A 71,035-nucleotide genomic window follows, 5' to 3' on the forward strand; every position below is an offset into this window, starting at 1 on the left:
CAGTGGGGGGGCGGGGGCCCGTCCTTCCTCCCCACTTACCTTCGTTCAGCTGGCAGCCCGAGCCCAGCCAGGCTGTTTTTTCAGCTGGCTGCTCTTTGCCCCCCCCCCCCCCCCATGCCACTGGCCCGTCACTGGCCCAAAGTCACCCAATAAGCTACCACGATGAGTAGGAGTTGAACCTGACGTTAATCTGACATTCTTAACCACTACATCCCAAGCGCTTAAAAAAGCCCCAGCAGCTATTTCTTGTTAAACTTGTGCCAGTTTGCTACGATTTTAGACTTTTAATATTTTTCTCTTTTAATTGGAAGTTTTTATTTTTAAAAAATCTGTTTACACCAAGGTGTAAATCTTAGGGTGTTCTGCTTGCTTGTACGTAGTAATACTTTTAGGGATTTGAACTGACTTTTTTGTGTTACTCTATTGTGAGATACCCCAGGTACAAATTTTGGGAGGGATGGGGACATAACTATTTAATCAAATGCCTGTGGTTTTATGCATTTTGCAATTTAGTGAACGTTTATCTATGCACAATAGGATAGGTTTTGCAACAAGTTAGGTTGAGCCTTGGAATTATTCCGTCTTCTGCTTTTGATGTTTACATCCTTGCTTCTATACCTTGAAGCCCATTTGCTGCCCTTTAAGGGCTTTTGGAAAAGAAAGCAGAGATGTCCAGAATTTAGAACCCTGCTGGGCCCACCTGTCCCTTTCTGTGCTGATGGGGCCGGGTGGAAGGCACTCTGGAACCTCCAGCTCTCTTCTGGGAATAACTTAGGTTTGCCAACTCCAGGTTTAGAAATACCAGGAGATGTGAGGGTGGAGTTTAGGGAGGGGAGTGATCTTGCCAGGGTATAATGCCAACCACTTCACCTTCCAAAGCAGCCATTTTCTCCAGGAGAAGTGGAACAAATGATCAACAAATAAGTGATTGAAGTCATCTGGAGATCAGTTGGGATTCTGGGATATCTCCAGCCTCCACCTGGAGGCTGGCAACCTATTATTCATGCCCCCTCTGGTGAAAAATGTTCACCGTCTGGGAACATAGCCTGGAAGCCGTGCTCTCTCTGCTGGGTGCAGCATAAGTGGGGTTAAATGTTCCTTTTGCTGTGAGGGTTTGTTGGGGGGGGTGTGTGATGGCTGAGAACAGCTGGCCAGGAAAGGGTGTTTGCTGGAAGCTAAGTGGAACCAGATGTTGGGTGGAATCCTTTGGCACTCCTGCTGCTTGGCTGGGGGCCAGGAATGCGGCGTGGGGGGCTGAAGGAGGGGAGCCAGCGCGCACTCTCCCAGGGAGCTTCTTGCGCTGCACCCAGCCGGAATTGGGGGTGTTTGAGCTAAGCGCCCTGACAAGGCAAGAAGGGTGCCGGGGTGTGCCAGGCAGCTGTCACCGGGGTGAGTGATGGGTCTTTGGAAAGGGGTGGGGAGGAAGAAGGGGAGGGCTCCTGGTAAAAAAGAGAACCTGCAAAGTCTTTCGGTGTGTTCACTAAAGTTGATGTCCCTGTTGCTTTTGGGGGGGGGGGGGGGACTGGATGGCCGATCCTCATCCTAAAATGGGAGGGGAGGAGGATGAACCCTGTGACCCAAAGTAAAAAGGGTTGTTCTGTATTTAAGGCTTTCCCAGGTGAGCTCTGAGCACCTCAGCGTTAGCTGCAGACTTTGGGGGATTTGTTTATAGATTTTGGAGTCTCCGATCTGTTGACTTCCTCTCCCCTCTGAAGGCTGAAATTCTCTCTCGGCCCGTTTTGCCCTCTCAGGTTATCTCAAGCTTCCCTCTGGCCTTGTCCCCGGGCAAGATGGTCTGAAAGCAATCCAGCCTAGCTTTGAGAGGGTTTCGTAGGGGCAGGAGGGAAGATCCAGTGCTCAGGGAGTAGCAAATAAAACTCCAAAATGACTGGCAACGTTCGCACCAGTGGATTTCTCCCTCTGATCTCTAGGGAGAGTTCTCCCACTTTTGTGATCTTGTCCAAAGAAATCTGGAATTATTGCTTTTTGACTCACAAAACCTCAAGGGTGGGCTAGGCGCTGAAATCTTTTGTAGTTTCAATATGGAAAGTACAAAATGACTGACTGATGGTGGGTGCCTTAGAAGCTGCAACCTGGAACTTTCCCCCCATATCTCAAAACAGATTTGAGCTGCAGGTTTACACAGAGTTGCTGTCAGTTTGAGCTGACCCTGGGAAACCCTTCCCTTTCCTGTTCTGTATCTCAGGGTTTTTTTAAGTTTGGAAGTATTGCTTACTCCTAAAATAGATACACATTTACAGCCACAGTGGAATATATTAAGTACTAGGGAATGAAGAGTGCTGTATGACACCAAAGCTTATACCTTATGCTGTGATATTAGTGAACTCTGCCTTTTTTACACATATGCCCACCCCATATTCAGGAGTTTTTGGAATACCTTCCCCTCCAGAAAAACACCCCAAAGCACAGGCTGATGTTACCCATAATCTGTACAATGTATCCTGATGTTCATTTCAAAACACCAGTCAGACTACAGGGGGGATGTTGCTGCCCTCCATTCTCTATTGGTCCCAGAGGGTGAAGAGAGGTTTGCCTTCATTAAAATGTTTATATCCTGCCGTTCCTTATGGCTGATGGCAGTTTGAACAAGCTCTAGATTCAGGAACACAATTTGAGATGCTTCTTAATTCAATGTAACAGCAATCCTATTCTTCCCATGTTTGCTTGTCCCAATCTGCCTTTAATATCTCTGGATCCCAAGAGCTGCTCCCTGTGCTATAGATAAGGTGGCAGAGACTCTCTTAAAGTTCTGGTAGTTGATTCAGCTTCTTTTCTCCAGATCCAAACAACTTTGCACTCTGAGATGTTTGCCACAGAAGCTTAAGGTTTAAAAAGATGTCAGGACCAGCTCTCTGGGTGTGTTGTATATGTTATATGTATACATTAGATCAAACAAGACCTATATTTAGCTTTAGCTGGAAGGAATGCCGACACACAGGTTCCTTTCATCTCTTGAAAAGTGGTACATTTCTGAAATCAAAGATCTAGACCCACCCATTACCAGACCTGAATTTATTTTGAACCAATGCTTAGTATTAAATACAGTCCAGTATTTGGTGATGGCGCTCTTCCAACACCTCTCTTATTTCAGTTCTTTGATATCCTTTCTTCTTCCCTTACAGGTGTGAAGTTCAGGGGCAGGGCACAAGGCTGAACTAGGTGTGTGTGTGTGTGTTGGGCCTCAGATCCATTTAGACACGATTCCCTTTGATCTGGAAACCTTGCAGCCAGTTGTTGGAGTGTAAGAGTTCTCTGTGGTTACTCAGGAGTAACAGAAATGCATGCTGCACCTGTTCAGGAACATTTGGACCAATTTTAAAAATTCATTTCAAAAATTGCATTTATTACACCCTGATTTGTTTGACTATTCAACTCCTCCAAGTAGCTTAAGATAAGACTTTAACCTCCCCACCCCCACTAAAATAGAGGCAAACAAACTTCCAAAACAGGCAATCAATACACTAATGTTTAGAAAAATTAATGCCATATTCTGTTCAAATTTAAATGAGCCCCTCAGAGCCACTGAAACAGAAGACCTGCTTCATAAATACCCAGACGATACTCCTCACTCTCGTGCCACCACTGAAGAGGCCCTGTTGTTACTGCCCACTGTACTTCTTTCAACGGGGTACAAAGAGCAAGCCTGGAAAAGAATCTCAGTGGGCAAGTTCTATGGACCAGATGTTCCAGGGTTGAGACTGATGAGCCCTTCTCTTCCCCATGGAAGCACCAGCAGCTCTGTTGCAGAGGAGCTTTTTAGAAATTCTGTGCAGGAGACTTTCAGGGTGGTTGGAAATATTTCTTAGCAAACTCTCCAAACGTTCAGATTGAGAGCAGGCCAAAAGCTATGGTTGCTGAAATTACATCTCATCTCCAGAGACCAGTGTCTGTGGAGGGTGGACTCAATGGCATTGCCCCACACTGAGGGCATTCCCCTCACCAAATCTCTCGGAATTTCCTAACCCAGAGTTGGCCATCCTGCATTGGAACTAAGGAAGGGTTATGGCACAGAAGGCTTTGACAACTTCCCACGGCCAGCCTCTTTGACATTTCCATCCTCGATTTTGCTTTGAGGTTTATTTATTTATATTTATCTATTACGTTTCTACCCCGCCAATTTCCCGAGGGGACTCGAGGCAGCTAACATGTGAACATATAATGAAACAATGCAATGATATAAAAATATAAACATTAAAACCAATTTCCAACAAGGTGGCATAAAAACCTATGTAGGATCATAGAAGGCAGACGTGCGTGTCGCATCCAGACGAAGGCCATGGGGTGATATTAAAAAAGGGGGTGCCCGGCCAGCCTGGCAGAAAAGGCCCAGTGGAGCAACCCCGTATTTCAGGCTCTGCAGAATTGAGACAGACTCCGCAGGGCCCGGATGTCACTAGGGGGTGCATTCCACCAGGCTGGGGGCCAGGGCCATAAAATCCCTGGCCCATGTTGATGCCAGTCAAATATCCCTGGGGGCCAGGACCACCAAGAGGGTTCAGACCAGAGGGGCCTTTGAGGACAATAAAGGAAGAGGTGGAGCCAGATGATAGCCAATGCTGAGTCCCCCCTTTCTTCATGGTCTGTTGATCTCAGTTGTGGCTTGGTCTCGTTGAAACTTCGTAAGACTTGGGTGTGGGAAGGAGTTCAGAAGCAAAGGAGTGCCTCATGGATCTGGTGGCATAATGGATGGGTGCATGGTGGGTTAGGTGCCCCCCCTCCGATATATAGGGGTAAAGTTTGCAGAAAAAAATGAAAAGACTTTCCCATGGCACCCTTTTCTATCCATTCTCCACTGACATGTAGAGTTTCTAATGTACAGGTGGAGCCTGATGAGCTCCCAACTACAGAGATGAGTTCTTCTCAAGACGATGCCTGCTTTGGAAGGAGGACTCTATGTAGGTCTCCGCCATTAGCAGAGGGTCTCCCGGTCTCTCTGTTGCCCACGGCAGCCAGAGGATTTAATGGTGCCACACTGATGGTGCAGTATCACTTCAGTGAATATTTGGAAGTGACATTGATGCAATGTTCTAGGGTTTGGGAACAACTCTATGGTTTTAACACACAGTCTTGTCCAAATCCTGGAGAGCTGGATCCGTGTCATGCTGGCAATATGATACCGCTTCTGAGGTTTGCTGGAAGTGACACACTGTGGGTACAGCACCAATTCCCATCCCTATGCCCTCTCAGATAGTTGCCAGTCATCAGCTGGCAGACTGAACTTTATGTCATTGCACAGAGCTGAGGTCTACCCCCAAGCCCCATCTTCCCAAAGCTCCATCGCTAAATCTGCAGGAATTTCCCAGTCCAGAGTTGGCAACTCTAGTGCTACAATATCCTTTTCTTTTTGATATGGAGGTGGCAAAGTGTACACGGTATTCCAAATTTGATCGAACCATTTATGTATACAAGAATATTACAGTACTAGCAGTAAAGCCTATTATACAAACAAATAGAACAGATTCTAGAAAACTGTTGGTGAGTTAAAAGCACCCATCTAGGGGACCAAATCTTCCTGCCTTTCCTCCCCACTTGGCCTCTCAATTTGCTACAGAAAACCCTGCCTAATTATCCAGTTTTTGAAAGCTTACTTATAGCCCCTTCCCCCCCCCCCCCCCGTCCACATGCACAAATGGACAGGGTCCCTTAACTCTTTCTCAGGACGGTGGTGGTGTCTTCATCTTCGAAGATTTTTAAACAGAGACCAGATGGCCATCTGTCAGGAGTGCTTTGATTGTATGTTTCTGGGTGGCAGGGGGTTGGACTGGATGGATCTTGTGGACTCTTCCAGCTCGATGATTGTATGATTCTAGACTTACCCAATTCTGTGGTTAAATGTCTTCTCAGACAGGAAAAGAACTTTGCACATCTTCAGAGGCCCCCTATCCTTGGTGTCAAAATTTGGGAAATCACAAACTGGCATTCCTATTAGCGCAGGAAAAGATAATAATTTTGGTGCCTCCCAGCCTTTATTGCAGGAATCCCACTGTGTGCTGTGAATACACTATACCTCTAACCGGCCTCCTTTTCCCCAGGCATAAGGATGAAACCCATTTCATGTCTGCTCCTGGCAATGCTCCTGAGAGCTTCAATTTCACAAGAACCGGAGGAACCCGACACCTACATGGTAAATGGAATTGCTCCAGCCTTAAGATCTGTCACCCAAAGGAGGGTGTATTGTGGAGAGGGAGAGAATCAAGCAGTCATATACAGTTCATGCAGGAGAAGTCTATCAGTGGCTATTAGCAGTGATGGCTAAATAGAACCTCCATATTCAAGAACACTGTACCAGTTGCTTAGAAGGGCCAATAGGAAGGATTGACTTTGCCCACTTTTGGGGATTCCAAGCCACTTTTGGGGATTCCAAGCTATCCGGTTTGCCCATGTGGAAGACAGGATGCTGAGCTAATTGGACCATTGGTATAATCCATTAGAATTCTTCTTATGTTTATCTCACCCATTCATCTAGAAGGTACATAAAATGGGTTCTGATGGTTCTGAGATGCATCCTTGTGGCTGGCTAAATAAAAGACCAGCAAAGTTGAGAATGGGGAAACACAGAGCCCTTAACGCAAGCCCAAGCTTGGGCAGCTCTTATAGCCCCCAAACCTGTTTCTACTAGTGAAGCAATGTAGGAAGCTTCCCACCTTGATAAGATCTAGGATTAAGAGCAGAGGACAGAGCTTCCAGGTCAGTGATGTCTTCAACCCATATCAGCTCTGATCTTGTTTCCAGAAAAGGATGAAGGAGCAGTCCCACGGTACTTCTGAGCATGTGAGGAGTACCCTTCAGCCTCCCAACCAGCCACAATACATGGACGGGACTCACAAGACTCAGAAGGCAGGGTTTCCATGCTGGTCTGAGCCCCGCATTTCTCTATTCAGAATTTAGCTACTAGGTTTAAGACCACCAGAATAGTAATCCCAAATTCATAGAACTGTACGGCTCCTTTAAACTCTTTGCTTTTGTTCTTCCGTGCTAGGAGTGCACTGATGGCTACCAGTGGGACTCTGAGACCCAGCACTGCAAAGGTACCGATCCCAGAAAGTCACAGGGGTGGGGGTGGGAGAGGGCTCCTATGGTACATGGAGAACAATCCCATGTGTTTATTTCGACATCGGCACTGTTGACAAGGAACAGTCACTCCACCCCGTATTCAAATCAAGATAGAGTTTGTTGGCTGTCACCAAATCAAGATTTCAAACTATAGTTTGTTGCTAGTTTGTTAATCGGAGTTTGTACTAATGATGGTTTGCAGCAGTGTTTGAATTCACAAACCACTGTTTGTTAAGCAGCACCCCCTGAGAAAGGTAAGCTTCATTCCAGGACTGCCAGCACCTCCCTGGCTACTGGCAGGGGACAGGGTTGCCTTGATCAGCTTGGGATCAGCTCTGGAGATTTGGGGATGGAACCTGGAGAGGACGTGGACTTCAGCGGGGTACAGGGCCATGGACCCTCCTCCCTCCCAAAAGATCACTTTTTCTCCAGGGAAACTGATCTGTAGTCTGGAGATGAGCTGTAGTTCTGGGATCCCCAGGTCACACCTGGCAGCTGGCATTCCTATTCCTTTCTAAGAGCCGATGTTTATGCACAGCCTGGGACCCGAGTGTTTAAACTGAAGTTTGTACAAACAACAAGCCATGGTTTAAGCCAGTCAAAATGTCTGAATGCAACATTTCCAAACAGCTAGCAGGAAATCAAGTTAACATCATTCTGGGGCCAGCTATATAGCTGCACCCATTCTGCAGTCACCAGGAAAGAACAGGTGAAGCTTTGCATAGAAATGTCATGGTGAGGCAGGATTACAGGTGATCTTGAGACCACAGAGATCAGTTCACCTGGAGAAAATGGCTGCTTTGAAGGGTGGACTTTATGACATTATGCCCCACTGAGGTCCTGCCCTCTCCCTAAGCCCTCCTCTCCTCAAGTTCCATTCCCAGATCTCCAGCACCTTCCCAACCTGGAGTTGACATCTCTGTGGTGAGAAGAGGATCTTCAGGTTCTATATCCTGTTCTTCAGCACGTAAAGCTTCGACCTACCAAAACAGTCAGCACTTGGTTGATAGGTGAAATGGCTGTGGGTTTTGGAAATGAGTTTCCATCCAGAAATGCCAACTTTCCCATGAAGCTCCAAGCTTTGGCCACACAAGCCAAATCCAGGCGGGACCTGGTCTCCAGATGAAATATAACTAGTCTCCAGATGAAAACAGTTCCCCTATAGAAAAGGGGTGCTTTGTAGGGTGGACTCTTTGGCATTATGCCCCACACGTCCCTTTTCTCCTCAAATCCAGCTCTCCCTGCATTTCTCTCCCAAATCTCCAGGAATTTCCCAATCCGGATTTGGCAACCCTAGCAGAATCTATGCCTGCTACTTTGAAGAAGAAGAAGAGTTGGATTTATATCCCCCTTCCTCTTCTGTAAGGGGACTCAAAGGGGCTTACAATCTCTTTTCCCTTCCCCCTCACAACAAACACCCTGTGAGGTAGGTGGGGCTGAGAGAGCTCCAAAGAACTGAGAGTAGCCCAAGGTCACCCAGTTGGCGTGTGTTGGAGTGTACAGGCTAATCTAGTTCCCCAGATAAACCTCCACAGCTCAAGTGGCAGAGCGGGGAATCAAACCCGGTTCCTCTAGATTAGAGTACACCAGCTGTTAACCACTACAGCGCTGCTGCTCCCTTTGGAAGCCTGTGACTGTCATACTGTCACTGAAGCTGATGGGATACTAAAGGCCAAGGGACCTGCTGTTGGAGAAGCACTATCCCACAAGAAGTTACACAAGAAGGGAGTGTATGGGGAAGCCCACCTAACTCTGTTTTCTTCTCTCCTCAGACGTGAACGAGTGCGAGACAATCCCCAATGCCTGCAAAGGGGAAATGAAATGTATCAACCATTATGGCGGTTACCTCTGCCTCCCTCGCTTAGCCACAGTTATCAACGATGTCAATGCTGAAAGAGCTTCCCCTCCCAGCCCGCCCCGGCCACGGCATCAATGGCCCCCACATCCCGCCTCCCGACAGAACTCTTGCCCCCAGGGCTATGAGCCAGATGGGACCGGATCCTGTTTGGGTGAGTGAGAAATGGAGAGCGAGGGGAGAGGAGAGGTCACTGTTTGTTGCTGGATAATGAAAGATGGAAGTGGATTTGGCTTACTCAGAAGGTACCAAAATGGCTGGGCTGACTCCAACAGGCATAGCAGGGATCGGCCTGCCGTCTGGCCTGTTTCAGGAAAGGCTACTCGCTCAGAAAGGCAAGCAACTTGTGAAAACCAGCGAATCACTTGCTAAAATTTCTGGATGTACTCAAAGAAAATAACCACCAGATTTCCTGGTTAGTTTATGCTACTTTGATTCCCTCTTCCCACTTTCATTTAAAACATGCATACCCAGTTATGAACTACTGCCCATTGTTCATAAAGTAAATGAAGGGAACCAATACATGGCTTTCTCCCCCCCATTCAAAAGTGTAAATTTATAATTTGATTGTTCCTATTTTCCGGAAACTATCTACCACAGTCACAAAGATGTTAAAAAGCAATTTTTGTCTGGAATTGAGTGTCGTTTTTGACCACAGAGGAAGGCCATTTGGCTGAATTTGTTTATCTATTTGTTTTATAATTGTGTATGAATATGTTTGTAATGTAGGATATTAAGGGTCCATCTGTGATTGAAAACAATGGGTAAACCCTGCTGCTGGAGCCAGAGTGGTGTAATGGTTAAGCACATGTGAAATCTAATCTGGAGAACTGGGTTTGATTCCTCATTACTCCACCTGAGCAGCAGACTCTTTATCTGGTGAACTGGCTTCATTTCCCCACTCCTCCACATGAAACCTGATTGGTTACCTTGGGCTAGTCACAGTTCTCTGGAAACTCACTCAACCCTCCTACCTCACAAGGTGTCTGATGTAGGGAGAGGAAGGAAAGGAGTTTGTAGGCCACTTTGAGAGTCCTTGTGATTGGGAAAAGTCTGGTATAAATCCAAATTCTTCTTCTTCTTCCTCCTCTTCTTCTTAGCTGGATATGTGTGTGTGTATCTGTTTAACTATCTATGATGGATTTTGTGCAACAGAAATATAATGTGCTGCAGGTTGTTTAAAAAGATCCATTTTGGAATTTTGTGTTCCCACAGCACTTAAGAACCCAAGTGTTGCCAGCCAAAACGAACCTTTTTTCCTGCCTGCTGAACAGAGCTCTGGTCAGTTTCACAGTTGCACCTGCCATTTTGTGCGCTGCAGCAGATTCTCTGCGGGGATTCCCCACGGAGGTTACACCTGTACGCTGTAAAAAAAATAGGTAAATAAAGTTTGTTTTGCTTAGCGATCCCGCGCATGTGTTTTTTCTTTTGTTTTGTTTTGAGAGGAATGTCTGCAAAGCTATGCCGATGCAATTAGAGAAGCTGCAATATGTGCATATTTGTGTCGCTGTAGCTTTGCAAACATCCCCCTCAAAAAAGGTGGGAAAACAACATATGCGCAGGATCGCTAGGCAAAAGAAACTTTATTCATCTACATTTTATAGTGAAATCATGAGCGGAGGAGCTGCAAATAGAAGAAACCTCCATGGGGAATCTCTGTGGAGAATCTGCACACATCACGGCAGGTGCTTGCAGTGGAAATGAACGTAAGAGGTTTGGCAGGAGAAATAAAGCATTTCTAGCTGCTTTTGTTCACTCCGTTTGTTCCCCTGCATGAGGGGAAAAGATCTCCAGTTTAGTAAGTTTTGAAAAATCTGGGTTGAGAGAAGTAAAATGGGCTGAAGTCATTTTGGGCTCTGCAAAGTTCTTCTCCATGTGAATGAGTGTACAGGGGTGATAATAATACATGTTCGTTTAACAATCCTAAGATCTGGTTAACATCTTTGTTAAAAGTCCAGTTGAGTTAAAACTTTCTCAGTCCATTGAAGTCAACAAGCTCGAAAGGGTGTAACTGCACTGTAAGAAGCAATTTTAGTTTTCACATGTTTTGAAGTAAAGGGCTGGTTAGGAACAAGAAGATTATGCCCTGCCTCAGAGATGTGCCCTTTGATTCGTAATCTTAAAAGCAGACATCAGGTCCAGGAAGGCAAACAGGCAGCGTTTCTGCCCTGTAGCCTATTTCTGAATTACATGTTCCAGTACAAAATCTAAATGACCACTTCAAAATCCATGCTGTTCAATAGGAAAATTTCTGGTGCAGCCCAACTCTTGGGATGATGAAGTAGGAATTTAGCATATAGTTAGGCCAGCATGTCAATTAAACTAATGGGTCTATAGTTTGAAGGATGGTTTGTATTTTGCATGCCACCTGTTAGGTCCTTGAGATGTAAATGGGGCGGCACTGAGGGCGAGTCACATGTACACGGTTGTTGCAGTGCATGCTGGGAGTTCTGTGCTGGGAACTTGATTCCCAAGCACAGGGAGGCCTGATTTCAATCAGGAATGCAGAACATAGGAAGAGGGGCCTAAAGCTTTTCCATACCCCCATACCATTTTCCTGAAACCAGCTGTGTGTGTGCGGTGGTAGATTGTTTGCCCCACTGAGGAAATTTGCAAATAGTGAGGCCACCAACTGTGTGTGGCAGAGGTTGAGATTTGATCAAGGGACTTCCTCTGCCTCACAGCCCAGTCTCTAAACCACAACCGCACACATTTAACTTAAGAGCTCAATCTGCAGTGTGGTGAAAACCATACTGGCCTACTTTACCAGGCTGTTGGAAAGATTACGAGAAGCACGAAATATTATTATAATATTTGAAAGGAAACAGCAAATGGTACATCAGTCTTCTCAGACTACATGGGGAATAGCAGAACTCCTTTGACAGAGTGATGCAGCATCCCAGCTACTTCCAAGCAAAGCAATCATCTTTATCCTGGTGGGGCTGTGGGTCAGTGGTAGAGTATCTGATTGGCAGGCAGAAGATGCCAGGTTCAGTCCCTGGCATCTCCAGTTAAAGGGCTCAGAGTAGTAAGTGATGTGAAAGACCTCCATTTGGCAGAGCCACTGCTAGTCAGAGTAGGCAGTACTGATGTGATCACGTGACCCAAGTCTCTAGAAGTCTGATTAGAGTGGCTGTCTAACTCGCCTCCTGCCTTCCTCTCTGTTCTGAAAGAGCTGCCCTTCTTCCACATAACCTCGAACTCTGTGTGGTTTCCTTCCATTACAGACACGGATGAGTGCGAATACGACTTGCATGACTGTCAGCCCAGCCAACAATGCATCAACACACCAGGCGGCTTCCATTGCCAGTGCCCAGATGGCTACCGGAAGATTGGCACAGAGTGTGTGGGTGAGTCAGCCAGCCAACTAGCATTCCCTGTCTTGAAACTGAGCAGTTTCAGGAAGGTGATGCCAGGGTCAGGCCTTCTCAGCAGCCATGACCTGGAAGTTGTACCTGCAAAGTCCAGATGCACCAAGTGCCATGAGAAACTGGCCACTGCAATCCTTCCCTCCCTTCAATTTGGAGCTACATTTTGAAATTCCAACTATCTGTACACTAAAAACCCATCCTAAAATTGCAATGGGATTCTCACTGTCACCTTGCAGGAAAGACCAATGGCCGGAGAGCTCTTTTATCTGTTATTCCTTAATTCCATAAGGATTACATATTTCCTGTTAATCAAACTAACAGATGTCTTGCACCATAAACTTTTGTAGGCTACAGATGCATGCGATGAAATCACAAACCAATATGTACATAAGGGTGGGGGTGGAGAATGGAAAGGATTCTAGCCCAGAAAGCTTAGGCTGAAATAAATTTGATTCTCTTTAAGGTGTCACAAGACACAATTTTGTTTTTATCCAGCATTTTAGAAAGGGATCATCTTAAGAAATGTCTCTACAGAGCCAGCATAGTGACTTAGAGCAGTGGATTCTAATCTGGTGAACCAGGTTTGATTCCTCACTCCTCCATATGAAGCCTGCTGGGTGACCTTGGGCTAGTCACAGTTCTTCAGAACTCTCTCTGCCCCACCTACCTCAGGAGGTGTCTGTTGTAGGGAGAGGAAGGGAAGGCAATTGTAAGCCCAGTTTGCATTTAAAGCCAGTTTCACCGTTGGCTGCTCCAAAAGTTGGAAGTGATCCTAAAACCAAACTTAATGGACCAAGAATCAGTCTAATGTTCTATCTTGTTGCCCCACATCCTATTTTGCAGTGTAGCCAACCAGATAACTTCCGGAAGGCCCACAGTACACAGGCTAAACCAGGAGTCCCCAACATAGTGCCTATGGGCAACATGGTGCCTGCCAAGCACCATTTCTGGAACCACCAAATGTTTTTGCAAAGTGGGTGGGACCAGCAGGGCTTCTCATTGGCAATTGGGGTTCTGATTGACTGTGCAGATTCAAATAACTGTATGACAGTGGCCACTATAGAGATTTATTCTCCCCTTGTTACATGCACTTGGGCTATCTCTCTGGGCGTGTGACTACCCTCATCTCCCATGGTGGCTATTTTGTGGTTGTGACCAACAGCCAGGCTAGAATTCCAGAGGCTCAACCCTGAGCTAAACCTTCCCCCTGTTATTGCCTATCAACAGCTTTCAGTGGTACACTGCCTCTAAACAGGAAGGTTCCATCTAGCTATCATTATCAACTGCCGTAGATGAAGCTATCCTTCCTTTAATTTGTTAAATGTTTTTAAATGTTTGTAACAAAATATTTACAAATATATTTACACAATTTACAAATGGGGTGCTCTGTGGTTTCCGGGCTGAATGGCCGTGTTCTAGCAGCATTCTCTCCTGACGTTTCGCCTGCATCTGTGGCTGGCATCTTCAGTGATTCCGGCCGTGAAAGCCTTCGACAATACAATTTACAAATGTTTGTAAATATTTTTACAAACAGATCCAGAGGGGAAGGGAAGGCAGTTGTAAGCTGTTGTGAGACTCCTTACAGTAGATAAAAGTGGAGTATGAAAACCAACTCTGTGTCTTCTTAGGCAGTCAGTGCTGGATTTAGATGAACAGAGGCCCTAGTTATTCCACTTGTGAGGCCCATCCCAGTGCCTCAATCTCAAAACTAGGGGAAGATGGAAGAGTGTTTTAAATAAAACTGAGGTCCCTTCCACATATGCAGAATACTGCACTTTCAATCCACTTTCAATGCACTTTGCAGCTGGATTTTACTGTGCGGAATAGCAAAATCCACTTGCAAACCATTTAAATTCAATCTCGACCAAAATCAGTTTCAGGTAACCGGCTCAAGGTTGATTCAGCCTTTCAAGATCAATAGAATGCATACTCAGCTTGCTGGGGGTAAAGTATAGATGACTGGGGAAAGCACTGGCAAACCACCCCGTAAGCAGCAGTGGCGTAGGAGGTTAAGAGCTCGTGTATCTAATCTGGAGGAACCGGGTTTGATTCCCTGCTCTGCCGCCCGAGCTGTGGAGGCTTATCTGGGGATTTCAGATTAGCCTGTATACTCCAACACATGCCAGCTGGGTGACCTCGGGCTAGTCACAGTTCTTCTGAGCTCTCTCAGTCCCACTCACCTCACAGGGTGTTTGTTGTGAGGGGGGAAGGGAAACGAGTTTGTAAGCCCCTTTGAGTCTCCTTGCAGGAGAGAAAGGGGGGATAGAAATCCAACTCTTCTTTGTCTTCTTTTTAAATGCCATAGTCATTAAAAAAGGCATAAATGTGTAAGAAAGGCCTATGACAGTGTCAAAAATATTATACACCTTGGCCAGAGGCCCCTTAGATTTTGAGGCCCTAGGCTTAGGCCTGCCAAACCTATAAATAAATCCGGCACTGGAGGCACTAATGGGGAATGTGACACAATGACTATATTTTCCTTCCCTCTTGCAGACATTGATGAATGTCGATATCGCTACTGTCAGCACCGCTGCGTCAATTCCCCTGGCTCTTTCTCCTGCCAGTGTGAACCTGGCTTCCAGCTGGCCAGCAACAACCGTTCATGTGTCGGTAAGGGCTTCTCTTTGACTCTCCTCCTCCCTTCAAGGCTTCAAGGCAATGTAGACCTTCAGGTCTCCAATATGGTGTCGTTGGGCTCCATGGCCCATGCTGACCCATTTCCTGGTGGCGGTGCCCACCACCAAGTGCTTTTAGAAAGTGGGAAGGGCTGGGTGGGACTTCTGCTCAGAAGAGCTTCTGAGTAGCTGTGCAGATTATTGAAAAATTGCTTCTGCAACAGCTGCCCACACAAGACAAGGGTCTTAACTGCCTGAGCTTCTGCCTGAATTGTTGAAGAATTTTGCAAGACTTCACTCCCTGACATTTTGTGGTTGGCTCCCCCTCAACAGCCGTTTTCTGGTATGCACACATTCCTGGGTCAGAAGTACATTACAAAAATATTGGTCGAATCCCCACTTGAAATTTGCACACAGATCCAAACCTGTTCGTTGTGAAACCGTGTCCTTTTCATCGGAGTTTCTCCCTCCCAACCCCAGCGAGCACACAGCAGACACACCCAGTTGCAGAACTCTTAGCAATCCCCATTACCAGGCAAGCTCGCTGCGCTGGTCTCCCCTGATTGGCTGGCATGCCTTGATGGGGCGGGACCTTTTCCCACTGCGGAAACATACATTGTAGGGGCATGATAAAAAAACAACAACGTGTAAAAGTTTAACGTTTGTTTAACTGTGCAAACAGTCAATAATTACCTGTGTCAACCATTAACAATTCAAAGTTATACGTTTGACTGTTTTAACGTTTGCGTCCCCTTCTGCTGGCCGATCGCAAAAGCGGAAACAAAACCAAGGAAAGGCTGCGCGCGCATCGCAGCGCTGATTGGTTGCCCGAATTCTGCGTCACACTCCAGGGCAGGAAACAAGTCAGGGTTTCAACCCTCATCCCTCCCCTCGGATCAGCTCTGAGCTGTGTTAATGGGGTCTATGCCACTTGCAACCAGGTCCTGCCGGAACGTGGATTAACAGGGAGAATGAGAGCCAGAAACAGTATCTGCCACGCAAGCAATGGGGAGGTCGTCCCTCAAACCTGGTTAGTTTGTGTTCTGAAACCTGGCTAAGACAGTAGTGGGGATTCGACCATTGGGAATCTTTGCTCCAGAGCACAGCTGTGTCTTACAGTGATGCAGGGCTGATACAAGTTTGTTCCTGGAAATTCTATCCTATTATTATGTCATATATTATCTGGATATTTGCAAATATTCAATATCCGTATTTGATGTCAGTATTTGCTATCTGGTTTCAGCATTCAGTCACTGACATATTTAGTATTTTGGAGTGTATTAGAGTTGCAAACCTAAGAGACTTCCCTATTTGACACCTGTCAAAGGCTTGGATCCACTGGAGGGTTTTTTTTCCATGGAAGGAAGGATTTCCACTCATGCAGTGAAACTTTCTGCTCCTTGGGGACAAGGGATGACTAGAAATAGTTCTGGGAGGGCATTTTGCACTAAAATGGGATGGGAGAAGCAAATGCTGCCCTATGCTGCACGAGTGGAAATTCTTCTGTACATGAAAATGCTCCAGTGTATCCAAAGCACAGTTCGGTTTTGTTTTGTTTGCAGTTCAGTCACAGCTGATTTATGGGGACCACTGGTGGGATTTTCAGAGCAACTGTTGAAGATAGTTTGCCATTGCCTGCCTTTGTGTCTTGACCTTGGTATTCCTCGCAATCTCTTATCCAAAGACTAGCCAGGACCGACCCTGCTTAACTTCTGAGTGATGAGATCAGGCAAGCCAGGTCAGGGAACGCACCCACATACAAAACAAACAAAACCTTTATTTTTACAGTACAGTAAACCTTAACAAAACCTTTATTGGCGTATTTCAGTGATGGCGAACCTATGGCACGGGTGCCAGAGGTGGCACTCGGAGCCCTCTCTATGGGCACACGCACACAGAGTTCGTCATGTGGGGGGCAGAAAATCACCCCACACACACACACACATATCTAGGCTGGCTTGGGCCACTGTGCACGATGTGCGCGCACCGCGGTGAGCAGGGAGGACTCAGCTGGTGGACCTGGTGCCTGTGCTCCGGGTGGCTGCCGCCTGAGGGGCGGGCACAGAGGAGGCAGAGATGCTAGAGAGGCACAGAGCGGTGTGCGCACGACTTGCTGGAGGCTAGAGCAGGCTGGCCCCTGCTCGAGCGGGTGGGGCGGAGGAAGAGGGAGCCAACCGGTTTTTTCTAAACTAAAACCTCAGCATTCAGGTTAAATTGCCAGGTTGGCAATTTGCGATAAATAAGTGGGGTTTGGGTTGCAATTTGGGCACTCGGTCTCAAAAAAGGTTCGCCATCACTGGCATATTTGTTTGCTTTGAATCTGTGTTTTAATGATTGTACACTGCCCAGAGCCCTTTGGGGATGGGGCAGTATATCAAGTTTGAATAACAAATGAATAAATAAATAATATTTATTTGTTTATTTTTATTTATCGGGCTGATAAACCGCTCTCCCCTTAGGGGCTCAGTACGGTGCAATCATAGATTGATCATACAATAGACATATAAAATAAGTCTCATAAGGCTAGCACCTGTAACAAAAACTGAGCAATCTTCTCCAGAGGGAAAGAATCAACCCAGAAACCGCATCATAGTGTGGCTTAAAGGACCGTTAGTCTTGGGTAAGAGAGGACAGCCATCTCTAAGCAGAGAATATTTTGGGCAAATGAACAGAATGTGTTCAAGAGTTTCGACAGAAGTTGAGCAGTTTGTACAGACTCTGTCTGACTGGGGTAAATAAAGAAATATGTAAGGCACTTTTCAAGTTTCAAGACAATAATTTAAGTATCTGAATTTCTAATCTGAAATCTTGGGAGGGTTTAAATGGTGAAATTTGAAACTTGGGTGAATGGTTAATCCCTGTAAATTTTGACTTTCTACAATAAGGTCACATTTAAAAAAATGCCAGAAAGGATAGAGCCTTTTAAAGGAACCGGAGGTGTTTAGACAGCTAAGACTGACTGACTGAGGATGGGCCAGGAAGCCTCCGGTTTCAGTCACATCCTTTGCCACTTTCCCCAGATGTGAATGAATGTGAGATGGGTGCCCCATGCGAACAGCGCTGCTTCAACACCTATGGGACGTTCATTTGCCGATGCAACCAAGGCTACGAACTGGATCACGATGGCTTTACCTGCAAAGGTAGGTAGGTGGGTCTTCCCACATGCCCCTTCCCCTGCCCCTGCTCCTTAGCTGTGCCATTTGATTACCCCTGTCTGTACTTCTCTTGATTATGCTTGCATTTTACATTACCTCTCATCCTGTATTTCATGCATGACCCTTTGTTCCTGCTGTTTATAACCTTCCCCCCTCCCAGGAATGGACCAGTGGCCTCTGTGCCCACCTCTTCACACCTCTAGTGCTGCTGGTTGCCCAATGATTTACAGCGGGGGCGCAGAGGGGCTAAAAGTGGACCCATGTGGGGGAGCAGTGGGGGGTGGAAAATGGCCCCAGGTGCCATTTTCTGCCGGTATGCCTCTGGTTCCACACTGTGGTGGCTTCTTGCTGGTTTGATGCTATGGCATTAACATCTCTTCTGTGCATAAGAACAGCTCATTCAGGATCAGGATCGGGTTCTTGTGGCACACTTCAGTGACAGCAGCATCCCCACGGTGAACGCGAGCATGTCATCACATCTAGTTTGCTCTGTCTGTATAAGTTCCATTGTATTTAGTGGGCCCTGCTGCTGAGTAACTGCATAGGATTGCACCATGAATCTCCTGCATCACAGAACTACTTTAGATGGTGAACACTGTGTCCCTACTCCTTGCCAAAATAGTTCAGATGATTAAAATTCTCAGTTGTCAGTGTTGCATCCGTCATGGGGGCAGCATAAACAGGAATTGAGTTAATTTGTGTAATTAATTATTGGTTACCCCGGAGGGGTGTCTGGTGATGGAATTTAAAAGGGAGCCAGAGGCTGCGTGCAAAGGACCCCCGTCGGGCAGAGTGGTAAACTGCAGTACTGCAGTCAAAGCTCTGCTCACAATTTAAATTCAATCTCGACCAAAATCAGTTTCAGGAAACCGGCTCAAGGTTGATTCAGCCTTTCAAGATCAATAGAATGCATACTCAGCTTGCTGGGGGTAAAGTATAGATGACTGGGGAAAGCACTGGCAAATCACCCCGTAAGCAGCAGTGGCGTAGGAGGTTAAGAGCTCGTGTATCTAATCTGGAGGAACCGGGTTTGATTCCCTGCTCTGCCGCCCGAGCTGTGGAGGCTTATCTGGGGAATTCAGATTAGCCTGTGCACTCTCAATATTGTTTGGTCTGGGTGACCTTGGGCTAGTCACAGCTTCTCGGAGCTCTCTCAGCCCCACCTACCTCACAGGGTGTTTGTTGTGAGGGGGGAAGGGCAAGGAGATTGTAAGCCCCTTTGAGTCTCCTGCAGGAGAGAAAGGGGGGATATAAATCCAAACTCTTCTTCTTCTTCTCTTCATAGAAGAAGAATTTGGATATATACCCTGCCTTTCTCTCCTGTCTTAAAATGGCTTATAAACGTATTCCCCTCCTCACACAGACCCCTTGTGAGGTAGGGTGGACTGAGAGAGTTCCAAGAAAATTGTGACTGACCCAAGGTCACCCAGCAAGCTTCATGTATAGAAACGAGAAACAAATCCTGTTCGCCAGATCAGAGTCTGCCATTCTTAACTACTATACTGGCTCTGTAGAGACATTTCTTAAGACTATTCCTAAGCTTTTCCCATGGGGTGTCAGGAGATCAATTACCCACTCCCCTTTCCCCTGACATTTGCTGTGGGGCTGCAGTTACTCTCTGCAAAGGATTTGGCTTTTGATGGCCCAGGTTTTTGCCTAGTCCCCATGACTCCTATCGCGGGGTGGGGGTGGGGGGGTTGTTGTTTTTTAAATTATATGCAGTTGAATAAACATCTCTGTGCAGCTCTGAAGCTATACTCTCATGTTGGTAGCTGGTGCACGCATACAAGCAGAGCTGAGTAATGCCCCCTCCTTTCTGGGCGGAGGGAAAGGGCATCATGGTCAGGAAAAAATGGAGAGGGAGGAGTACAACAAACCTGAGACCGACATGGTGCACTCATGCAGGTTTGGATTCTCAGCAAACTGGAGGGAAAGGTCACAATTTGCCCAATTGGGAAGATCAATTTTCGCCCATCAAAAGCACAGCGGCATCGGAAGTGTTGCGTAAAGTGAAAATCACACCCGGATAATGTAGCGAATATGTAAGCCAATTGAAAATCTGCCCCGACAAGGAGGTAGGCTTGCTGCGTGGAGAAGCCCTGGGTGTAAATGGCTTGTAAAAGGGTTTTGCTCTGTAAGAAAGAATGAACACTAGAAGGAAAAGAAGCACAGAAGTCAGCAGGAACAAATTTGAACTCTGCCTTCTTAGTTCAAATCCCCAATTCAAATCTCACCTTGGCCATGAGCAGCCCAGAAGGCCAACCGCTTTTTTCTCCCAGTGTCTGGACTGTTTGCTGCTCCTCATTTGCAAAGTGAGAATAATAATACTGGTTGGCCTTTGAGGGATGTTGTAATTATTTCTGCCTAAGTATGTATTTATTTTGCCCTTTCTCAAAAAACCTCAGCACAGTACGTGTTGTTCTCCATTTTATCTTCACTGGCTCAAAGGCACCCAGCAAACTTCACTGCAGAGCGTGGATTTGAACCCTGCTGCTATTCAGATACTAATTCCACCACACGGGTTGCCAACGTATTTTTATCACTTGAAAAGGAATTGTGGCAGTACTGAAAATGTACATAATACTTTCACAATGTTTCACATACATTGTCTTGGGAAAATGCACCAATCTTGTGCAATGTCAGGGCAAGCCTTAGAACAGTCCTGTAAATTATCCCAATAATGTATCTATATTGTACTTGGGGAGCCTCACGTTGTTAGCAAGAGTCAGTTTTAAACTAAAACTTTGCTTAATCGCTATACCAATTCCCAGGCTTTCTATTGCTGCTGCCGCCAGATCTCCTTTTTGCAGAATAGTCTCTAGGGGATTTTCATTAGTGTTCATCTCTCTTTCAGTTTATAGAAAAAAAAAACATAAGACTCACCTTTTGGAGATGCATCATTGTTGCTGTTTTTCTTTAATACCCGCTCTCTCCTGCCGAAGCGTGCTCAGAGCATAGTGCTCACGGTATAGGTATACAATAAAATCACATAAAATGCCATACAAAATAGTAATATAAAACGAGTCGTATAGTGACGGTGCTAAAAACTTAACCGAGGGTAGAATAACTTTCTGCCCCTTTCCTGACGTGATAAAAGATGAAAGAAAAAGGGAGGGAGAAACAAATTATTTATTTGTATACATTGCAGGGTGGGGGGGGGATATGGTGCTAGTTTTTTCCCCTGCATTGCTTGCTTTTTGTTTCTAAAATGTTCTGACGTTTTCATCTGCTTTGTGAGCTGCCTTGACTTTTGGAGGAGGCAGAACAGAAGTATGCACCAAATTCTTAACGGAACAGCTGGCCACAAAGCCGTCATTGCGTGCCTGATTTCCTAGCCCCACATCCAGACAGCTGTTATTATCCCTGAGTTTAGATCACTGTGATTTGAGAGGCTGTTCTGTACAATTCAGTGTCTGAGTGACTCACTAGGACAGCCTGGAAGCCTGACCGAGACTGTTTTCTTTGCTTTCCAGACATAGACGAATGTAGCTATTCCACCTACCTGTGCCAGTACCAGTGTGTGAACGAGCCAGGGCATTTCTCTTGTGCCTGCCCACAGGGATATCAGCAACTGAGCACCCGCCTCTGCCAAGGTAATCTACTACAGATCCTCCCTTGTGATTGAAGGGCGTCAGGAGTCCTTGAGTTAAGGCAATTACCTCACTTACTTTTTAAAGACCGTGCCATTCTCACAATTAGGGTAGTTGATGAATAGATTCCCTTCATTTTCCTCATGCTCGCATATAAAACAAGGGTTCTGTTTATGGAAAAGAAGCTTGAAAATAATTCAATTTTACAAGAGATCTTTACTCCCTAGTCAGCTAAGAGCTATTTTTAGACACGTTTATTCACAAATCTGGCTTACGTCACAGCAAAGCCATACGATTTCATGTAGAGGATAGCCATCAAGTAGGCATAACATTAAAAGTTTGCCCTCTTGAACGATTTTTTTAAAAAAATCAGATTTCTAAGCAATGTGGAATCCTGGAAGTTCTATATTTTCCCCCAGCAAGAAATCTGATTGGTTGCTGAGTTGGCCTGGCCTAGTCTTTCTTTTCATGATTGGTTCTATAAGCAGCTTCATGTGGACCCAATCTGTTGGTCTCTCAAAGTCAGCATTGTTTACTTTGACTAGAATTCCAGAGCTTTGGGTCAAGGTGTTTCACCTACTTACCTGATCCTTTTGACGGGAGGGGCCAGGGACTGAACCTGGTACCTTCCACATATGAAGCAGATGTCCTACTGCTCAGCCCCCAGCCCCACTCTATGCCCTGTCTCTGTGGACAATTCCAACATGCAGCAAGATCAAAGACGTGGATTTGAAGGAGGCCCACTGCCAGGGCTGGAGGTAATGAAGCGAGGCTGACAGATGAGCTGGCAAGTGATTGGCAGGCTGGTGAGAGCAGAGTTGGATGACAGGGAAGCAGATAGAGGGTTGGTATGGGTGGTCTAATGATAGCTTGGTCTTAAGTCCAAAGACATGAGACTGAGGAGGTTGGCTGGGCCATAGGCATTATATGATTAGGTGGAATCTCATTGGCTCCTGGTGTCACCTGACCTTTATTGATGACTGTAACAGCCACTTTTGGCCATCTGCAATGGTGGAATTGCATTGCAGCAGAGAGGTCAACAGCTCCTTTGTCTTGCAAACTTCCACACAGCAAAGTGCCTGGATCTATCTTTAAGTACTTCATTTATACCTTGCCTTTTCCCCCAGTGGGGATCCAAAGTGGCTTACATCGTTCGCCTGTACTCCATTTTAATTCTCACAACAACCCTGTGAGGTAAGTTAGGTTTAGAATTTGTGATTAGCTCAAGCTTCCATGGCAGAGTGGAGATTTGAACCTGGATCTCTCAACACCTAGTCCGGCATTGTAACCAGAAGCTCTGCTTTTAGATGTTTAGCCCTTTTCACTTATCCAACCAAGTACCTGAGCTGATATAATCCCTAATGTTCTCATCTGGGAAATCCCTGGAACAGGGAGTAAGCAGAGAGGCTGGCACTTAAGATTCCTTGTTTGAGGGAGCCAGGAAACCGCGGGACGCTTGACTGCTTTCGTTCTTCAGTGTCCAACACAACCCTCCTTCCTCATTTCTTCTGCTTTCCTAGATATTAATGAGTGTGAAACGGGAGCCCACCAGTGCACTGAATCTCAGAACTGTGTCAACTTTCATGGTGGCTATCGTTGTGTTGAGAAGAACCACTGCCAGGAACCATATTTGCAGGTCTCTGAAAAGTGAGTATGAACAGGAGGGGACAGAGAGTTGTGGAGCTGTATCTCAACATGTGATTAACTTGTGGGACTCACTGCCACTAGATGATGTCTAGCTTAAAAAAAAGAATTAGAGAAATCTGACATCTATAAACCAAGATTAATAAATGAGACCTCCATGTAGACAGGCAGTATAGATCCAAGTAGCAGTTGACAACTGCTGCCCCCAATGCCTTACTTGCAAGCTTCCTAGAAGCATCCAGCTGGCTACAATCAGAAATAGTATGGATGGACCTTTGTTCTTAATACAGTGAGGCAATTTTTACATTCTTCATTTACATATTAGCAGAGCAGGGTGAAAAGGAAATAACTCTGTGAGACTTGCGTGCTGCACTGCTCAATTACAAGACTTTAAGGTAAGCGCTAAGATGTATTCCTCCCAAACTCAAATACTTTGTTCCCGCCACAGCCGCTGTCTCTGCCCAGCCACAAACCCTCTCTGCCGAGATAAGCCATCATCCATCGTCAACAGATACATGAGCATCACAGCAGACCGAACGGTGCCCTCTGACATCTTCCAGATCCAAGCCACTAGCGTCTACCCTGGTGCTTACAACACTTTCCAGATTCGCTCAGGAAGTGACCAAGGAGAATTTTACATCCGAGTAAGTTGACTTCTCAGCAATAGGAAAGACTTCTGCTACAGCTTCCAATTTTCCTATGCTACTTAGTAACTGGCAACAAACTGAACTGATGTTTGCTTTCTTGCAAATCTTGCAGCTCAGCATCTTGGTGGCTAATCCACATCAAATTCACACAAACCGCATGCAGACTCCTGTACCCCGGCTCCTTTTTCAGCTCTCTTAACTACTCTGGTGTAAAAGTCCAAACTGATGGTGTCTGCCTTGCTTCTTTTCTCCCTGCAGCAAATCAACAACATAAGCGCGATGTTGGTCTTGGCCAGGCCTCTGACAGGACCCCGGGAATTTGTGCTGGATTTGGAGATGGTCACCATGAATACCCTGATGAGCTATCGGTCCAGCTCAGTGCTGCGCCTTACCGTCTTCGTGGGAGCCCATTCCTTCTAAAGTAGAAACATCCCCTCACCTGGCTGGGAGGGAAAGTGTAAGTCTGATTTCCAAAATGGAGGAGGCCACCTCAGTCACGCCACCTATTCCGTCCTCCTCAAAAACTGCCTGCCGCAAGTTCTTTTGTGTTCATTTAGTTTAATAATTAAAAACCTGTCACAACAGGCAAGCCAACAACCAAAATGGTAAAAGGTCTGGAATCCATGTCCGCTGAAGAGAGACTTAGAGAGCTGGTGATGTTTAGTCTGGAGAAGCAAAGATTAAGGGGGGACATGATAGCTATGTTTAAATATCTGAAAGGACGTCATGTCAAAGAGGGAGCAAGCTTGTTTTCTGCTGCCTCAGAGACTAGGACAAGGAGTAGTAGATTCAAGGTGCAGGAAAAGAGACTCCACCTAAATATTAGGAAGAACTTTCTGACCATCAGGGCTGTTCGACAGTGGAATTCACTGCCTTGGAGAGTGGTGGAGTCTCCTTCTTTAGAGGTTTTTAAACAGAGGATGGATGAACATATGTCAAGAACGTTTTGACTGTGTGTTCCTGCATGGCAGGGGGTTGGACTTGTGGTCTCTTCCAACTTTCTATGATTCTAGGACACATTCCAATTGGTAGTTGGTCCTCACTGAAGTTTATTACTTATTCCTAGCTTGCCCCACTCTGAAAGATTCTGGGGTAGAGCAGTAAATTGTTTAGTATTTCTCTTGTGTGGTAAAGATACCTTGGTAGCTGTAGCAGTTTTTGCATCCGTCTAACCCATAGTCCCTGGCACTGGGAGGAGGAGGTATAACCTACAATTATTCAGGGGCGAGTGAAAAGCACTCTGTACATTCCCAGAGCCTCCTGTTGTTATTTGTGTTTGCATTCTGGGCTTAGTCCTGAAATTCAGACTAACATAATTAATGTACAAGTTAATCGCAGACTGAAAGTGGAACTCTGTTCTGGGGCTTAACCCTTGATATGTGGTTTCTTTTCTTCCTTGTGATAATTTCGGTGACTTCATGCACAGGCACTTCCATATCTGTTCAATGAGACTATTCCTTCTCTCTTCCTTATTAACTGCTTTGTGAGTACCAGGGCTGAGCCAAGATTCTGTGACTGAGCTGAACCAACCCATAGAGGCAGCTGTCTGGGAACTTTCGCACATGAAGAATAATGCACATTCAATCCACTTTCACAATGGTTTGCAAGTGGATTTTGCTATTCCGCACAGTAAAATCCAGCTGCAAAGTGCATTGAAAGTGGACTGAAAGTGCATTACTCTGTGCATGCGCGAAAGTGCCTCTGTGCTAACAACAAACCTTGAAGGGGAATCTAATCTGTTCTCTGTTCTCCCACCTCCACTTGCAGAAACTGCCTGGGCAGAGAAGAAAACTGAGAGACCAGAAGGGGACAACCCAACTGCCAGGGAGGGAGCCTGCCGCCTTGCACCCTTCCCAGAATCATCAATAGCTGTGACTGGATAAGAGGCCTCCAGCAGCCAGAGAGGTGGCTCACAGCCCTCTTGCTCACCCTGGAAACATCACCCAGACCCTCTTTGAGCCTCAGCGGTGTCAGCCATGAACCTTTGTCTCCTGCTCCCAAGGAGGGGCGGGGGTGAAAGAGAGGACACCCACCCCCTGCAACTTCAAGCCACGAAAAGGACTTTGGACCCTGTTGCAAATTCTTCCATTTCTGTTTTCTGGTTAAAAAGAAAAAAGACACACAAAAATTAGTAAAAGGTCTGAAAAGAAAACTCCTCGGAAAGATTCTGTGCCAATGTGCATCCCATCCAGACTGCTTCAGACAACAGTCAATTTATTGTCAAAGATTGCCATTGCTGAATTAACTGGCCGTTGTGGGTTTATTAGACTGTGTGGCTGTGGTTTTAGCACCTAATGTTTTGCCCACATCTGTGGCTGGCATAGATATGGGCAAAACATCAGGCTCTACCACACCATGGTCACACAGCCCAATAAATCCATACCAGCCAATAGTCAGTTTGATCCCCATCTATAAAAGTTTCCCATCTACAGCTTCCCAAAATCTATTTATACTCCACCAATCCTGCTCTCTTCAGGACCTTACTGAATAATATGTTTTCCTTCTAGCTTTTGGATACAAATTGCTTTACCCAGCGGGGGGCTGGTGGGTAGATCTGCGCATGCATTTGTGATCGATGGAATGTAGCCCCAAGAGATTATTTGCATGCGAGTATATAAACCATTCTAGTTGAATTGGCACCACACCCCCCATCAACTCAGACACATTCCTTTTCATCTTGGGACAATTGGCACATTCTGTCGAACACAGTCTTGAGTCAAGGTGCCAAGGCCTGTGTGTGTGAACCAGCTCTGTACCCCTCACAATTGCTGTGAGGGACTGATCCCACCCATCTATTAGCCCTGCACCGTGTTGCTGGAAGTGGCCAGCCAAACAGCCTAGCCTGGGGAGTTCACAAAGAATAACAGGGAAGGAGTTGATCCTGTGCTTAGTAAACTGGTGAAGAGTGGGAACCAGGAGTGTTCCAGATCTCAGCTATAAACTCACTGGGTAGGCTCGGACCAAACTGCTCTCCTTCACCGTCCCTACCTGCAAAATAAGATATTATAATGTTGGCCCTTCACCCAAGGCTGTTGTAACAACTACAGAACAGTTTGGAAACACTTAGAACCTACAGAAAGCCTGATATAAATACAATGGTCCACCACCAAGGTATATTGCTTCTACACATGGAGGCTCCATTTCTAGCTTGAACAGCTGAATTGTCTCACATGACGGGCAACTAAGTGCAGGCATCTTGGATGGTGATAGCTAGCAGAAGTTGCAGGCAGATGGGTCGTTCAACATGCACGTGCAGCTTCTACTGGCGGCTGGCCCTTGTTTTGGACTGGGACAGCCACCTCTACGTGCTACCAACAGCCTCTTCTTCCAGTGGCTTCTTAAAAGTCACTTACAACGGTAACAGTGTGGCCTCATCACGTGGCAATGAGTTCACAACGTGTTAAAGTACAAAATGTACTTGCAGACTAGCTCTTCCTTTCTTGGGCAAATAAGTCATTCAAATATATATTTTTGGAGAGAGATGCTGAGAATCATTTCTGCCACCGCAAATTCCTAATTATTCTGAGGGGAGAGGGAAAAATCCAGCTGGGAAAGGGTAAAAAACTGGTTAGCAGAATCACTTGGATTTTGTACACTTACAAAAGTATTGATTTTTAAAAACTTTATTCATGGGTGAGGCACAAATTAGCTTAGCATTAAAGGCAAACAGAGCAGTAACTGTTTATTAATAAATGGCTGAAATTAGGCATGGCCCGGAATGAGGCATCAGTGACTTAAGCAGTCACTGAAAGGCCGCCAGAAGTCCTGGCCGTTTTTTTCCAGTGTCCCATTAGAAAGGGCAGTCTGCAATGCGAACAAGGTGGGACACTGAAATGTAGACAGGGAGAAAGTCCAAATATTTGTCTTCAAATATTATATATTCTTCCAATGGCCCACTGGAACTGTTTTAATGCTTCCCTCTCCCTCTGCCATTTGAGGGCACCAGGAATACAGAGAAAAGGAATTTGCCTGAAAGACTGACCTTCTTTCTTGCCTTCTTTGCCTTTAAGCCAATATTCAGATAAAACAGCTGCACTTTATGGTTTCAAGCCCTTCAAAGGTCTGGTAGGGCTGCCTGAGCCAGCCTGAGAAGAGTTGCAAACCCCTCTTCTGGTGAAAGATGGAAAGAACCCCCGTCCAAATGAAAAGTGATACTCCTGCGCAGTTCTCTCTTGTTTGAACAGGAAAAACTTCCTGGCAGACAGTGTCCTGGGCTACAGAAGCACTTCAGTACCAGAAAATATGATGATGGGAGTTTGACTTTGCATCTAACAGGTCAGGCTAGGGTCCCTTGTAATGCTTGGAGAAGGGGGCAAGTGGGTTTCTCCGCTTTTGTTCCCATTTCCAGCGCCAAGGATTTGCTTCCATTAAGAAGAAGAATTTGGATTTATACCCCCCTTTCTCTCTTGTAAGAAGACTCAAAGGGGCTTACAATCTTCTTTCCCTTCCCCCTCCCCCCAACAAACACCCTATGGGGTGGGTGGGCTGAGAGACCTCCAAAGAACTGTGACTAGCCCAAGGTCACCCAGCTGGCATGTGTTGGAATGCACAAGCCAATCTGGTTCACCAGATAATCCTCCACAGCTCAAGTGGCAGAGTGGTGAATCAAACCCAGTTCTCCAGATTAGAGTGTATCTGCTCTTAACCACCACACCACGCTGGCTCTCATTAAGCAGATCATTAGAGATCATTAAGCAGTCCTCTATAAGAGAAAATTAGAATGCAACTTTATTAGGATATGAACAACATAGCAGATTTTAAAAAAACCCAGAGAAGCGGTTGGGGGAAGTTAAAGTTCCAAAAGAAAAACTATAATTTAGCACTAAAGTGTCTCCGCAGAAGCTCTTTTCCAAAACCTCTAAGGCGAGGGCATACGGCCCCTTTGTGAGCCCCTAGCAAAGAAGTGGGTCTCTGGCTAGTAAGCATCCATGGTTTTCCAACAGACACGCCAACCAACCGCTCCTTCCCTCGGCACCTGTGTTTGACACATCTGCTTGGGCTGGACTTTGCTTTAATTACCAACCGCTTCAGCAATTTTGGTCACCATGATCCAGCTTGTACGCTGCTGAGAGAAGACAGGGGCTCCCTACAATTTGCACTCGTTCTGGGGGTTCAAAGCAGGGGTCCTGGAGTGCAGTACAACTGGGCCAAGGTTTTGCTCAGAGCAGGACCCAAGTTCCTGGAAAGGAAAAAGAGGGAAGGAAAGAAGAGGAGGCATCAGGGGCCGCGAGAGGGAAAGCCCAACATCTTCTCCCGGCCGCAGGAGCACACAGGAGAGAGCAGGACAACCCCCAACCAATTGCAGAGGTGCAAGTCTCAGATAGGGAAGGCGGCAGGTCAAGGCCTCAAAAACCCCACAGCAAAAGTCAGCCATGGGCCAGAACTCTTCACTGCCAGGCCTGTTTTGACCCCTTTTGGCACCAAAAGCCTCCCAACCTTTGGCCTTTGCAGAGGGAAACTTCCTGCTGAATTGTGCCTGGAGAGAAACACACAGAACTTGGGGGGGGGGGGAGATGGGGGGGGCACAGGCAATCCCACTGCTCACCTCTGCAGCTTCCCACATTTGATGCCGCTGAGAAGCTGCTCTTTCTCCTGTGCAGTTCTGCAGGTGGCGTAGGCAGCTAGAAGGCTGCAGAGAGAGGGGGGAAAAACACTGACTCACTTGCAACCCAAAATCCCCTCCGCATTCTCCTCTGCTCCAAAGGACTACAGTGGCACTAAGCCTGCGGTGAGGCATACAGCATGGCAGGCCTTCCTCAAAAAGTTTAAGCTGCTTTTTTTAAGAACTTAAGTTTTTATGGGCAGGAAAGAGGTGGTGCTACTTTTCATGGCGGCTTCCCTTGGCACGTGGAAATGTTTTTCAGCAGGAGAAGAAGGTCTCCCTTGCTGGGTTTTTTCCCCACCAAGTCTGAAATAAATGTCTTTCTAGATCAACCCATCCAGCTCAGCGGTCCCCACTCCCCAATGGTAAAAAGTCCAGGATTGAGCTCTATGAGTCAGACCAGCCTTCCTTTCCTTCCATGACCAACACCAGAAGGTGTTCTTTGCAAGGAAGGTGTTGCATCCTTGTGGTTGCCTTTGGTTGCCCTCTTCTGCACTGTATACAGGAGGGGTACCCAACACAAGACCACCAACATCTTTTCAGGTGCACAAGTGTTTTTAGGAAATGGGCGTGGCTAGGCAGAGCTTTTGCCCAGCAAGGATTTTGATTGGCTGCGAAGAAGGAAGAAACAAACAAACAAAAAGAAGCATTTTAAAATGTTGCTCTGGCAGCAGCAGCCATCTCAGCACAAAGATCTGCGCTGCACTGAAGTTAAGCTGTGCAAATAATTTCGTGACTGGCTCTGCCTCCCCTGCAGCAACCATTTTGTGGCATCCGTTTTGTTGCTGCGCCCTCCGTGCCGTGTCAGAATTCCAAATGTGCCTGCAGGCTAAAAAGGTTGGGGACCCCTGGTGCAGAGCATCCTTGGGCGCTAGTCCACTGGCACCTGCATGAAAAGGTAAAAGTAGAGCACACACACACACAAACTCTGGTACCTGGCTGGTGTCTTGTATTGCTCCAGGATGGCAGCTGCTTTCTCTCCACTGATGCCGCTGATTTGCATGAGCTGCCGAGCAAAGACCTCATTCACTGTCTGGGGCTGAAGGTGTAGGGAGAGGAAAATGGGATAAGTATGAGTGGAAATGCCCTGATATTCCCACGTTCTCCTCCAGGATTGGAAGGTAAAAGACAGAGAGTTCCCCCCACCCTCGCCCACCCCAAGCTTCGTGGGAGGGAAAATGATGGGAGTAATTTTCAAACTGAAATTATAAACAGATGCAATGCGTACTGGGGATATGGAAGAACGAACGGTGGCTTTTTGTTTCTTTTCAGTATTTCCAGGGTCAATGTTTTGATCAAGAGCCACTCTGCAACCCCTCGAAATGCACCCCCCCTTCCCGTGTTCCCTCGTTCTCCTGACCAACAACCTTGTTCTTCACAGCTCCCTCGTTGAATTCAGCAAAGGTCAGGAGCACGCAGGAGTCGTTCCTGGGCTGCAAGGGGCGCTCCCGTTCCAATTCCTCCTTGGTACAACTCAGAAGGGTTTTGTCCTAGGGAAAAAGAGGATGAGCGCTCTCAGTCCTGGGTCTGGCACCACAGCAGCCCTTCCCCTTCCAATCCCTGGTTTCTAATGCCCATCATTAAAAGCTCTTTTATCGACTCTTAATTTCTCTCGACCGGGAAGAAAACTTGAGCCAGAGGAGGACCAGCATTCAAGCCAGGCTGGGAAGTGCCTCCACTGCAATCCTCGTATGCTGCAAGATATCTTGCTTAAGGTGGAAGTCTGTATATATTTGCATTAAAAAAGCAAAATATTTGTGAAAGGAAGGAAATGCACATGTAATACCAGCTCAGCTGGTTACCTTCCTTGCTGATAAGAGAGGAGAAGGAAAGTCTCTTCTAGGACAGTGTTTGTCATGTGTGGATTTTGGAAGCACTTGTATGAAAAATATTACAAGAAAGGGAAAAAAAATACACACACTAATCACTTTACTGAAGGCTCTCATTTAGGCAACTAGAACCTTTGATCAATTAAACACTGCAGAGCTACTATCAGCATGCAAAATGGTAAAGAATATTCCTGAGCATGTGTAGAGCACCTTACAAGCAACTCTGAATAATGTCCACCAGCTCCTACTCAACTTGAATTGAGGGAAGGAGGCAAGATAAGAAGAAGAGGAGTGTGGATTTACACTCCACCTTTCCGTCCTGTAAGGAGACTCAAGGCAACTTACAAACTCCTTTCCCTTCTCCCCACAACGGACACCTTGAGGTAGGTAGGGCTGAGAGAGTTCAGAAAGAACCGTAACTAGCCCAAGGTCACCCAGCAGGCTGCACAGGTAGAAGCAGGGAAACAAATCCAGTTCACCAGACAAGAGTCAACCGGTCATGTGGAGGAGTGGGGAAACAAACCCAATCCTCCAGTTTAGAGCCCTTTGGGGATTGGGCGGTATAGAAATCCCATAAATAAATAAATAAATAAAATAAATAATCCCCTGCTCCTAAACACTACAACCACGCTGGCTCTAAGAACACAAAAGTTGTCATGGTGGGCCAGATGAAAGAGCTGTGTGTTCAAGTATCCTGTTTCCAGCAGGGAACAGCTTCATGCCTCTGAAGTTTGGAACAACTGAAGGCAAGAACCCTCCCCCTTGCTGGTCTCTGTAGAATCTGGTACTCAGAGGTACCAGATTGCTCAACACATTTCATTGAAGATTTCTTTAAAAGAAACATAACCTACAACAGTCTTAAGTATCTCACCATTCTGTGTTGTAAGGACCCTCTATACCTTCAGTTGGCACTCACCCCATACAACTTAGTCAGCTGACGTGTCATAATAGTCAGGTATGCGGCCGATTCCCGAATATCACAGGTGCGTTTGACAAAGAAGCCATCCACTACCTGGGAGAAATGAGGATTGTTGGATCAGTAAGATGTAGATGGCCCCTACCCAGAAGTTCCAGCAACTCCCTATGTGAGCTGCACGCAAGCAGGTAGGGACAGCAGAGGCTGGTTTGCAAAGGAGATGGGGATCCAAAGCTGCAGTGGATTCTGGGACAGATCCTCACAGCAAGACAAGGATATCCTGCTCCTGTGCGTGGTATCTGGGCAAAGGAGAGTTTGTACCTGGGTGTTAGTGATTGCTTGCTGCAGAGTCTTTTCAGGTAGGCTAAGGTGTTGCACAGAGCCAGAGTCTTCGACCAGGTAGATGATGTGAGAAATGCCACACTGCCGCAGACGGAACTGGATGAGGGCGGGAAAGAAAGAGGTTGACTGGATTATGATCTGCCTAGGACTGGGTAATTAGTGTGTGATACAAGCAACTAAATCTCCTGAGCAGCCTCTAAAATAAAACAAGAATCCAGTGTCACCTCGGAGACTGACAGAATTTATTTGACATTTATGTCAGTGAGACAGCAAAGGATAATTGTTAAAAGAGTCACTCTGAGACAACTAGGACTGAATCTCCACTCTGCCAAGCAGGCTCAACAGGTGACCAGTCCCATGGTCTCAGTCTAACCAACCTCAAATGTGGTGCACGTGACAGAAAAACAAGGAGAAAAAAGTTCACGCTTCATTAGTTCCACAGTGGCACACCACATTGGCCTAATGGCTAGAGTGTTGAACTAGCATCTGGGACAGCCAAGTTCAAATCTCCACTCTGCCACGGAAGCCCACTGGGGGAACTTGGGCCAGCCACAAACGCTCAACCTCACCAGCCTCACAGGATCATTGTTTAGGACCCAATTGGGCAGAAAAACAAAGTATACATTTAATAACAAAAATAAATAAACAATAAGCTTTTGTGAGACCTGGATTCCCATTTTATTTTGCTGCTACAGAGTATCCTATCAGGAAATATTACCTGAAGGACAGCCATACTTGTATACACAAACACGCAATCTCTCCATGCACTTACTCTTTTCCCAATGGTGAAATGTTAGAACAAGAAAGCCACGCATTCTGCTTTGAAGGAGGAGAGGAGGAGAACCAAAATGGTAAAAGGTCTGGAGTCCATGCCCTTCGAAGAGAGGCTTGGGGAGTTGGGGATGTTTAGTCTGGAGAAGCGAAGGTTAAGGGGGGACATGATAGCTATGTTTAAATATTTGAAGGGATGACATGCCGAAGAGGGAGCAAGCTTGTGTTCTGCTGCCTCAGAGTAGGACACGGAACAATGGATTCAAGGGGTAGGAAAAGAGATTCCACTTAAACATTAGGAAGAACTTCCTGATTGTCAGGGCTATTCGACAGTGGAATGCACTACCTAGGAGTGTGGTGGAGTCTCCTTTGGAAATTTTTAAACAGAGGCTGGATGGCCATCTGTCAGGAGTGCTTTGATTGTGTGTTCCTGCATGGCAGGGGGTTGGACTGGATGGTTCTTGTGGTCTGTTCCAACTCTGATTCTACACATGTGTTCAAACTCTGATTTAGTCTTGGAAGGAAATGAACTCCGCAGGCCACTGAACACAGGTCCTGGGGCCAAGCCCTGTGGCGGCTTCCTGCTTCCAGACATCTCAGATCCCACCCAGCCCCTCAAAAGGCCCTGTTGCCAGCCTCCTCATAACCCAGCACCTTCTGCTCATGAAAGCGGCCATCAATGATGCTGCCACACAAATCAGGCATCCGTTTCCGTTCCACCACATAGTCCAGCACCAGCTCCTGGGCTGTAAGTAGTTGCCCTGAAAGGCAAAAGGCAGGTTAGGATAACAATAGATACACCCACAAGCCAGCTCTGAATTTCCCAACAGGGGTTCTTTGTTGTGCTTTATGACAATCACTCCCAGGCCACAGGGGGGAGATCTTGCTCTTTTTCAGTGGACTCTCCTCTGAAATGGCATGCCAGAAAAAAAAATTCATAGAACTTTGCCTAAGATCAGAAGTTTTTTATGGATTGCTGATTTAGTGAAAACAACAGCAGCGTAGTAAAATGATTTTTTAAATTTGTATTGTCAAAGGCTTTTACGACTGGAATCACTGGAGTGTTGTGGGTTGTATGGCCGTGTTCCAGTAGCATTTTCTCCTGACGTTTGACCTGCATCTGTGGCTGGCAAAGAAAATGCTACTGGAATACAGCCATATACCGTATATACTCGTGTATAAGTCGACCTGCATATAAGTCGAGGCACCTAATTTTACCACCAAAAAATGGGAAAACTTATTGACTCGCGTATAAGTCGAGGGTGGGAAATGCAGCAGCTGCTGGTAAATTTCAAAAATAAAAATAGATACCAATAAAATTACATCAATTGAGGCATCAGTAGGTTAAATGTTTTTGAATATTTATTTCAAAGAAAAACAGTAAACTGGCTCTGTAAGTGGAAAAAAGGGTCAACAAGAACAATATGGTATCAACAATAAGTTTAAAAGTACAAAAACCTTTGCTCAACCAGCAACCAAGCTAAAACACAAGAGTTAAAATCCTTCAAAACTGGATTCCTCATCATCATCTGTATGCCCAAATGTAACCCAACTTAGATTTTAAGAGGGATATTATCAGAAATGGAAAAACTACTATTAGCTTCCATTGTAAACAATGGGGGATGGGGCACCCCCTTTGGGGGTCAATAACTTTGGATCCCCTGACCCAAACTTTACCAAACCTGGCTGGTATCATAAAGAGACTCTCCTGATGATACCAGCTAGGTTTGATGAAGTTTGGTTCAGAGGGTCCAAAGTTATGGATCCTCGAAAGGGTAGCCCCATCTACTAATAGCTCCCATTGAAAACAATGGGGAATAGGGGCACCTCCTTTGGGGGTCCATAACTTTGGACCCCCTGAACCAAACTTTACCAAACTTGGCAGTTATCATCAGGAGTGTTTTCTGAGGGGACCCTGAAATTTTGGTGCCGCTAGCCTAAAAACTGCGGCCCCTGCTGGCCGGCAAAGTAAAAACACAAAAAAATTTTTAATGACCCGCATATAAGTCGAGGGGAGCTTTTTCGGCATTAAAAATGTGCTGAAAAATTCAACTTATACATGAGTATATACGGTAACCCAGAAAACCCACAACATCCTATTATTTATTTTATTTGTTTAAATGCTTACTTTTTTTGTTATTTTATCGTGTGCTGTATTATGTTGTTACGAACTTCAGAGAACAAAGAGCAAATTAAAAAACCATTACACGCTCTGATGTAGCCTAACAAGAAAGGCTCCCTGCTGCCCAGTGCTTGCCCTCAGGAAACAAGAATGGGGAAGGCAGGAGATCTGTATGACCTGCGAAACACAAGCAGGCCTGGGGAAACTGCTGGTCAGCTGCTGGTTGCTGGGAACTGGAAGGGGAAAAAACCCAAACAGCATCCTGGCTTGCGGCAATGAGCACTACCTCCAGAAGCAAGTGGCTCCAGTTCTTTGCAAACTCATGAAGTGATGTGTTTCAAAAGGATCCAGGATCCAAACAGCTCCCACCTGCAGAGTTCCTCTCCCTAGCCACCCACAGGAAATCTCCAACATGAAGCTTCCGGATGCTGAAAGGAACACCGTTTCGCTCGAGTTCATTCACCAAGTCTCGCTTGCGGGACGTCGGGCCGCTAAAAGAAAAAGGGAGGGCGAGGCAGCTATTTAGAGTTTGTTGCGTGGCCAGAAATCTGGAAATGTTTATCCCAAGGTTGTTATTCTGAAATACCCGTCCCAGCCTTCACAATGAGGGAGTTCTAGGTCGCTTCAGCCACACCCGTTAGCAGAAGCTGTTCGCTCACTGCCCACCACAATTACAATTATGAACGTAACAAAACAAAAGAAGGAGAAGAAAACAAATTAAGTGAGGAACTGCTTTGGCCCAAAGTGAAGAACAAGAAGTGATCACTGAGGGCCAGTTCAGGAAAGCAACAGCTGCTATAAGTGAAATCAAAATAACCTATTAAACTGATAAGAGAAGCAGCTGTAAAACAAAACATAAAAGAACAGTAACCCTCAGAAACCACAATAGTATTCTATCTATTCTAGACAGGCCAATGCTGCAGTATTAATATATTGTCAAAGGATTTTTTGGCCGGAATTAACTGGCTGTGTGACCACGGCCTGGCCATTTTATCTCCTAACACAGTGGTTCTCAACCTTCCTAATGCCACGACCCCTTAATACAGTTCCTCAAGTTGTGGTGACCCCCCCAACCCTAACATTTATCCATTTTACAGATGGAGAACACTGATGCAGAGAGTCTTAGGCGACCCCTGTGAAAGGGTCGTTTGACCCCCAGGTTGAGAACCACTGTCCTAACATTTTGCCCAAATCTATGGGTGGCATTTTCAGAGTCATGTCATGGTAAGTTGTGTTTCTCTCTGAGGCAAAGTGTGGAGTGGCCATAGATGCAGGTGAAATGTTAGCAGCTAAAACTACCAGACCACAGCCGTGCAGCCCAGAAAACCCACAACAGACAGAATTAAGGGTTTTTCAAAAAATAACTGACACAAATCACAGCTTCTCTCCTCCGTCAGACAGGAAGGCAATGAAGAAACTCTGAAATGTGATCAGTGACTGAATCCACAACAAACTAGAGTTTGATCCTGCAAATATACCCTACATCTAATCACCAGTTTCTCCAGACAACCAATCCCACTTCGACAGAGCAGCTGCTCACCCTGTTGTTTCAATGAAATCCACACACAAAACCACATCAAAGTGTCCTGGATGAAAGGTAAACTGGGGTTTAAACACCTCTGGCCTCGGCTCCCCACTGCGTTCCCTGCGGAAAGAAAGAAAAATCCAGCAAGTTTACCTGGAGGGGTGAACTTCCCCTGTTCTAGAGATCTCATCTTGCAAGATCTTGGCATAGCATTTCTCTTCCTTACCACAGGAATTGTGTTCCTAAGACTCAGTATGGCTGGGACGTTTCATACAGGTCAGTAAGTACAAGGAATGGCCAACACCCAGAATGGCTCAGGAGCCAAGAAGCAGCAAACTATCCCTTCACTGGGGCCAGTCATAGTCTTTACCTCAACAGACACGCTCTGGCAATTATATCACCCCTGTCATTCAACTGAACCTGAGGAGAAAAACTCCTCCCCTGTGGAGAGGGGTAGTTGCCTGCAGCTTGGGGAGCAGGGAGGCCACTCACGCAGGAGAGGTGTCTTGACCTGAGACCCGCCCATCATCTCCCTCTGAATCCACCAAAGGCTCTTCAGTTCCAGTAGCTGGGTGGCTGAGGTCATTATCCTGCGAAAGAGGCAGTTTCCCCAAAGACGACAACTCTTTGGCCAACGTTAGCCCGGATTCTGTTAGCGAATACCTGCCAAAGGAAGTAAATGACTCAAAGCTGCCTCCGCTCGGGTCCAACAAGACTCCATCCCTCTTGTACCTCATTTTGAATGCTGTTCCTCACCTCCTCCAATCCCAAGCAACAAACTCTGTTACAATATGCCGCACAGCAGAGTCCACTAGGAACAACAGCACACAGACACATGGGTTCCCCTAGATCAGAGGTCTGCAACCTGCAGCTCTCCAGATGTTCATGGACTACAAATCCCATCAGCCCTTGCCAGCATGGCCAATTGATGGGATTTGTAGTCCATGAACATCTGGAGAGCAGCAGGTTGCAGACCCCCTCCCCTAGATTGATGGCAAGTCGATCCACCCCACAATTTAATCATGGGCCCCACTGATCCACACAGATGTGATGACTGGTACCCAAAACATGGCAAGGATTGCTGGAATGCCAGTGACTCTTCAAGAATCTGGAGAGTTCCATGGGGGGAAGGGTTTTTTTTAATGCAACATTTCAAGCACTTGTGAATGTAGCTTGGGGACACAATAACAAGTTATGCAAGAAGCTCATAAACCAACTACATTTGATTGATAGGGATTCTGTAGCAGAAAGCCTCACCTAGCTGGGATGTTGGTCTTGAGGACCAGCTCCTTGCGAATCAAAGTGCTGACTGCAGACCAGGCAGTGATCTTACTTCCAGGACCAGCCTACAAGAATGAAAAAAATTAACATAAGCACTATAGATTTGGCTATTAATTTGAATGTCTTTATTCTGTATAAAAACACCAGTGGTAGAAAGAGACTTACGTAAAAGCGCTGCCCTCGGCTTTTAGCCGCTCCTCAAAAAACATTTATTTTATCATCAATTTTGATTTGACTATGGATAAGGAGTATTCTTCTTTGAGAGTCAGCGTGGTTAAGAGCAGCTCTGGAGAACCGGATTTGATTCCCTACTCCTCCACCTGAGTGGCGGAGGCTTATCTGGTGAACCAGATGTGTTTCCGCACTCCTACACATTCGGCTAAGAGATGTTGGGCTATTCACGGTTCTCTGAATTCTCTCAGCCTTGCCTACCTCACAAGGAGTCTGTTGTGGGGAGAGGAAGGGAAAGGAGCTTGTAAGCTACCTTGAGTCTCCTTACAGGAGAGGTGGGATATAAAGCCAAACTATTCTTTTTCTTTAAAGGAAAGGTGAATGATGAACAGAGAATATCAAGGAACAGAGAGAAAGGCAAAATAAGGTGTTCTAGGGTCACACAGCAGGGGTGACCAAAGTTGCTTCACAAGTGCATGTTCGCTCCAGGTGATAAGGACATGCGGAGACTCACCAGAAAGAAAGATTTATCACACAGCGGCTGGGCTGCTCGCTGAAGCTCTGACTTTGTCAGGTATCCACGAGTGTGAGGATTCTGGGAAAGGCACAAAATTACAGCAGAGATTTTTAGCTTGTTTTTGCAGAATTGTGTCGACTCAGCCCTCTCTCCTGCCAGCCTCTGCAGCCCCACTGGGAAACCCAGAAGTTCTGAACTCAAAATCCCCATAATTTACGCTGGACACAATGGAGTCCAGAACTCAAAATCCCGCAAATTCACGCTGGTATTACGCTGGACACAGGGAGTCTAGAAAATGAGGTCACCCTCCCTTGTCCCAATAACCACGTGCCTTTCTTGAGATTTTAAGCTGCCTGTAACTTACAGTGCTGTCCTGGTAAAGAGCCACCAACACGGCACAGGCCCCAGACCGTTGAGCAGGGAAGTATCCACGGGCACGTCGGTGTGACACAGACTTGGTTTTCTAAAAGCACAAAGAATGAGGTGTGCTCCCTTTAGGGACTCTTCCCAGGAGGTCTTCTCACCGCTCTGCAAAATTCTCTCTTGTGGCATTTACTTGGTAATTGTCATTTTTTTAAAATTTAATTTTATTTATAAACAGTTATACCCTGCCTTATACAAGTGTCTCTAAGCGACTTACACAGGTTTGAAGCAACAAAAAAACCACAATAAAAACATCATAAATATAACAATTCAAACAATAAAAATAGTATTAAAATCGCTCCAATCCCCACTCCCCCATCCCCCAGACCAGAAGGTGTAGAGGGGATTTCCAGGGAGGCTGAATGCCTGGGCAAAGGACTTCGCCATGTGTCTAAACCCAGAAAGGGTAGGTGCATGGCAAATCCCCAAGGGGAGGCTATTCCAGAGCCTAGGGGCAATCACTTCCTGCTGCATGACCCTGCGCCCTGCTCCTTGGTAGGGGGAGGTACCCCCAGAGATGCCTTCCCCGTGACCTCAGTGCCCAGGCAAGTACACATGGGCGCAGAGGCTCCTTCAGGTTGGCAAGGCTCAAGCCATTTACAGGTTTGTGTGTCAAGATTAACACCTTGAATTGGGCCCAGGAGTTAATTGGGAACCAGCGCAGTTCCTTAGGGACTGGGGCAATGTGTGTCCAGTCAGATATACCAGCTAACAGCATGCGGCACCAGTTCCAGCTTCCAGTCCATCTTCAAGGAAAGCCCTATGTAGAGTGCTTTACAGTAGTCCAATCGAGAGATTTCCAGAGGATGTAACACTGTGGCCAGGTCCCCTTTGTTCAAAAACGGTGGAGCTGGCATAACCGACAGAGCTGCAGGGAGTTCCTCGTTGCCATCACCCAAACCTCAAAGGACAGCGATTAATCCAAGAGCACCCCCAGATCTCACGCTAGTCCTTCTGGGGCAATATAATCCCATCCAGAATCAGGTGCTCTATGATTTCATGGACTTGGGAGACTGGAACACAGAGAACCTCTGTTTTGTCTGAATTCAGCCTTGGTTTGTTGGTCCTCATCCGTACCTGCTTTCAGGCAATGGTCCAGCACATGGTGCGCCTCTCCTAACACTGATAAAATGGAGAGACAGAGCTGGGTATCATCTGCATACTGATGACACTTGACTCCAAATCTCCTGATCACCTTACCCAGCAGCTTCATGTAGATGCTGAAGAAGAGTTTGTATTTATACCACACCTTTCTCTCCTGTAAGGAGACTCAAGGTGGCTTACAAGCTCCTTTCCCTTCCTCTCAGACACCTTGTGAGGTAGGTGAGACTGAGAGAACTGTGACTAGCCCAACATCTCCCAGCAGGAATGTGTAGGAGTGCGGAAACACACCTGGTTTACCAGATAAGCCTCCGCCACTCAGGTGGAGGAGTGAGGAATCCAACTTGGTTCTCCACATTAGAATCCACCTGTTCTTAACCACTATACCACGCTAGCTCTCGTGAATAGTGTAGGGGACGGACTGGGCTTGGGGGAACTCCAGAAAGCAGCTCCCAGGACTGTAAGAACAACCCCGCCCCCCAATTACAATCTTCTGGATCTGACCCAGAAGGTAGGAGGAGAACTACTGTTAACACAGTGTTCCCCAACCCCGTTCCCTGGAACCGGTCCAGCCAAATACAATGGTCTATGGTACCAAAAGCCACTTAGAGATCAAGGAGGAGAATCAACAGGTAGTGTTTCCCCCTGCCTTGCTCCTAATAAAGCTCATCCAGATTGACATGGGTACAGAAAATCAGTTTCTTCTAAACAGGAAACAAAATCCAGGCTGCTTCTGTGATGTCAGCATCAGCTTAATCAGCAAACCTCAGTAGATTAATCTTAAAGATAAGTTTTAACTCCTTGTAATGTCTGCAGAATTCATTGGGGATAAGAAGAACAGGAGCCGGTGAAAAAGTTAACAAAGAGCCTCCCAGCCTGCTCTGAGTGGCAATTTTTTTAAGGCACCAGTAAAGTTCTGGGCAGTCAAGAGTCACAGCCAAGTTACCAATACAGTTTTGATCTATATTGCCGTTTTTAAACTGAACCTGCACCTTTGGGTGGCAATCAGTAGCAAATACAGAATATCACAGAGATACAAAGCAAATGCAATTTCCCTATCTGCATCACAGGTCTACTTTGGTACCAGGTAGTCAAAGTAGTGTGACACTTGTATTTTCTTACCTCTATGGCTGTGCCCCTCAGACATTTGATGTCTAAGGAATGGACTTGCAAAGAGAAAGCGAGGCAATTGCTTATGTTTGCGTTACATGCAGGACATAAACTTCTGGCTTACACAACAATCTGTTACAGTCTACTTTTTCAAAAATTAAGTGTTTTGTTCCAGTGATCAGGAAGAATTTTCAACTGGGAATAAAGCTAGCACTGATTCACTGTACAACCACTCAAGACAACTTTGCTAACCGAAACAAAAGTTAGAACAAAGGACACGGTGAAAACACATCACATTCTTACCTTTAACTGCTGTCCTTGAAGCTGGTCAGGCTTGGTAGAAAAAGGGGCAGGCAGGAATGGAACGTCACTGGCCAGTACATCTCTGTTGCTGGGAGGGCCGTCTTCTTGCCCACTCCCAGAGGTAGTTGGGGCCACCAGATCTGAAATTAATAAAAAAAATTCAACCAGCACCTTTATAATGGTTACAGCACTTTTATTTATCATTCATTCATTCATTCATTAAAATTATTTGCCAGGGTGGCTTAAAAAACAAAGATAAAAAACACATAAAATAATTCAATTTAAAATCTCAATCAGGACTGCCAATCAGTCAAATGCAGTTCTAAATAAAACTGTCTTCAACGGCCTCCTGAAGATTGAAAGAGATGGAACCACACACACCTCCCTGGGTAGCAGGGTATGTCAACAAGATCTTGGGGCTCAGCAACCAGTGTGATGCAGCCACAAAAAAGGCTAATGTAATCTTAAGGTCTATCAACAGAAGCATAGCATACAAATCACAAGATGTCATAGTCCTGCTGTATACTGCGCTGGTGAGGCTGCACAGGGAGCACTTCTGCAGTTCTGTGTGCAGTTCTGGAGGCCTTAATAGAAAGGAGCAGGTACAGAGATCTATGAAGATGATGAGGGGCCTGAAGACCAAGCCTTATGAGGAAAGGCTGAGGGACTTGGGAATATATGATCCCTTCTAATTATGATTCTATGATACCATAATCATGGGGCTACCACTAAAAAGGTCCTTTCTTGTGCGTACCACAGGAGCCTCTTTTGTTAGGTGGGACAATCAATAGGGTCTTGCCCTGTGATCTTAATTCCCAGGCAGGAACATACGGGTCTTTCAGATATCTTGGTTCCAAGCCATGTAGGGCTTTAAAGGTGAAAAACAATACCTTGAATTGGGCTTGAGAGTGGATCCATAGTCAGTATTGAGGCCATATGTTCCCTCAAGATGGTCTTGACCAGGAGTCTAGCCGCAGCATTCTATACTAGCTGCAGCTTCTGAATGCTCTTCATAGCTGGCCCAAGTAGAGTGCATTGCAGAAGTCCAGTCTACATCTAACTAAGGCATGGATCACTATGGCTAGATTTGGCTGAACAAGGAATGGGTACAGCTGACAAACTAAAAATCCAAATCCTTGGAATTGGTGACTCTGTAGCCCAGACTTCCTGAAGACCTTCCCCTGTGGTATCATCATACAGATATTACAAAATAACATGGGGAATAAGATCGAACCCTGAAGAACCCCACGGGCCAATGGCTATGGGGCAAAGCAGAAACTCCCCAATACTACTTTCCAGGAGTAACCCCCATATAGTATTTGAATCACTGAACACAGTACCCCTTAGACCCAGAGCTGGAAAACGGCTCAGTAGTGTACCATGGTTGATACTACTGAAGGCCACTGAGAGATCCAGCAGAACTAGCAGGGCTGTATTTCCCCTTTCTAGCTCTGGATAGGCCTTCAACCAAGGTGACCAAAGCCATCTCCCTTCACAGAGTTATCCTCCTGCAAACCTTACAACAATCCTTTAAAGCCAGGATCATTACCCTCCATTTAGTAAATGGGGGACCAAGACTTAAAGGCTCACAGGAGGCCATCTAGTGAGCTCGCCACAGAGATGAGCTCTGATCCTGGAAGGCTGAAAGGGGGAGGGGGGATGAGCCAAGGGGTCCATCCTGACACCACCAGTACACCACATAACAAATTCTGGGCTGAATCTTAGAAGAACAGAACATCTACAGATCTTTGTATATATCTGATCACACATACGCTTTCAACACCCCCACCTGCTAATGACATACCCTCCTGTGCATGGCGGTGCTTCTCCAGCTGCTCATCTAACTGGCGGCAAATGTGCTCACCAAAGTACTGCAGAATCCGAGCCTCACGCCCACTGTGCAGAGGGAGTGGATACTTGAGGAGGGAGCTCAGCGCCTGTTGGTGTGAGCCAGGACAAAGAAAACCTTACTCAGCCGCTCGCCATTTTTCAGTTTCTTTAACAAGGAGTAAAATGAGTGTTAAAGGGGGAAGGAAAAATCAGTAGTATTTCCTCCAACCAACACCTAGGCTGCAGAAGTAACTGACACCCTGTAACCAAAGCAGGCAGGTTCATGCCTGCCAATTCAATGGCTTTCCTACTGTACCATCATGCTGACCTCTGGAAAACAACAGCAGCCACCAGCAGGGTGTCAGATTAAGTCTGCTCAGATTGGCCCAATCTCTGCGCTGGCTGTGCCACACACCACAGAAATCTGTTTCATTTGCAAACTTTGATGCAGAAAGACAGGAAAATGGCAGTCCAGTCAGGGGAGATTCAAATACACTCGTGGATACAACCTATTCCGCGAAGCATAATAACCAGAATAGGATTTCCCTTTAAAGAACATGTGGTTTATCCCTAAAGTGAGGGGTGGTGGGAGCAAACCGTTCAGCTAAAAGGGAGGAATTTAACCTGAGAAGCTGCAAAGGACCCAAAAGGGTGTCAGTATTTTTGAACAAAGAGGGATAATCTTTTATAAGACGTGTGGTCTATTAGAAAGAGGCGGCGCACTAATGAGACTGAACTAAAATAAGAATGATCGAGGCAAGTTAAGAAGAGAATGAAGATTTCACAAGGGACGTGACCTGCCTACCCTTTCATAGGTCCGTTGCAGCCTAAAGCGGCCACGCTCGCCGGCCTGGTCACGCCACTCTTCCAACCAACGTTTGAATAAAGGATTTGGGAATTCTCGAGGAGGCTTCGGCATGATTTGAAGTCGGGAACACCCTGCTTCCGCCTAGCCCCCTTTAACCCGGAACTTGTCGGACATTCTTACCATAGAGTCACCTATGGCTGCGCTTCGAATATGAATAGAGTAGAGCGGGCTTCGGCTATAGTTTAGGCATGCGCGCTGCGCCCCCTGGCGGCAGGAAGGAACCACAGACCAAGTAAAAGAAAGGCGGGTCGTGAAACTGTTCTTAGTTTGATCGGCTCAAGTTTCCGCGCCCAGCTGCAACCGTAAAGGGGAGCCGCACCCACCCTCCAGCGAGTTAGCTGGGTGTGGTTTTTTCCTGTTTGACCCACTTTTATCCTGATCTGTTCGGGAAGAAAAAAATAAACACCCTGAGCTGAATCATTGGCTTTACAGGGACATTGTCCGATTATTGATCAATTTCTGCAGATCCTTTTTAAAATACAGATCAAAAGTTGAGTCCAGTAATACCTTAAAGACCATCAGCATTTTCCCCACTACAAACTTTTGTGGATCAAAGCTCAATTCACCAAATAAAAATTAGAATCAAGATCTGTCGCCTTTATATTCAGATCAGGTTACAAAGAGTTATACCTCTGCATCCTGGCTTCTGCTGTCCCTTCAATGTAACAGGCAAATGTTCTTCAAGGTGCCACTGGACTTGAATTTTGTTGTACTACTACAGACCAACAAAGCTTCCCTGCTGAAGCTTACTTAAATATACTTCCCCTAATATTTATATTCATTCAGGTCAGATGCGTAGCTAGGGAAAATGGAGCCTGGTGCAAAATCTGACACCCTTTGATCTACTTCAACTCATTCTGTCCTCTCCAAGAAGCAAGTGACACTCAAGGGAGGCATAACTACTGCACAGATTCTTAAAATGGTTCTCCAATGTCTCTTCTTCCCAAAGAACCATGGGAACTTTAGTTCTATAACGAAGGGGATAGGAATTCTCTGCAGCTGAAGTTCTTGTTGATAGCCAATATTCTCCAGAGGAAAAGTGTGACCTTTAGGGATAAAAGTGTGGAGAACAAGTATGGACTTTTCTTTAAAAGAATATGCCTATTTTGACCAGCCTGTGTAAACAATCTAGAGCCTAGATTGTTCAGCCACAGAAAGGCTGTTTCCTGTTTTGAAAACAAAGGAAAAGGAAATTCCAGGAGATTCTCCCATAACCCCATTCAGGCTTTAAAAAAATCTTTATCTGTGCAGAATAGTATCCTAATTAGCTCAAATCAGTAAACAAGGTCTTAACTTCAACCACCTGAGTCTTTCTCTAGCTTCCATCAAATGGCCTCCCACTTATATTGTTAGACAAATAAAAGCTTGTCCAGACACAGTTGGTCTCGTGAAGCAGCTTTTTATTGCAATAAGAATTGGAGACACCAGGGCTACGCCCAAAACACGTCTCAAGAGAGAAAGAACAAAGACACTCTTTCTTATACATTTTCCCACAACCTAGAAGTTCGAGGCTCATACTGATTGGTTACTCAATATAAGGTAACAGTTCTAACAAGACAGATAATTGGTCTAAACAGACAAAAAACACAGACCCTATTCAAAGATAGAACTTATCTATTCTGGCTTGATAAACACCAGATGTCTGAGGCGTATACTCTGCAACAGCAGCTGCCAACCCTGGCCTTTGACCCTGGCTTTTCTGCCTTACAATCTAAAACAGACATTGTATTTCTGTGTCCAAAACAGGCAGTACAGTTTGTCCCACAATATTACCACCTTGCACTCCATCAAATGCCCCCCTAGATTCTCTGTTTCAATTTATTTGTTTTATTTAAAATGTTTTGATAGCGCCTTTCCACCCGACCAGGGTCTTCAAGGCAGCAACATTTAAAGCATTTGAACAATTAAAACACATTTAAGATTATAAAATAATTTAAATAAAAACACATAAACAAACAACATTAGAAACAGGAAGAAGGAAAAATAACTATTATTGGAGGTAAGCCAAAAGAAACAAAAAAGTCTTCCCCTGCTGGTGAAATAAAGAGAGACAGATAAATCTCCCTGGGGAGGGAGTTGTAAAAGCTGAGGAAATTATATTCTGCACATGCTCCTAGATGCTCTGTGCTTCCCCAAATAACTGTCTAACTTTCTGCAAGAGTTTAATCCTAAACAAAATCAATTATCCCTGGGGATTGAGAATTTCCTCTGAATTGCATCACCATGTTTTCAAAAGCAACCAGTAAGATGTCACAGGCAGCAGTCCTCCGCAGGATGCGACATTCAAAGATATTTGCCTCTGAACGGACAGATCCAATAGCTACTATGGCTAAGCACCATGCCTAGGCTCTCCTTCATGGATTTGTCTAACATTTTAACAGCCGCTTGAGCTGGTGGCCATTATAATCTCCTGTGGCACTGAATATCATTAGTTAATTATGGTACAGTGTACGGAAGTACTTCCTTCCATGTGTCCTGTAACTATTGCCACAAAAAAAGGCTTTAGGGGAATTGCCTGCTTGTGTGGCTTGCTGATATGTTGATAATTTGATGTGAGAATCCACAAATTGTTCAACCTGTGGGCACTTTTGGAATTTTGAGAACAGGTAGTTGATACCATCACAAAATGGCTGTCTTGTAGGGGGCAATCACAAAATAGCAGCCATTGGCTGAGTCCAATCACAAAACATTGGAAGGTTCTGCCGACCGCTAGCAGATTTTGAATGAAGCATCCTCCTCTGATGGAGGTGGCTATTTTCAAATGGGTAATCCCAGCAGAAACAAATATGATGTCTCCTGGACTGTTCTGAAACACCTCCTGCTCCAGTGAGAAAAACCAGGATTGGTTATTTGCTTTGGGCAAGAAGCAAATGGAACATGTGCAGGGAATATGTCAGACAGCATAATGGTATCCATGGGCTGTGATCAGTTTGTGCAAACTCTGTTCCCAGTCTGCCTGCTGCTGGTGTTGGGCTGCACTTTCGCACCTCCTTTTGCAAGCAGCTCTAGTAGCGTAATGTGACATTGGACTTAATAAACCAGCATGCTTCATAAATGTAATCAGCAGTGTGCATGGTTGGTCTTGCTCTCACTAGAACCCTGAAAACTAGAAACCTGCACCACTGTGGACCTCTTGTGTTACAAGCACTGTGTAACCTGGGTGAGGGGTGTACATGAAGACAGCCTTGCAATTTCTAGCTCACATGTGCCAGACTGAGCAAGCCAAGGTTGTGTATTTGGACACAGGGTGGGGCAGAGAAAAATATAGTCAACTGTGTCCAACGTAGAAGAGAGTGAAAATTGGCCTAGACCACATACCAAGAAACAAGTGCAGTCTTTTCTCAGGATGGTAGATCAGTTTTGTGAAGAAGTATGGTGAGATTGCTGCCACTTTTAGCTGATTTATCTTGGAAATACCAGTCAGACAAGTAGTTTGAGATAAGTCCAAAGGTTTTTGAGACACTTGAAGCCAAGCTTCTTGCAAAATATGTCCTGCAGGCACCTGACTTCCAGGAACCATTTATCCTGGTGGCCAACGCATCAGAGAGAGGCCTGGTGGTGGTGCTCATGCAGTTCTGAGTCGCAAGCTGCTGCAGTGGGAACAGAATTACTCCACAATTGAGTTTATTTCCTCTGTGGCCATTGCAAAACATATAAATTAATTTGACACTTTGTAAAATATATCTACAAACATGAAAATTAGAATTTATTTAAGAGAGATAATAGCCATATTGTCTGCATATAGAGAGATTGATATCGATATCTCCAAGAATAGGTGGAACAGACTGCAGACCGGAGGGCCTTTCAACAATGTTATTTACAGGTATTTTATTAGTTACAGAACCAGATCTTTCCATTCTAATGTGGGTACAAGTGTCTGCACGCAGGTGCTGCAGCAATAATTGTTGTCACCTATTCCTATTAAGATCTGTTAACTTTTGCCAAAGGCAATTCCTGTTAATGGAACTGAATGCTGCAGTGAAGTCAACAAATGCTACATACAGCACTTTTGTTGGGCCCTTAATACCTGAGAAGGCCAGCTGATCTGGCAGTGATCAGCATCACAGAAGCCCTTGCTAAATCCTGCCTGATGCTGATTGATAGTGTGGTTCTCAACCACCCAGTTTTCTAACTTAATCAGTAGATACTTACTCTACATTTTGGCTGCTGTGTCTGACAAGGCGTATTGGCCTTTAATTCTGTGGTCTCCTCTCTTGTGAATGGGGACAGCAATACTTAATTTCCAGCGCAGAGGGATTAAACCTGTTTCATTAATTTGTGTAAAAACCATAGCCAGCACAGACATCCACCATGATGGAAAAGCTTTGTATAGGTCTGGGAGAATCAAATCTTCTCCAGGAGATTTTCCATCTGCTAATGAGTTGATTAAGCCTGTAATCTCAGCCTCTCAGACCAGAGCAGGTTGAAGGTTTTACAGCATCTGGAGTAGTACTCTGTAGATGTAATGTACCCACCTGAGCAGAGCCTAATTGAGATCTAAAGCCCTTACTAAAATATGAGGCCTGGTCTTTGGCTGGAATCTGCGTTTCAAATAGTTCATGCTATTTGAGATAACCTCGCAGAAACAAGGTTAATTTTTTCCTGCTACTGCTAATTCTGGCTCTTTCCATAATGATTTGGCATGCTTGATTTTCTTCTGTTTGATTAGATTTTAAAAAGGAATGCAAGGTTCAGAAGATAGGTCATCTGAGTCCTATTAATACTTCTCCTACTGTCTCACTGTGGAAGATATCTCTTTTTTAGTACCTTGCACTCCCAGTAAAACCATCTGTTGTATACATAAGAGTATAGGTTTAATTGGTCTTACTCCACAATATAGAATGAATGCTTTGCAACAGATAAATTGTTCCCATTTGGTGTGGCAGCAGCCTGCCCAGAAAATCAACCAGAAGCTAATATGTTGAGCAATAGCCTGAGGGAACTTGGATTTGAGACTCACTTGGCATGTTCTTGGCGGGAGAATGTGACAGCTGAAGTGATGTCGAGAGGATATACCTGAATCTGTAGCCAGAGGGACAGTTAATAATTATTTTGTTTTTAATATAGTTTTGACAGACATATAGTGTTAGTAAAATTTAGGTTTTATTCTGGTTTGCTGTAAAGGTTTTTCTCTCCCTGCTGTAAAATGTATTATTCCCTTAAACCACTGTCTACGTTACAAGCTTGCTGACACAAAAGATTAGATTATGCTAAAGGTGGACCTAGAGCAGGGGTAGGGAACCTGCGGCTCGAGACCCGCATGCGGCTCTTCTGCCCTTGCACTGCGGCTCCACGAGCCAAGCCGCCGGCCCCATCCTTGCCCGCCCTGCAAGCAGCCCAGAGGCTGAGGCGCCTCAACTCGCAGGCGGCCGGCATGGCGCCTTGGCCCTGCCTGCCCTGTTGGGCGGGGCGGGTGCCTCCTGGGGTGGCCAGGCTGAGAATGCCTTGGCCCGTGGCCTCATCCTTGCCCGCCCTGCAGGCAGCAGGGTGGACACATCCATGCGCTTCTCAGAATGAGCGGACTAAAAGGTAAAAAAACCCAATATATACAGTGTTATCTTTATTTTAAATGTCAAAAATTATTTGCAGCTCCAAGTGTTTTCTTTTCCCATGGAAAACGGGTCCAAATGGCTCTTTGAGTGTTAAAGGTTCCCTACCCCTGACCTAGAGAGACAGGATGCAGACAGTTAATGAATCAAGCAAACCCATTTTGCATTTTGACATAGCCCCATGTAATTGTCACACACACCCAGAAGAAACCCACTGCTGATGGCAGAATTTATGTTAAGTAATTTCCTCCTAGTTTGGGAAAAATCACCAAAGACTAATATAATCACTGAGCCATACTGAAAGCCTCTCTCAAAACTGTAAATTTAGAAATACCCATTAACAGTCAAATACAGGGTGGAACGTCAAGGTAAATATGCATAAGAGCCAGCAGGCAAACATCTGTGTTATCATAAGGACAACTATCTGGAGGTGTTTCCTCACCAAAGATAAGACCTGGACGTCTCGGAAGAAGAAGCTTCATGGCCCTTGATGGCCCTGTATTATTATTGTATAATTCAGTGTATGATGTAACCTCTAAAATTACTATAAGAAGTCTGTATTCTTCTATGTTCAGTGCCCTTTGCCAGTCTTGGCCTTCTGCGTTGCCTGGTGCTCAGTGTGTATTGCGTCTGCGTGCCGGTGTACCACTGAGCGGCTGCTGACTTCACTCTCTACCGAACGAAACTCTGTTCGACTGCATTAAACTTTATTCTATCTTCAATTTGAATTTTGTGGCTTCAATTTTATTGCTACCCTTGCTGCTGTAACAAATCTATGTAAAGGTTGTGTATTAACGCTGTAATTGCTCGGATACAAAAGTAATTCACAGCAAGCAATTTCCTTGTTTCTTGGAATGTCCCTTTGTACATTGCTCAGGAATCCTGTTAACCAAAAAATATATTCTCACTGAATGCCCCTTTTTTCTGTTAGGGAATTCTTGGATGTGAAATGTTGGTCTATATCGTGAAATGTTTAGATCGTTTTGTATTGCAAGCCACACTGTTGATTTTTGGAGAAGCTGAGATGGCAAGAGTCTCAGGATAGGAGACTCAGACCCCACTCTGCTGCGAAAGGGGCTATTCACTGTTTAAATTACTGGCTGAGAGGAGATGTGTTGACCAACTGCTAAGAAGGGACAAGGTAGAACTGGTTAACCTGTGTTGAGCCTTAAAAGTTGAGACATGCACTCAAAGTTTTGGAGAGAACGAGGCAGAGTGAGCCGCATGGGACTGCACCCCAACCTAATGATAGGGCAAGGGGACACCCACCCAGTTGGGGCCAGAAGGGTTAAAGACCTGAAGACCCTGTCAGAAGTGCTTAAGCTGGGACCAGGAACAAGGGAAAGTATGCAGTGGAGGGTGCCCTGGCCAGTCTGTGTTTTATTAAATTCCAGCAGGTTTGAATCCATCCTAAGATAACATTTGTGATTCTAAAGCAGGGGTGTCAAACATGCAGTCCAGGGCTGAATCTGGCCCCTTGAGGGGGCTTATCAGGCCTGCAAACCAGTTGAGGTAATCCCCCTCACTCCCAATCTGGCCTGGCGAACCCAGCTCACCAGGCCAGAGAAAGAGGGGGTTACCTCAGCTGGCTCATAGGCCTGATAAGCCCTCTCAAGGCAGCCATCCCACCCCACTGTGGGATCCCCAGTTCAGGTACCCCCCCAATGCCATTCTGAGGTTAGATGAGGCAGCTATCCCCTCCCCAGGGCCTAGCCTGACCAAGTCACATTTATGTCATATCTGGCCCTCATAACAAATGAGTTTGACATCCCTGCTCTAAAGCTTACATGAGCCTCATGAGTTTTATTTCCTTTCTTAGTACTGCAACAGTCCTTTCATGCTGTGATATATTTCCCCCTATGCACTTCTACTCAGAGTGTATGATGACGTTATATTGAACAAAGATCTTCCCCTTTTAAGAACTCAGAACTGGTTCACCTATGCATCTGGCTGCTTTTTCGATGGATAAATTACAACTTCAAACGCCAAACCCTAAATGAATACATATTAATACAGATTTTTAAATAGCTATTTACTTTGTCATCTTTGGTGAGCTGGGAATGTTTCCAGACAACCAGAAGGCAAGATTTTATGAAACTGGAAGTGAGATTGGGGTAAAGAGGCTGGAAGACAGTTCTTTTCAGACTGTTACAAACAACTCCACTATATAGGTATATTGAAGCAGGCAGACCAATCACAAATTCTGCAAACTACTGACTGTTGTGGATTTATTTGTCTTGATATTTTAAGAAGAATGTGATGGTATGTTACCCTTCAGAGAAAATTGTGCCAGGATGTTTGACAAAATGCCCAGAATTCTCTTCTTCTCTTTTGTCAAATTATGAAGTATCTTCGTCATCTGTTCATTGATATCTGAGGCATTATGAACAATGGTTTTAACAATTCCTGATTTTTAGGTCAGGACTACTAGCCAATTCCTCCACTCTCATCCCCCCAAACTATGTCATGGCTTTTGTTAGCAGAGGATAGTTAAGATAGGAATGTTGTCTCTCAGGCTTTCGGCAGAGTATCTTAAGTTGCTGTTTTCTGAAGAGTCTCCACAGAATCCAGCTACATGGAAATGGAAATGCAGCATATTTGGGTTTTTTTTCCAAAACAGGGAGTGTTCTTGGTGAGGTAGCCCTTTTTGTTTCTTTTCTTACAGAATGTGTACTGTTTCCTGTTGATTGATCAGCAATGAAAACAGTGCTCCAGATGAATACAGTGAACCTTTATGAGATTGTCCAGCATTGGAAAATCCCAAAGGGTTGAAGCGTTCTTAAGAGATGTCAGCTTGCTTTCTGGCATGGCTTTTGTGTTAACAGCCACAAGAAAAACAGAAATCAGCAGGTGAGGTTATTTCCATTCCTGCATTGTTGGAATGCTGACAAATGCAGCCCCTGCAGAATTTTGACTTGTCACATGCCAGTTAAAGGCATGGGAGCCTTGCCAGGAAAAAAAAAAACCTTGGCAACCTAAAGAATAAATGCTTTACGAATAATGAGAGCTGTCTAAGCAATACATTCAGGAGAGTGCTGTAGCACTGGCTGGATAGGCAGTGTTCCAGTACAGGAGGTATTGGGGGATGGGATATTACACATTTGCAAAACTTCAGCAAATCAAATAGTCCACTGCACATAGGAAGAAGCAATACACTGCTTGTTTAGTGTGGCAAAGCAGTGAACAACAAAGAATGAAAAGAGAGTCAGAGTGGTATAGTGGTTAGAGAAATGGACTAGGATCTAGGGCAGTGGTGGCGAACCTATGGCACAGGTGCCAGAGGTGGCACTCAGAGCCCTCTCTGTGGGCACGCGCAAACAGAGTTCGTCATGTAGGGGGGAAATCGCCCCCACCACCCCACACATCTAGGCTGGCCTGGGCTGCTGGGCTCGATTATTAGTGTTAAACCTAAGACCTAGTATAGGTAGTAGAAGCAGTGTAGGTAACCCTGTTAAGCGCTGCTAAACCCCACTGATGTTCATGCAAAGAACTAAAGCATGATCCTTTACCTGGGAGTAAGCTCGGTTGCTGGCAATGGGGCCTGCTTCTGAGTAAACCCTTCTAGGGTCGTGATTCACCCGTCCGATGAGTTTACACGGTTGCTTCAAAGCAAAGCCACCGACTACCACCAAGCTCACTCCTGAGTAACACACGCCTCAGAGCCAACCATTTTTTTCTAAACTGAAACCTCAGTATTCAGGTTAAATTGCCGTGTTGGCACTTTGAGATAAATAAGTGGGTTTGGGGTTGCAATTTGGGCACTCGGTCTCGAAAAGATTCGCTATCACTGATCTAGGGAGGTCTAAGCTCACAGAATGACCTTAGATCAGCTGCACACTGTTAGCCTAACCTACTTCACAGGGGGATATTGTGAGGATAGAGGAGAGGAAAATGAAGTAAGTTGCTTTCTTGTATTTACCTTGGGGGTCTCAACAAGTAGCTCATGAGCCCCCAGCACTGCAGAGTGGCTTGTGTGTCTTGCAGAAAAAGCTTGCAAAAAAATCTTCTCTAAGGCCCCTTCCGCACACGCAAAATAATGCGTTTCCAAACCACTTTCACAACTGTTTGCAAGTGGATTTTGCCATTCCGCACAGCTTCAAAGAGCACTGAAAGCAGTTTGAAAGTGCATTATTCTGCATGTGCGGAATGAGCCTAAGCTTGGCTAGTTGATTGGATTTTTTCCTCTGTGCTGCTTTGCTGATAACTTCATGACTTGGCTTCTTCCTAATTCATGTTCTGCTGTCAGGACTGAACAAGACATGATCACATGCAGGGCAGGGCAAGTAGCTCAGTATATTTTTCATTGTTCAGGAATAGTTCTCATTAAAGGTTGGCTTGGGAGGGAAGGTGGTGTGGTATAGCTCTTGTCAGAAATTAAGCAGGGCTTAATTCTTAGAAGAGTCATTATCAAGGAAGGCTCTGCAGAGGAAGGCAGTGGCAAACCACCTCCACTTCTCACTTGCCTTGAAAGCCCCTTGATGGGGTCACCAAAAGTTTGCTGCGACATTTTGGCTACCACTGCTTTAATTATAGGCTATAATAATAATTGTGTTTCATCAAGTCATAACCAACTTATGATGACCCCAGGACCACAATGTTTTCAAGTCAAGAGATGAGCTGAGGTGGTTTGCTATTACCTTCCTTTTTTGATGGTCTCCCATCCAAATATTGACCGTGGCCAACTCTGCTAAGCTTTCAGGTTCTTATAAGATCAGGCTAGTCTGAGCAATTAGGCTGCTTCGTAAACCATTAGAACAAAGCATTTCAGGGGTTCTCAAACATTATTTATTTCTTTCTTTCTTTATTCTTTTAGTCACAAGCCTTTATTGGCATAAAATAAACATACAAAATCAGCATACAAAATTTGCCCATTATTGCTCACAATTATAGACACTGGTACTAAAATACTAAATACTAAAATATATACATGGTCCTTCTGTAACTATAGGACATTCCTTCAGCTAAGTTAACTCACTTAAACGTCATCGGATACTGACAGAAGCTAGAAAAATTACTGCTGGCTATATGTGGTCATAATACATAGACATTGGTTGGGTATTCTAATCTAGACTCGTCTATTATTGTTATGAGAAATTTTGCTACATTCTACCACAATAGGATGTGTTGTTCAAAAGCATATAGGTATCTTAAGAGCATCAGATTAGATTGTTATACAGAAATGGGATAAGTGCAGATTGTGACATTCTGATTTTTTGCAAACCATACACAATGAAAGAGGGTATGATCGAGGTGTCTCCACCATTACCCTTATTGCATGGACATAGCCTCCTCATATCAATTTGTTGATATCTGCCATAGAGCAGCATAGAGAGGAGCATTAGATTGAATCTGGCCAGTGTTAAAACTCTTCTTAATTTAGGGTTGGTGATCCACTGTAAATGGTGGCCATGTGTCCCTTGTTCAATTGGAATAAGCAGGGTCAGGGGAACCACGTTTTCCCTACATAGCTGTTATCATATCCCAATACTCTTGTTCTAATAGCTTAGTTTTGAAGCAGATATATGCTTCTGGTGGGGGCAGAGGGACTAAAGACACTAATGAAAAGCCAAGAGTGTTGAGATTTTTCCCTCAACTTCGGACAAACCACCTAGAATTTGCATAGATGGGAAGCATGAGGTGTAACAAACTGGAGTGTCCTGCAAATAGTGGATCATTAGCCAGTTATCTGACAGTTCTCAGCCAGGCCATGCGTGGCATATGATATTTGCCCGAGTTCTAAACATAGGGCTGCATATGAAGCACAATTTGGGTAAGCCCATAATTTTGTGGAAGAAAGCGGGACTGAGGCTGTGTTTATATTTTTTTGTTTTATAGCTCCGATCAAATAGGATTGCTCCCTTAGAACTGAGAGCCATTTAGCATTGAACACCTTCAATGCGGATGAGTATATACAGGTGGCCCACAGGTGAAAAGCTGAATTGCTAGGGCACTGTTGTTAGCTGCAGGTGCTAATTTCCTATGTACTGCCCAATTAAGGTTGCTAGTGAGTTGTACTTAAAATATTTGAACTGGTTAACTTGTTCTATGGGTCTGTTATTGATGGTCCAATGTATGACTAGGGGTCTTCTAGCGAAGACCAATGGCCACTGGTTTTCATGAGTTAATTACAGTTCGTTCCTCTTACAATATTCAGCACAGCAATTTCCCAAGGTGAGACCAACTTTAGTGTGGGAAGAAGACAGAGTGTCAGCATACAGTATGGGCGTGTTTAGTGCTTGGATTGGGAACATGCCCAGTTTGGCCTTCTGGAGGGTTGGCACTAGATCACTAAGGAATATAATTGAACAAAGTGGGGGCCAATGTACAGCCTTGTTTGAGGCCCTCTGGTTTAGTGATGAGTAATTTTTCCTGTAGGCGGGTCCTTGTTGCGGCTCACTTATTCTGCAGCTAGATTACCCAAGTGTGTAGCTGTTTTATAAGAGAGCAGAGTAGTCTAGGAGGTCCATGTGTAGCGTCCAATTTTCTCCACAGTAGGGCTCTAGATATGGAGTCAAATGCCCCTTTTAAATCCAGGAAGGCTGCAAACAGTTTACGGTTATTATGAGTTATACTTTTGTTAGCTAAGTGTGCTAAAACTGTTACATGATCCAGTGTTGATTTATTTTTAGTGAATCCAATTTGCTCCGGTCCTATTACTTCTGCTTGCTTGACCCAATCTTCCACTCTCCTAAGGATTCTTTCTTTATTAAATTTATATACCACCCCTCCCCGAAAGGTTCTGGGCGGTGCACAACAAAAATACACAACAATAAAACACACAGAATACAGAATATAAATAAATTAATTATAAGTAGACCCTTAAAATACAGCGTACAGTACATATCAGCGTCCATTAAAACCACATTATAACCCTCCCAAGAGGGGGGAATGGAGGGTCCCAAGATGTTAGGGACCCAAGATGTAGAGGAGGATAAAAACAAAGAGAAGGAGAGGGCACCCTTAAAATGCAGCGTTGAAGCTGTATTATGAAGTGGCACCCACTGCTAAATTTGTACTCCACATTACTCTTCCCCAACTTAAAAACACTAGGATCTCACATCAATTAACACTTGAAAAAGTTTCTCTTTTTCGTTTTACAGCTTGAGCATGTATAAGGAAACAGCATGACTGAGCAACAGGCTACATTTCAAGGCTTACTTGGGCAGTTCTGCAGAGGCAAGATCAATTTAGCATCCAACCTACCAGAGCCGCCAACACTGCTCTACCTGGCCTCCTATTCATTTCCAAGAGGGTTGCAACTCGCATTGCCAAGCTCCAGGTGGATCCTGGAATTCTCCCAGGATTACAACTGCTCTCCAGACAACAGAGACCTGTTCTCCCATTGGACAGTGGACTCCATGATGTCACAGCCTTGCTGAGCTGACTCCATGATCAAACACAGGAAGCTGTCTTTTACTGAATCTGACCCTTGGTACAGCATTATTATCTGCTCAGATAAGTGTTTACTCAGTACTGTCTACTCAGATAAATGTTTGATATAGCAATGTCTAACAGCAAAGGAATTGAGAAGACCCAGCAAGGGGCAGGTAAGTGGTCAGCTAGAGAGGACTGCAAAGTTAGTGACCCCTCTGTCCTTTTGTGTCACCTCTTGTCTGTCCTTAGACTGATACTGTCAGGTCTTGCCTCTCAGAAGTTAGTTGCAGAGAGTCTTCCTAGCTAGCAAGATAGCAACATGCTACACCACACTCTTTCCCATCCTAAATGTAGTTCCCAATAAACTTTTTACTTTTTGCCCTTTTAATCAGTGAGTTAGTCACTTCTCTGGTTGGTAAATTCCAACAATAGGCAGTGGCTCTTCAGGTTCTCAGGTCTCTCACCATTTTCAACTGGGGATGCCAGGGACTGAAGGTGAGACTTTCTGTATGCAAAGCAGATGCTCTACCACTGAGCCATGGGCCCTCTCTCCCCTGACTTCTGCCCTATCCAGACTCCAACCCCAACCCCCCCCCTCGTCAGGAATTTCCTAACTGATAATGTAATTGTAACCCACATTTGGGTCTCAAACCAGTTTGAGAAGCAGTGTTACAGTAATGGGCACTGGTACAGCTGGGCATCCCAGGGTTATGGAAGAGAACAGGAAGGGGTTAATATGACCACAGAGGGGGCCACCACAAAGCAGGTCAGTGGCCCGCACAGAAGCAAGAGAGGTCATATATATTTCCTAGACATAGCATTCTACCACACATGAACAAAGATGCTATAAAACTCGCAAGTTGTCTAGCTTGCTAAGCAGCACTATTCACAGAGGGTCCCAGAACTGTTGAGGTTGCATCCATGCACAACGGAGCGGGCCCTGGTGAGTAATCCCATCGCCACCCCCGCATTACTTTGCAGTTACGAAGATACCAGCCGGTTGCAAGCCTCCCCCCGCCCCCTCTCCCTCGTTTTCCTTTCTGTTTCTCCAGCCTCCGTTGCACTGCCCGGCCACGGCAGCAGGGGGGCGCCCGTGTGCCAGGCGCTGCCCCTGGCTGCAGACGCTCTGGGATGCCCATATAAGGCGAAACGAGGCTGCGAGCAGGGAGGCGCTCGAGCGCTCGGCTCGCACTACGCCTTATTTGGAAGCGAGCGGAGAGGGAAATGCGGCCGCGGCCGGGGGAGGGGAGCAGAGCCAGCAACGTGCATGTGTGTCAGCAAAGGGAAAAGGGGGCTGGGTGGAAAGTAGGGGTGTGCGCGCGCCCGTCTGCACAATCTGCCTTTGTCTCTCCGTGTGCGTCTTACTCAGCTGAAATGCACGCATCAAAAAGAAGCAGAATTCTGCAACCCCTTCTGTACCTAAACACGTACAAATGTAGGATTCCCCCCACTATATATACATTCCTCTCTAGGGAGCCCTTCGAAGCTGGGGGAGAGCAGAGCTTGCAAGTGCGGTGCATTTGAACCACTGCGCGCTTTTCTTCCCGATTACCTGCCTTTTGCAAAATGCCGCAGCACGGCAACGTCGGAAGGGTTTCTTTGTGCCATCACCCCGCCCCCGGCCGGCTCCCATTGACTGAAAAAGTGTTGAAACCGGCAGCCGGTTGCAAGCGCAGAGAAAAAGCAGAATGAACGTTGCGACGCGCTAAGTGACACTGCGCCGGAGTTGTAACTCGTGCAGGGACCACAATTGGTGGAAAACTCTCAATTGGGGCATAAACAGGACAGCTGTCTTCGGAGGCAAAACTGCCGGTGAATCGGGACATAATGCCAGATGGGTGGCGTGGCTGCGTTTGTCCGTTGCAGGCAAACAAATCAGGAGTTCAGAGGCGCTTCCACGACGTTTGTTGGATCTCGTTTTGAACGGGCCTTTCTTCTGTTTCCCCTCCCCCCATTTGCTTTTCAGGGCCTGATGAATATACACTTCATGCATCTAATGAAGTGAGGTCTGACTCACAAAAGCTGATGCTGGAATAAATTTTTGGCAGCCGCCCGAGGGTTGTTGGAGTACAGTTGTATTTTTCTCCACTTGGGAGACTCCGCCTAGCTACCGTACCTGGGCGAAGAAACCTTCCACAGCTCTGCCTGATCGTTTTAAAAAATGACATACAGTTGTGACCACCATATTGCATGACAGCAAAAATGAATTGTGCTTTGTGTGCAGGTCGTTCTTCTGGCTAGACAGCCCTCCCAGAGCATTGGCATGCATCAAAGGCGTTCATTCATACAAAACAGACTGCCTTTTCTACATGGCCAATCAAATATTTTCAGGGGGAAGGGGGGATAAAATCCCAATTTACATATCTGTTCAGTCCAATGTATGGGATTTCTAGTACTAGAAACAAATGCACCATCATATCACATTTCCCAGTTGAACAATTGAAACTATCCCAATTTGTGACCCTAGGGCCCCTAGGCAGATTACAGCTGACCAGGAAGAGGAAAAAACTCACCTGGCCTACTTTTATGCCCATGAGAAAAGCTTGATTGACACATCCCCATCTGCAGAGGAAGTTTTGCTCATCAAATTAAACATTGTTACCTGTTAATGTAGGCACATCCAGATGTTATTAAAAACACAGGAGCAAAGTAAACAAACTACATAGTATGAGTACTTTTCAACTTTTTTCCACCAAGTTGCCGCCAATTTATGGCAAGAGTAATTCAGAAGTGAATTGCTATTGCCTATGTAACAATCCTGGATTTTCTGGGTGGTCTCCCATCCAAGTACTAATTGGGGCAGAGATCAGACACATAAAAGTGTGCAAGCTTTTGAGTTCTTCAGAACTCTTCTTACAGCTGGAAGGTGGACAAAAATATAAAAAGGAAGAAGCTTCAGGACATGGTGGAAAATCCTTGTGTAGTCTGTTATGCTGAGCAAGGGCCTGTAAAAATACAATTGCAGCATTACCAAGGCAGCGTCAAAACAAGAATCTGAACTGCATTTCCTTTCCTTGGGACAATCATTATACCTAAGCACATTGTTAATGAAGATGACTCCCTAGGTAACAATGTTACTTTACCATCAAATGTATTATTTTCTTCTTAAGATAAATGCTCTCTTGTGAGTTTAACAGCACTATGACAGGCAGGCATTCAACAGGTTCAGCTCTTGGGCAGAGCAGCAGCAATCAGGAAAAAAAAATTCTCTGTTAAACTTGTGCCTGTTGTTGTGATACAGCTGTTTAAAAATATAGGAGCCATGCCCAGAGCTTGATCTACATTTTTTCAACAGGGGGGGGGGGGAGTACAAAATGCATATACTGTATTACATACTTTTTTCTTTATATATACTGTATATACTGGCGTATAAGACTACTTTTGAACCCTGGGAAATCATCTGTAAAGTGTGGGGTCGTCTTATACGCCGGGTACTCTTATATGGCGAGTATATCCCAAACTGTATATTTTAACTGGAAAAGTGGAGGGGTCGTCTTATACGCCCAGTCGTCTTATACGCCGGTATATACGGTATGTATTTAATCAACAACTCTTTTAAATGATAGAATTAATTATGTTGATAGAATAAATGATGTTGACCTCTAAATTATTTAAAGAATAATTATGCTTTTACATTTTATCTATTTAATGTTTGGATATGCCCTCAACCCTCTGCACACATAAAAATTCAACCTAAGGTGAAAGTTTTTCAGCTTAGCCCTTTCTCATACTTTAAAATTACAGCAAACATCTGGGTGCTGTGTGGTTTCCAGGCTGTATAGCCGTGTTCTAGCAGCATTCTCTCCTGACGTTTCGCCTGCATCTGTAGCTGGCATCTTCAGAGGATCATCATTTTGACATGGGAAACACCCAGGGGCAGAGCGAGGGGGAACTGCTTGGGGCACGCGTACGCCCTGTGCCCCTGCCACACCCTGTCCACCCCACCCCAGAACATCCCCACCACGCCCCTGGAATGCCCTTGCTACGCCTCCACAGGGGCACACGCCTGGTGCGTCACCCCCATCCCTCACCCCCTTGGTGTTACGCCACAGGAAACACCAAACACACCTCATGCTTCTTCACAGCCTAATAAAGTACGGCCCAAGAAAAGCTTTGTCTAGTAAACTGACTAAACTGAATCAATTATGCTTTAGTCCCTGGATCAACTCACTGGAAAAGACAATAATGCTAGGAAACTTTGAAGACAGTAGGAAAAGAGGTGATTGACCCTACAAAGGAATCCAAAGCCCTCAGTTTGCATGACCTGAGCAAGGCTGTTAATGAGAGGATGCTTTGGAGGTCATTGATTAATTAGATAAAAGCTACTTGGTGGGGCGTCAGACCTCTGCTCAGGCTTCTCCTGCCCGCTTCTCCCCTGGGCTTGGTGACACCCCAAAGAAGGCCAGGCATACAGGTGAGGACAGTGGGCACATTAACGAACCAGACTGCTGCCATGGAGCTCAGTGGCCAGATGGGGGAATGAGGGTGCGCCCCTCTCTCGCACTGGCTCCCTCCTGGAACCAGCCAGCCACCTTGTCAAGGTGGTGGTTGGAGCATTCCGTTTTTCTGAGATAATGTTAACACCTCTCTTGTATAATGAACATATTCAGTCATGACCTCTGATATTGCAAATCTCAGCCAGATAATTATTCCCACGGAACACCTTAAATGCCACCTGTCTTCCCCAAGAGAAAAAAACATTAGAAGGAAAGTTTTTAAAGTTATTTTTGCTGCCTGCAAATAACAGCATTCACAGAAAGAGGGAGATTGCCTTTTACAAGATTCATAAGAATAAGTGGTTGTTTGCTTGCTACTATCTTGAATCTTTACTGTAAAATATCATAGGTACAACAAGATCTAATAAAGATAGCAGACTGCAGCAATGAGGTGACTGAGATACAAAAGATAGTTTAAGGTGATATATTTTATTGACTTAGGTAGAGTTCAAGAAACTGCCTTCTGTGTATAGAATCATAGAAACAAAGAGTTAGAAGAGACCCCAAGGGCCATCCAGTCCAACCCCCTGCAATGCAGGAACACACATTTAAAGCACTCCTGTCAGATGGCCATCCAGCCTCTCTTTAAAAACCTCCAGAGAAGGAGACTCCACCACACTCCTAGGCAGTACATTCCACTGTTGAACAGCCCTTACTGTCAGGATGTTTTTCCTGATGTTTAGGTGGAATCTCTTTTCCTTCACCTTGAACCATTAATCCTGGTCCTAGTCTCTGGAGCAGCAGAAAACAAGCTTGCTCCCTCACCAACAAGACATCTATCATTAAGCAAAAATGTACCAAGCTGAACCCACAGCAATTTTCAGACAGCTGATATGGAAATGTTGCAATCAATCAGTCAACACAGGCAATAAAAAGGAGGATACGTGAAGAGTGGCCACTGGTCAATCAATCTACTTTAGTTGGTTTATATCAGAAACACGATAGACCATGCGTATATTATCATAAATATGATTTTAACTTGTATGAGTAGAAATTTGTAGCTGCCACTCAAGTTGGTATCCTTAAGAAGGTGGCTCAGCAGAATTAGGGTCAGTCTTTCGCTGGTGACCCAAATCAGTCAGCAGCTAAAGAAGGGGGGGAGGGATCCAGACCCAACCTACAAAACAGGCTAGGAACCAAAGAGGTTGAGAAGTTCAATCAGTGTCTGTTAAAATATGTTAAACTAGCAGTCAAGCCCATTTAATGACTGAATAAAAGGGATTCTAGCAGGGCAGGGTGCCTGCCCAGTACCCACCTGTTGGGGGGCTGGGAAAGGGCATGGAGGAATGGGGAGGGATTGGGAGATTGTGTTGTTCAGGGATTGGGAGATTGTGCTTAATTCTTAACAATAGAAAATGACACATACAAATCTCAATAGAAAATATATATCAATATCTGAAAACACATAACATATCACAAAATAACCAAAAATAACCACAAGACCTCAATTGGTAGGATCAAAGATAATCATCCCAAAATCTATCCCAAGAAGATTTGACATGTTTCAATCCCACTGGATCTTTTTCAGAGGTCAGTAAATATCCCACACACTCATAGACCTAATATTAGTATACAAAGCCTTATTTACAGCCCAGTATGTTTTATATCGGTCCTACAAAAAAACAGAAACCAGATGGTTCTAGTTTCTCACACACACACAAAAACCTAATGGTATTCCCACAGATATTTAAGGTTTATATTGTGAGTCCTACAAAGTTCATATATGTGTATGATCTTAAGTGAGATCTTGTGATTATCTGTGGTATTTTTTGTAATATGTTGCATGTTTTTAGATATCAATGTATATTTTGAGGTTTATATGCATATTTTTCTATTGTTAAGAGTTAAGCACAGTGCAAAAGAATGTATATTTAATATATTTTAACAAACATCTATTAGACTTCTCTGTTGGCCTGCTGGCTCACAGCAACAGGGGGGAGGGCATTTTCTGAAAACGCCCTACCAGTCACATTTTAGTATCATAGGCAGATCACACCAAGATGGATGCCACATCTTAATTCTTGGACTTTGACTCTAAGAGGGGTCTGTCTGAACATGCTCCCCCCCCCCTCCAGTGTTTGCCAGCCAGCAGCCACAGTGCCACTCAGAGGGACGGAGGAAAGCTAGGAATATGCTGCCACAGGAGGTGGTGATGGCCTGGATAGCTTTAAAAAGGGCTTGGACAGATTTATGGAGGAGAAGTCGATCTATCTACCAATCTTGATCCTCCTTGATCTGAGATTGCAAATGCCTTAGCAGACCAGGTGCACAGGAGCAGCAGCAGCAGAAGGCCATTGCTTTCACATCCTGCATGTGAGCTCCCAAAGGCACCTGGTGGGCCACTGCGAGTAGCAGAGAGCTGGACTAGATGGACTCTGGTCTGATCCAGCAGGCTAGTTCTTATGTTCTAACAGGCAAGCCACTGGGGGCTCAGACACAGCGCCACAGACACATGAAGGAGCTAGGTGCAAAGTACACCTAGCTTTCCTGTGCCCCTGTGAGCGGCATCGCATCTCAGCTCCCAGTGTCTTGCCAGGCACGGACAGGGGCTGGGCATGGGGGAAGAGGGAGTGAGGTGGCCAAAATGCACCCCCACATGACATAGGCAAATAGCACCTGGGTCGTATGCCCCTCTGACTTCCCCTAGATATGCCATTGCCATTTTCTCATCCGCACATTGAGACCTCTGATCTGTGCCTGTCTAGATAGCCCTGAGTATGGAACCAATAGCGGTTCTCAAAATGCTACCTTTGAAGTCCTGGCCTTTAATTGTCTGCCTAGTAACTTACATTTCTCCTCCAGGGCCACACAACTACATTTCTCAATGTCAATGATGCCAACATGCACCATGGTTGCTGACTCCTCCCCAGGACTGTCAATCTTGCTAGACGATGATAGCATGTGATGTCTACAACAACTTTCACACCAGGCATGCAAGTTACCATGAAGTCAAAATGCCTTTCACAGACAGACTCCAATCTCTGTATTCCTAATAATCAAATCACCCACTACCAAAAGCCCACCTCCCCCCAACTGCAGAGGGGTATCCTCATTATAATAGGATATTGGTCCATCACCCAAGGAAGGGGTCACTTCTAAAGCATAGCATTCATCCTCCTGATGCCCTCCAACCTCGAGACTGTCCACAACAGCAAAAGAGATATCAGCACAGGAGTGGGTCTGTGCTGGAAAGTCCCTACTTTCCTACTTTCAATAAGAGGATTATAAAGCAATTTCAGAAACATTGTACTATCATATTAATAATTTTAGAGTGCTTCTCATCAGAAAGGCACTCTGCACATGCAAAAAGGCTCCCAGCTCAAAATATCATATTTTAAGTTGAAAAAAGCATGCATTTCCTTCAAAACCCTGCTGTGCAATTGTCCTACACAGTTTCCACTGCACCCTGCAGGAGATGTTAAAGGCAAAGGTTTACAAGGACTACATTTCCCATGATCACCCCTTCCCATTTGCCCTTAGAGAAGCCGCTTGTCAATCAGACCTTCATTGCAATACAGTATAACCAAAGCCTGCCTCCTGCCTTGTGCTTCAGAGCCACTACTCATCGTTCGTTTATCCCCATTGTGCAATGGTTTCCTCAGTTTCCACCTGATTGACCCAGAAATGTAAAATGGACCTATACAATGCTCATGAGGAGGAAATGTACCAAATGGATTTGGGAGGGTAGGTGTGCAAGGACAGAGCTGCATGGACTCTGTCCAGATTACCAAGAAAAAATATATCTGTATTTTGCTATCTGCATACATAATACAAATGTTCCTATTTTTAGCTCCCTTTGCATCATTTTTTTCTTTTGCTAGTCAGGAAAGGAATTAGGAGGCTGGCCAGCACACTTAACATCTTTCTGCAGCCACCTCCCACACGTGTTCGAATATAGCCTTAAGGGCTAGAAAGTTGTGGCTTCTTTTTGAACAAAAGCTCAGAGTCTACACCCAAACCCGCACGCTTCTTGTACAGAACCACACCCTTGTAAACGTACTGGCCAGGCTTGGGTGCATTGCAGGCGCTTATCAGGGGGGGAAAGGGCCATTTACACACTAATGACTCCCTGTAGGTTTACAGCGTTTTGTTCCAAAGCTTTTTTCTCCAGGGGCATCAGGAGAATCACCCACGCCCCTTTCCCCGGATTTCCCTCGCCTTTCCCCCCAACATTTGCTGCAGGGTGGCAAATAACTCTCAACTTTTGATGGCTTGAGTTTTGATGGCCTAGCTCTGAAGCTACACTCTCGCATTGGTTGCCAGCACATATACATGAGGAGAGACAACTAATGCCACCTCCTTTCCGGGCAGGGGCACAAGAATAGCTGGCTAATTGCGTCTGCCTGCTGGGTGGTGCCACTGATGTCCAGGTTTGCTGTTTTTGGGCCAGTGCATCAGTGTAGTGGAGAAACACCACGTTTGGGTTGGGTGCTGGCGCATGCACTTGAGAAGAGCTGTGTTTTCATGTTGGGAAGTGTTTTCTGCCTTTTGCGCTTGTCCGTACCTCCCTGGGGCATCTGGCAGTGAGAATGTTTGGATATCATCATCACCTGGTTCCTACATGAAATGTTAACATGATCCTGTTACGGATACCTCTTGCGCCTTTCCAGGTGTCAGTGAGGATGAAATGATACCCTCACCCCTGTTGGTGGCCCTTTTGGGGGGAATTGGGGCATTATTGCCGGGCCAGAGACCTCTGCCTGATGGGAGACCAGAGGTGGCCACTTGGCTCAGTTTCCCTATTTACCCTTTACGCATCTCCTTCAGCACTGTCTACCCTCTTGTGCAGTGGTTCTCAACCTTCCTAATGCTGCGACCCTTTAATACAGTTCCTCACGTTGTGGTGACCCCCAACCATAAAATTGGTATATATAAAATATAAAAAGACCGGAAACCACCACACAGCACCCTATAAAAAGACCGTTTTCTGATGGTCTTAGGCGACCCCTGTGAAAGGGTTGTTGGACCCCCAAAAGGGTCGCGACCCCCAGGTTGAAAACCACTGCTTTTGTGGGAGGTGCCTTCTTCAGCTGGGTTTTTGCATGACTGATGAAGCATGCCTCACTGAGATGGCATTTGTGATGTTAATTTGATTGATGCCCCCCCTCTCTGTACCCTAGGTATGTGCAGCTCACCTACAGAAGGGAGAACACACCCTGATAAAAAAAGAGGGTTCAAGATCTCTCCTTGGAGATTGCAACCTTCTACACCACATTTCCTTCATAAAAAACCCAAAGATGCAAACACTAATAACATTGCTCTTCAATGATTGAACATGCAGTGTCAGAAGCATCAAGAATACTATTACGATTAAGCTCATCCTTGCTCCAGATAAGTAAATATGCTACATGATCATTCCAATATGTACTGCCATATTTTTCCAGCCTTTTGGCAAGGTATGACCAAAGTAATTACACCAATGTGTACTTCTACTCACAAAATGAGTAATATTTCAACCAATAATAAATTGGAATACAGTTCTATCTTTCTTATCTCGGTAACAACTCTAAGCGTTATTAATATAGTTCAACAGGTGAGCATGTAGGCTGTTTGGCTGTAAAACCTTCGGATTTGTTTTTTATTTCGATTATTCTTTTTCATGCCTTTATAATTCATGTAAGGTTTTTTCTTTCTCCTCTAGGAGTAAACCTATTTTCTTAAAGTTAATATTGCTCAATTTTCACTCCAAAAGGCTCCAATATAGTCCTTTAACTGTTGACATTGGCATCAGGATCCATTATGAGAGCCATGGTTCATGATGCCAATGTCTACACTTTAAGAAAATAGGTTACCCATGTCCCCGGGCACAACTAATCTGGTCACGTGGGGGGCGCAAAATCAGCCCCCCCACGCTGCGCGCGTTTCTCTCACATCCCGGCTGCTGGGCCAGGAAGAGGGGCTGGCCGAGCTCTTCCTTGTGAGTAAGCACTTTTAAAAGTAAGCACTTATTCGTGAGTAAGGCCCACTTCCTCCCAGTTGGGCTCCAGCTGCTCTTCCTGACCCAGCTGTCGTAGCACGAGAGAAAGTCGGGCAGGGAAGAGCTCCTCTTCACGAGAGAAACTTGCGCCTTGGCTGCTGGACCTGGAAGAGGGGCTGGCCCCGGCTCTTACTCACAAGTAAGCACTTGCTTGTGTGTAAGCTGGGCTCCGCGCAAGGGGGGCGCCTAGAGGGGTTTTTGCCTCCAGACACCATATGGCCCCCATATGCCTCTGCCTAAGAGTAACAATCTGCACAACAAAGCGATAGTGTCAGAGCAGTAGAGAAAGGATGCCCAGTGTCTTGACCCCTCTATCTGTCTGTGATCAAGTCCCCCTCTGAAGTCTGTGGTCGAGAGGCAGCACAAAGTCCTTCACTTTTAACAGGCAGGCCCTCTACTAAAGCATCAGTTACGAAGGCAGTGCTGTAATCCGCAAAGCGGCACTTGGCATCTGGAAGCAGGTTGATGAGGACACATTGGTGGGGGGTGGTCATCGCCAGCTGTTCATCCACAACAGCTGCCTGCTGTCTGGAATGGCACAGCTCTCTTGTGGACTGGATCCTCAGCTGGATGGAAAACCCCACATAGCCCTCCTTCCCACCACTGCTTCTAAAGGGGACATGCAAGAGCCATAATAATTATATATGCTTTGGGTTGCCATCTCTACGTTAGGAAATTCCTAGAGCTTTTGGGGATGGAGCATGGGGGTGGTGGGGTTAGGGGAGGGGAGGAACTTTATCAGGGCATAAGGCTGTAGAGACGAACTTCCAAAGCTGCCAGTTTGTCTAGGGGAACTTATCTCTGTTGCTTAGCGACCAACTGTAATTCCTGGAGATATCCAGCAACCACTTGGAGCAGGCTGACAACCCTACATATTGCTACCAAAAACTACGCCTCAACAGATGTGCTAGCTAGTGTACAGAACACCTAGGTGAGGTTTTAAACAGGTAATACTGGAGGAAGGGAGAGGTCACCAATTGATAAGAACCTGGAACAGTCATGTCAGATAGGAGCAGAAATGCGGGTAGAAGAAAACTGGTGATTCAGGCTGCGCTCAGCAAGAAAGTTTTGAGAAATCACTCAAAAAAGAGCAGCACCTTGAAGAATTGCCCCAGGAAGGCTGATAAGTAAGGGAAACAGGCTTACAAGTAGCTGCCTGCTCAGTTGCTGTGGCAAGCACTGATCACCACTGGGTGATTAAGTGAGAGCTTCCCTGCAGCAAAATAGGAGCAACTACTCACTTCCTTCTGTAATAGAGAGCGTCTGGCTTCCCAAGATACACTGGAGACAGAGAACCCAAAGCACAGTTTCAATATTGCAAACCAGATCAAGGGGCCAAGCCATGAAGCCATCATAGAAGGCCTGCTGCTCAAGTCTCCAAAATGCCAAGGCAGCTGATAGACTCACTCTACCTCCTAAGAACTCAGAGCCGCCTTCTTGTTTAGTGCTGGAGCCGCCGTCTAATGTTTAACTTGCATTTCCTTCATTCGTCCTCTTGAGACCTCAGCTGTCTTTTTGTTCAACACTGGAGCCATTCTCTAATGTTTAACTTGTATGCCCTTCCCCACTTCATTTTGTAAAAGAGAAGCGGTTCTGCCAAAGATGGAAATTTTAAAAGAAAATGTATGTAAAGCAGCTCCATACAGGTACAAACATTGGTCCCTATAGCCCAGACTGGCAACTGGGGAAGTCAGCTCTGGTTCTGGAAATTCCTGGAGGTTTGGGGGATGATGTCTAGGCAGGGTGGAGTTTGGGAGTGGAAGGAGCCCATCAGAGATGTGATGCCATAGACTCACATAGGTGTCAAACTTGTGGCCCTCCAGATGCTACAGACTACAGTTCCCATCATCATGCTGGCAGGGGATGATGGGAACTGTAGTCCATAACATCTGGAGTGTGCAAGTTTGATACCTGTGCTAGAGTGTGCCCTCCAAAACTGCCATTTTTTTCAGAGGAACTTTTCGCTATAGCCTGGAGATGAGCTATAATACTGGGAGAACTCCAGGCCCCATCTGGAGGTTGGAAACTCTAGTCCAGGGGTGTCCAACTCTGGCACCCCAGATGTTCATGGACTACGATTCCCATCAGTCCCTGCCAGTATGGCCAAGTGGCTGATGGGACTGATGGGAATTGTAATCCATGAACATCTGGGGCGCCAGAGTTGGACACCCCTGCTCTAGTCCGTGTGTGATATCCCTGTAAGTTGACTCCTACCATTCGAATATCTTAGCCCTTATATAACACTTAGGAGTGCTTCATTATCAACTATTTGGTGAAACTCCATACAACGACCCTGTGAGGCAGATCAGTTTTATATGGCATAGACTGGAGGAGGAGAGAACCTTATATGTCACTCTGAGCCTTGTGGAGGAAGGGCAGGATAAAAATATGAAAAGAGTTACCGTAATTGCAGAAATCACTCCATTATTCCTAGGTCAGCTGCATAGTCACTGCACCATAAGCTTGCACCTTTCTCTCTCCCTCGCCACAGGACTCCCCAAAATGCCCCTCTCAAGACCAGATGTTATACAGTAGTTCAAATTATTTGGTTTGGAGGAAACCTCTAGTTGAGGTGGGGCCCCTTTGCTTTCCCACTTTGCTTCAGAGGAAAAGTAACTGTTAAGGTCAGAGAAATAGTCTTGTCTTAAACTCCCTAGATGGATATCACAGACAATTAGATGATCTAATTTGTGAGGAACAGGTGACCAGGTAATAAAAATATTAAAGGCTGGGAGAGGCATCAAGAGACAAATGAAAGCTTGTAAAATGACTCAAGGGACGGAGAAGGCATTTGGTCTCCGATCAGCTCACCTGCAAAGGAAACCTCCACTGCAGATCTGTTAATGGAGTTGCAAAGTGTTCCATGAAGTACTGTTGAAGGCTTTCACAGTCGGAATCAGCTGGCTGTTGAGTCTGAACGCTGTATGCTGTTCTCTGGTGGTTTTTGCTCCTAATGCTTTGCCCACATCTATGACTG

The 71,035-nt window shown here is 45.5% G+C and overlaps 2 protein-coding genes across 4 annotated transcripts; one reads left to right on the forward strand and one right to left on the reverse strand.

Moving 5' to 3' along the window:
- Positions 1-1,118: 1,118 nt before the first annotated feature.
- On the forward strand, positions 1,119-26,103 carry EFEMP2 (EGF containing fibulin extracellular matrix protein 2). Of its 2 annotated transcripts, none has more exons than XM_048514795.1 (12): positions 1,119-1,389; positions 6,054-6,145; positions 7,001-7,049; positions 8,847-9,083; positions 12,157-12,279; positions 14,794-14,910; positions 17,936-18,055; positions 21,544-21,663; positions 23,181-23,307; positions 23,753-23,948; positions 24,210-24,408; positions 25,719-26,103. In XM_048514795.1, exons 1-11 carry the CDS (start codon positions 1,134-1,136, stop codon positions 24,369-24,371), a joined length of 1,599 nt encoding a protein of 532 aa, XP_048370752.1. In that variant the 5' UTR covers positions 1,119-1,133; the 3' UTR covers positions 24,372-24,408; positions 25,719-26,103. The 2 variants fall into 2 exon arrangements, with proteins under 2 accessions (XP_048370752.1, XP_048370759.1); XM_048514802.1 differs by lacking the exon at positions 1,119-1,389 and adding an exon at positions 1,469-3,180.
- A 2,553-nt stretch (positions 26,104-28,656) lies between these two features.
- MUS81 (MUS81 structure-specific endonuclease subunit) lies at positions 28,657-44,755 on the reverse strand. Of its 2 annotated transcripts, none has more exons than XM_048514840.1 (16): positions 44,600-44,755; positions 43,769-43,901; positions 41,965-42,104; positions 39,392-39,490; positions 39,025-39,105; positions 38,316-38,404; positions 37,551-37,721; positions 37,074-37,178; positions 35,903-36,024; positions 34,066-34,172; positions 32,620-32,736; positions 32,299-32,394; positions 30,921-31,043; positions 30,489-30,592; positions 29,497-29,580; positions 28,657-29,130 (listed from the first exon to the last, which is right to left on the reverse strand). In XM_048514840.1, exons 1-16 carry the CDS (start codon positions 44,711-44,713, stop codon positions 29,064-29,066), a joined length of 1,752 nt encoding a protein of 583 aa, XP_048370797.1. In that variant the 5' UTR covers positions 44,714-44,755; the 3' UTR covers positions 28,657-29,063. The 2 variants fall into 2 exon arrangements, with proteins under 2 accessions (XP_048370797.1, XP_048370790.1); XM_048514833.1 differs by having other exon boundaries at positions 43,754-43,901.
- Positions 44,756-71,035: the final 26,280 nt, after the last annotated feature.

This window comes from Sphaerodactylus townsendi, linkage group LG01 (genome assembly GCF_021028975.2).
Source record: "Sphaerodactylus townsendi isolate TG3544 linkage group LG01, MPM_Stown_v2.3, whole genome shotgun sequence".
Classification (NCBI taxonomy): Eukaryota; Metazoa; Chordata; class Lepidosauria; order Squamata; family Sphaerodactylidae; genus Sphaerodactylus; species Sphaerodactylus townsendi.

Coding starts and splice junctions, on each gene's coding strand:
- EFEMP2 (XM_048514795.1), top strand. CDS start 1,134: ATGGCTGAGAACAGCTGGCCAGGAAAGGGTGTTTGCTGGAAGCTAAGT. Junction 7,050..8,846: donor TGAGACCCAGCACTGCAAAG/GTACCGATCCCA, acceptor TTCTCTCCTCAG/ACGTGAACGAGTGCGAGACA. Junction 9,084..12,156: donor TGGGACCGGATCCTGTTTGG/GTGAGTGAGAAA, acceptor CTTCCATTACAG/ACACGGATGAGTGCGAATAC.
- MUS81 (XM_048514833.1), bottom strand. CDS start 44,713: ATGCCGAAGCCTCCTCGAGAATTCCCAAATCCTTTATTCAAACGTTGG. Junction 37,722..38,315: donor AAGACCAACATCCCAGCTAG/GTGAGGCTTTCT, acceptor TTCCTTTGGCAG/GTATTCGCTAACAGAATCCG. Junction 36,025..37,073: donor GATTTCATTGAAACAACAGG/GTGAGCAGCTGC, acceptor TTTTTCTTTTAG/CGGCCCGACGTCCCGCAAGC.